This window comes from Malaclemys terrapin, chromosome 23, assembly GCF_027887155.1.
Source record: "Malaclemys terrapin pileata isolate rMalTer1 chromosome 23, rMalTer1.hap1, whole genome shotgun sequence".
Classification (NCBI taxonomy): Eukaryota; Metazoa; Chordata; order Testudines; family Emydidae; genus Malaclemys; species Malaclemys terrapin.
Window position 1 is genome coordinate 8,749,280 of NC_071527.1, and position 70,612 is coordinate 8,819,891.

Consider the following 70,612-nt stretch of genomic DNA (forward strand, 5'->3'; position numbering starts at 1 on the left):
TTGTTACAAAATACTTAGAATTCAATTATTTGTAAAAATTGTTTTAATTTTTCTCTGATTAGGATTTAAAAATAAGCAATTAGATATTCTGTAAAGTGATCAGGAAATTTGTATGATTAAAATCAGCATGTACTGTGTATACATGGCTTCACCATATAGGCAACCTCGCATCTACACTTGTAAGAGGATCACATTTCCTGAAGCAGTTTCAAACCACTTCAAGCTAGGACAGTTTTAAGCTACTTTATGTTTCAAATGTGAATGGTGTCCAGCTGTGTCAATTAACTTTTTAAATCATGACCATGATCTAAGATCCAGATTGTAAGAACTTGCTTACATCATTCAGATACTATGATGAATATTAAACTTGAAATGATTTGACATCAGATTTAAAACCATTTGAGGAAACATGATTCCCTATAAATATAGAAGGGGGTTAATTAGTATTAAACTGCAAAGATCAGATTCTCAGGTGGGGTAAATTGGCAAAGTTTCCTTGACTTTAATGAAATGATATGACTTACATTAGCTGAGGGTTTGGCCCTGATAACAAATATAAAATTATCATAGAGCAAGCCAAAGTCAAGGAAATGTAATACAGCTACACCATGAACAATACTATTGACTTGTACCACCATCTGCTGGAAGACACAGAAAATAAAAACAATTGGAAGTTGTTCTATACTCCCTCGGGATCAGATTTACTCTTCTTGACACAGATTTGGGCCCTAGTCAGGGGGCGACATACTCATGTAACCGAGGAGCAGAATTTGGCCCTAATATGGGTTCAGTCTCTCAGTTTTTTTGTCTTTTTATCTTATCTATTGATATGGCATCCATCCCTATAGTAGAAGAGCAGCTGTCCCATTTCATACAAGATACATCAATATCTATATTGTTTATTCACAATGTTTTTATCTTTGTTGTACTGTTCCTTTTGAGAAATAAGAAAATAGAGTAAAAGTAAAATGTACTTTTTATCCCAAATCTATGTGCTATTCCTGATCTTGATTTAACACGACAGAGCGTCTTTCCTCTGGATTAAGAATCCAGCTGAGACAGCTACCCCAGTCCCACACAGTCTACAAGGAAATCCAAGGTCAGAGCAATGGTGTTCAGTGATGTGTAGCTGCTCTCTTTGAACATCCTGATAGATGAAATAAAGGACTGGGGGTCATCATTAAAAGTATCTTAAATGGGAGCTCAATCCCCAGAGCTCTGATTGCCGAATCAGGAAAAAACAAGAAAGTATGTCCTCTCAGGGATTGGCATATTCAAGTTTACAAGAGATATGATAAAGACTGGCCATGATGTAGAAAAATCAGAATTCAAGTTTGCCAGTAAGAACAGAGCCTGAGTAACAGTCAACTAAAGAATGGAAGAGAACAGTTTACCTAGGAAGTTACAAGAACCTTTATTAAAATGGAGGGCTACTTTTGTCCTTCTGTTTGCTAGCTTCTGGCAAAGGTTGACTCAGGAATAGAGGCGGAATGTCTTCGGGTCCAGCAACTCTGCTGGCTTGGGAAAGTGTGCACTGCATCACTGACTCCTCCCTATGTGAGACAATCTCTGTGCCTCTGTTTCAACAGTTTAAAACCCTTAAAAATATTTTTCTTTACAGCTCAATATAGAAATTGCCAGAACCTAGTCCTCTACTTTTTTATTTAAAAACAAACCAATAATGAAATGGGGATGTTTGCACTAAAATGATATGAATCAATGTCTGTATTTTTATATATTTAGATGCCAAACAAATATATAAAAATCTGCATTAAAATAACGATTAGTAAGTTTGCAAAATTGAGCAATGGCAAGTTAGGAAATGCCAAGATTCAGGTAGTCTGAGTACTGTGCACGGTGCATTTTGACACAGTCTTTAATTGCACAATTGTACTATTTTTTTCCACAGGCCCCCTCATTCAGTGGTAATTGAAGTTTTATTTGTTGTTTGCCTTCAGATACTGTGCACCTGTGTTCATACTTCTGCAACATGAACATATCAAGCCAGGTTCCAGGTCTCAGCCCTTCTCTTCAAGGTGCTCAATGGCCAGGGCCCAGTATATCTGGGGCTCTTTCCAAGTTACCCCAAGGCAAAGAGTTCAGTGCATCTCTGGGGGCTCCTGGCACCCTGCTGGGGGAGCCTGGGGGCAGTGGCAGGCCCAGCAGGAGGTTGGTGAGAGACTCAGTCAAGGGGTGTGTGAGGACCAGTAAAAGATATTACTTCACCCACCTTGTCTCTAATATCCTGGGGCTGACACAGCTACAACTACATTGCATAATCACATGTTTAACTTTCAGCATGTGCTTACATCCCATTGACTTTAATGGGATTCAAGCAAAAGCTTCAAGTATCAGAGGGGTAGCCGTGTTAGTCTGAATATGTAAAAAGCAACAGAGGGTCCTGTGGCACCTTTAAGACTAACAGAAGTATTGGGAGCATAAGCTTTCGTGGGTAAGAACCTCACTTCTTCAGATGCAAGACATCTGAAGAAGTGAGGTTCTTACCCACGAAAGCTTATGCTCCCCATACTTCTGTTAAGCAAACGCTTGTTAAGCATATGTTTTGCTGAATGGGGGTGGCTTGCTGCATCAGGGCCTCTAGTGGTGGAGCTTTCTCAGGGGACAGTCTGTGACAGTGGAACAAACTCCCAAAGGAACTAAGGACCATCACAAACCTTCCCACCTTTCCCAGTGCAAGGTGCATTTCTTCAACCTGGCTTCTCTAATATAAATACAGAGCAATATGTACACACAACCTCACGCCCAAAGAAACCAAAAATCAAAGCCCTACCAAAACAAAACTGCACACACAATTCTCCCCATGAGAAGAGGATGGGAGAGAATGAACTGGACATGACAAATGTTATTTGCAACCGTGTTGTAGCCATGTCATTCCCAGGATATTAGAGAGACAAGGTGGGTGAGGTATAGGGTGACCAGATAGTAAGTATGAAAAATTGTGATGGGGGTGGGGTCGGGTTGATAGGCACCTAAACCCCAAACATCTGGACTGTCCCTATAAAATTAGGACATCTGGTCACCCTAGCTGAGGTAATATCTTCTGTTGGACCAACTTCTGTTGGTGAAAGGAATAATCTTTCAAGGACCTGAAGAAGAAGTCTGTGCAGTTCTTTCACCAACAGAAGTTAGTCCAATAAAGTTATTACCATGACAGGTGTTAGTCATATTATTAATGTACTAGGGCAGAGGTTCCCAAAGTGGGCTATACCGCCCCCTGGGGGGCGCTGGAACGATCCAGGGGGGCAGTAGTAGCCTCAGGTGCGATTGGGGGGCGTTGAGTAAAAATAAGGGGGTGGTGGAAGCATAAAGAAAGAAGAGAATATAAGAAAATTTTGAAAAACCGTTTGTACATGTTTCATCTGTTGTGTAACATAGAGTTAAAGTTGCAGTGATTACTTTATTTTCCAAATAAATTCACAAATTATAACCGATCAGGTGTCTAGTCTGCCAACAGCTCTTAACAAGCAAGTGTTGGCAGGCGAGCGTGTCACGCATTGTCGGGAAGTCCAGCATGCATCGGCAGGAATATGTGCGTGTAATGACTTGTTTACAATACGATACTATAAATCGGCGACATGTATGAAATCTAATTTAGATTGTTTCTGAATTGTGTAAAAAGCAGTTAACAATAGTTCAATAAGTATTTAAAATTTTTTATTCATATTCGATACCTTCAATCTTTACGGATTACGGATCACATACAAAGCAAATTGTATTATTGTTGTTTCAATAAAACAGCAATTTACACGTGAGTATTTTTATACATTTTCTTACATATCTGCCGTACGTTTCTGTGTCTCTAGTGCTTACTAATAATAAAATTGTAGCAGGCTTGTGTCGGTACAGTACTATTTGAAGTGTACAGTCAATATATTTGTTATATTTTTTATTACAATATTAACGAAAACAGGAGAAGGAAATCGTAAAAAAACTGTTAACTATTAACATTTATTTATATCTATCGAATCATCTGTGTTAATTGGTAAATAAGGTGTGTATTAATAAGGAACAATTATCTAAATAAGGGCAAACTAAATTAAAACTATTAACTGATTTTTAATTGCATATTGATTATTTTTAAATTAATTATTTCTTGATAAATTTAGTTTGATATTTGACAATTTAATATCAAATACATATATCTAATGCTGAGCAGAGAACAAAACCCAGTTTATTGGTTTCATTAGTATTTTAGTTTGGTTGTCTTTTGCCGTCTTACGTAAAAACCACTGTATACCTGATGTCGTGGGCGATATTCTAATAACACATCTTTCTTTACTATATTGTAGGACGTAGGTAGAAATATAGATACATAAAAGAACGCAAATTTGTCACTGCATCTTTCTGTTTGTTCGCTTAAAGAAGGTAGATTTCCAGGGGGGCGCTGAGTAATTTTTTTTCTGAAAAGGGGGCGGTAGGCCAAATAAGTTTGGGAACCTCTGTACTAGGGTAAGCTGCTCAGATACTGCATTGATTATAACAGGATAAAAACCTATATAGAATAAAGTGAAGGAGAAAGAGAGAGCCTCTTGCTGAGATTATCCTTTTCCTTCTCCCTAATGAGCCTATTTGCTAACAAATATATACATTCTTAGTGCTGTTGTGGCTTTGTGCAGAAGTGTGAATTGTCTCAGTAGATTCGGATGTAGTCTATCCTTTAGGCAAAGATACCTAAAAAAGGGGGATATAAATAACCTTATGCAAATCCGCACCACTAGGTGGAAGCAGATATTTTGAGTTGTCATTTATTGAGAAACTATTTCAAAAAGCAAAGTAATGTTCTTGGAATTCTGCTTTAAGCCATAAGGCTCACAGCTAAGCAGAGTCATCTACAGAGTGACAGGTTTCAGAGTAGCAGCCGTGTAGTGTAGCAGCACTACAGAGTGCTGGATCTTGAATTTTTTTTCCATACAAGAACCTGCCTAAAATCCCTTTAATAAATTATGTTTTTTTGTTTTTTTTTTAAATGGAGATATCCTATCTCCTAGAACTGGAAGGGACCTTGAAAGATCATCAAGTCCAGCCCCCTGCCTTCACTAGTAGGACCAAGTACTGAGTTTACCCCAGATCCCTAAGTGGCCCCCTCAAGGATTGAGCTCACAACCCTGGGTTTAGCAGGCCAATGCTCAAACCACTGAGCTATCCCTTCACCCTTCTAATTGTCTGTCCTATGACGGACAAGCATTATTACAATTACCTGTGCTCCTACACGATGCTGCATTTTTGAAAGGCCCAACTTTAGGGAGCCAGGTGTAGACAGTGAAGGGTGCATAACACCAGCACAGAGACAGGCAAACTCTCTGTGCTGACCATGCCCTTAGCTTCTTGCAGAGTGGCCTCCTGGTTATGTACTACAAATGGAGTAGGCCTCAACTGTGTGCTGCTGTATACTTTCCATCTTGTGCAATTGCACAAGTCCCCAGTTTACACAATGGTATGGAACAGGGGCTTAGTCACATCAGACCCTGAATCAGGGAGAAAGTTCCCTAAACAAGTAGCATTCTATTAGTTATATGCTGGTACCTGGTCAAAGGGGGCATTTTTTTCTTGCTTTATTATCTTCTTGTATGTTTGTGCTGTTAATGTGTTAATTAATGACAGTTAAGGACCATCTTGTTCAATGTTTGTACAGGTTCTAGCACAATGGGATCCTGGTCTGTGACTGGGACTATGAGGCAGTACTGCAATACAAATAATCACATGCTGATCTACAGAAATACTTTTGTACCATGGCCCTCCCCACTGGCTTAAGAGATTAGTCACTGAAGATGGAAGTATGTGAACCTGACATCTGCAGTTTAACTCAGTCCCCTCATCTCCTGCACTGAGTGTTCTTTCTGCTCAATATGCACTGTCTGAACACACAGGAGAACTGTAATGGATTATGACAAAGGTAAGTGTTGTTTCTTCTCCTTCTCTCTCTTCTCTTTACAGATGAGGCTGCAGATAAGACCTGTGACCCATGACTGTCCCTGGCTGCCACTCAGATGGACAGCCCTGAGGCTGTGTCCAGGGCAGCCGTTTATATGCTTGCCCAGGAAACCCCTTAGGAAAGGCAGGAAGCCCCTGCTGGGAAACCCCTTAGGAAAACTGGTTCTGACTGGAACTTGTTTACAGTTTCCAGGAGATCAGTTCAATGTGAGTAAGGGCAGAGGGACCCAGTCCTATGAACTAATGTCTGCAGTCCAGGGCGGGCTCTAGGATTTTTGCTGCCCAAAGCAAAAACAATTTTGGTCGCCCTCCCCCCCCCCGGTTTTTTAATTACCCCACCCCCGGCCCCGCCTCAACTCCACCCCTTCCCCAAATCCCCAGCCCTGCCTCCTCCCGCCAGGCTCTCAAGCCTAGGAGGGAGGGAGGGAGGGAGGGGGAGAAGCGGTGCCGCGCCGCGGCCACTCAGAGTCTCCCCCTCCCTCCCAGGTTTGAGAGCCTGGGAGGGAGGGGGACACTCCGAGTGGCCGTGGCACGGGCGCCGCATATCCCCCTCCCTCCCAGGCTCTCAAGTCTGGGAGGGAGGGGGAGCAGCGGCACGCGAAACAGGTGTTTTGTGCGCCGCGGCCGCTCAGGATCTCCCCCTCCCTCCCAGGTTTGAGAGCCTGGGAGGGAGTGCGAGTAGCGGCGCGCGAATCAGCTGTTTCGCGCGCCGTGGCAGCAGCAGCGGAGGTGAGCTAGGGTGGCCGGGGCACATTTTTAGGGGCGGCATTCTGGCGCTGGCCATGCCGCCCCTAAAAATGTGCCGCCCCAAGCACCAGCTTGTTTTGCTGGTGCCTAGAGCCAGCCCTGCTGCAGTCCAGTCCTTAGTTAAGCAGACTAGAAGTCAGAAGGAATTTACCTGAATGAGGATTGAAGGGTCTGTCCTGCATTCCATGCACCCCTTGGTATCCTCAAAATGGCTCCGCTCCAGTTGACATTTTGTTGTGTCAGAATACAGACTGAGCCCAGAGAGAGCTCTGCAGTATGTGGCTTTGTGAAGAAAAAGGAGAGTAAGTCACAGTAGTAATAAATCTCTGAGAGCTTGTCTTGTGTTGGGGGTGGCATACACTTGACAATGTCTACTGACATGATCATGAAATGCTATATTTCATCAGAGATGCTATTAAATTAAATCCCAATTCTAACCTCACTGGGACAAGATGTTGATTGATGTTACAGATTGAGATTGACTGCTGCATATTACAGAAGTGCTAATAACTATTTTGTGGTGCCCAGATGGACTTTTTAGAGTTATTTACAATGAGGGTTCTCAATCTTTTTCTTTTGAAGGCCCCCCCCCCCGCACTCCCCCTCCCCCAACATGCTATAGAAACTCCATGACCCAGCGATGGAGGGCCCTCCAGGATTCAGATTGGGGGGGGGGGGAGGGGGCTCTGGGCTTCAGCCACGGGCAGGATTCTGCCCTATGGGGCTAGGAGTGGGGGGCTCGGGAGCTCCACGGGATGTGGGGGGCTCAAGACTTGCCCCACAGAGCAGAGGATCGGGGTCCAGTGGGCCTTGGGCTCGCAGTTGAGAACCACTGATTTAAAACACAGCACTAAAATAATGAGAGAGAGCGATTAATCCAAAGAGAGACAGTTTGAACATGGGTGTAATTAGTTGCAATTTACATATAAAACAATGTAGATTACAACACTGCTCCAGGATCTACACTGGCATGGGAGGCAGCTATACTACCATATACCTGCGGTGATTCCCTTATACAGAAAGAATTCTCTCACATCAAGCTGCAGCTGCTTTAGGTTCACTGAGTGCTACTTACATGGTGCAAAATGAACTTGGTGGGCCAGACAATACAGCCCTCTGAGCTCACAAACCACAACTCTGAATATGTCTATTATCATTTATTAAAGAGACAAGGTGGGTGAGATCATAGCTTTTATTGGACCATCTTGGAAGTGGGAAGTTGGAAGCAACTTGAAAGTTAGTCAAATAAAAAAATATTACCTTACGCCCCTTATCTTTCTAATCTCCTGGGACCAACTCGGCTATGACAACACTGCATATTAACATTTATGTCCTGCACTTTCCTTGCATGTAGGATGGTGAATTATACCAACAAACTGAGGCATGAGGAGGTGGACCAAGCAGTAGAGATGACTGTAAATGTCTGGAGTCATATCACACCACTACATTTTGTGACAGTAGACAATGGCAATGCTAATATCATGATCACATTTGCTTCTAAAAGCTGCCTGGTTTCTTTGGTGGTGCTTCCTTAAAGAGTATTTCCAAAAGGCGTTTTGAAGTGCTAAGGTTTCCTTTTGAGGAAAGTAAACAACATGAATTTCAGTGCTGCTTATCTTCTCATATCAAGTCCCAGGCTATTCCTCCTACTGATGTACAGTATCTGGTCCTCATCCCCATAATATCTGAGCAGCTTACAGTCAAAAATGGACTTTGTCCTCACAGGGCCCCATGAGGTAGAGAAACATTATTCCTATTTTACAGAGCAGGAACTGAGGCACAGGGTAGATTAAATGATTTATTCAAGGTCACACACTGGAAGTCTGGAGTTAAGCCAGGAATTGATCCCAGGTTCCATCTATCTTAGGGTTTTATACAGCTGACCATCACTGTAGTGTTGGAGCACAGTCTGAGTCTCAGTCTAGTGCATCAGCCATTAGACCATCCTTCCTACGTGGTGACTATTACAAGCCAGTGTAAGCTGAGCTGCCTTAAGGCTGCTCTACTTTATGGCAGCCCAGGGGAGGGGGAGAATATAAAGGTGGTGTACAGATACTTTTCTCCTTTCCTGTCACGTCCTGCACAGAATGCAGCTCAGCAGAAAGCACAAATTGGAGACACTGAGTATAAGGCCTGATTCTGCCCTCAGATACACATGTTAAACTTCCGTGGAATGCAATGGGAATAGCATGGCTGTAACTGAGGGCAGAATTTAGGCTTTGAAAGGAATTACTACTCAAAAGATTTCAGGATTGGGGCCATAGTGCACATCTACCCTGTACGGTAGATATCAGTCTCTTCATAAAATTGATTACTTTAATAGAGATCATTTAAATTTGTTAAGAAAAATGTGGGAACTCACACGGAAACAGTTTTTAATATTTAGAAATACATGTGTGATGGACACATGTGAAAGAAATATTCACAATGTTGAAATTGGATGGCCCAGATCCTTATTTCCTTGTATGTCCCCTTTGAGCCACCGCATTGGCTCAGAGGGCAAAAAGGAACTAAACGTTGCTTTAAAGCAGCAGCTGAAGACTCCCCTGTAAATACTAGGAGGCATTCTGGGGCAGGCTAAGGACCAGGAGGGGGCATGGCAAAGGTATGAGAGGTGGGACTGCGCTCTTGCAATCTTGGCCAGCAGCATCATGGGAGTAGCTACCTGGCACAGAAAGTTAGAACTTGGCCCCAGGCAGCTTAAGAGGTTGGCTGGGTCAGGAGAAAGGTGGCTTGAACCTACCTGTGATCCTCTATTTCCCCAGAACATGAAGCAGAGCTCTGGAAAATTTGGGGGTGTAGCTCTGAGTTGTTGACCTAACACATGCCTCTGTGGCTTGAAACATTAGCAACAAAGAGAAGTTAAATGAGATGGAAAGTCTGAGGACCGTGTTTTTATCTTTGCTGAAATTATGGTAGTTTGAAGTTGAATTGATTACTTGGTTCCATCAACTGTCAGCTAAAACCTTTATGTGTTCTTTGCCAGAGCCTGGAGACTTTTTTCCCATTTGATGGGTCTTGTGGTGTGCTGGGTCATGTATATGGACCTGGAGAAGAAATAGGAGGTGACATTCATTTGGATGAAGAGGAATTTTGGAGAATGGATTATGTCTGGAATGGCAGGTGTTTTCTTTAACTGATCAGCTCTCCCCCAAAGTGCAGTGAGGCAACAAGCATTAGCTTCAGACTCTTACGGCAACTTTATGTACAGTGAATGTCATTGCATATGTGCCTCTTGCTGATGCCACCATGGAAATAGGTAACACATGAATACAAGCCAAGTTTGATTTTAAAAAAAAGGATTGCCTTAGGTTAGGCTATTGAGTTCACATCTAGGTCCCCAAATAAATGGCTTGATTTGTACTAGCACTGAGTGCTAAGAAATTCCCAATAGGTACTCATTTTTAAAAACAATATTGAGCAAAGTCCACTGGGAATGTGAAGCAGTTTTGCTATATAGAAAGAGTAGCATGCTCCAGCAAACAGGCTGCTTTCAATTATCTTTGTACTATACCCATTATTGGAGCATGACTTTAGTCTAAGTCTAACTTTTCTATCCTATTTCAATGATCCTTAGATAGTGTTCCAGCTGTGCGGGTATTGTATTTCCACAAACTCCACCTCGCAGGCACCCGGGAGATCCAAGGGCTTAATTAGCTGTATTGTAAAGTTCGAGCTGATGTTTTGGGGGAAAAACCCAGAGCTGGCATTGCTGGGCAAAGTAATGTAAAACCTGCCGTCGCTCATTTCTCTCTCTCTCTTCCTCTCTCTCTTTGCAGAAGGAATCGTTTTCGTTCACCTCTAAATGTCACAGAGTTGAGAAGCTTTGACCCAGCTGTTAAACTTATCAGCCCACCCCAACCATTTCACCAGTAGCTGCTTTTTTTCTCCCTTTTCCTTTCTCCGCTAGAACTTTTTCAGTCCTTTCTCGTTTGAGGTTTAAACAAAGTCCTAAGTTCTCACAGGGGTGGTGAAGGACTCCATCTTTCCTTTCAGTGTTTCTATGATTTCTAAAACATGCATTCTTGGAACAAAAATGGCCTCTTCCACGTGGTGCTGGGACTTCTGGGGGTGATGCTGCATTTAATGTGTAGAGGGCAATAGGGGGAGCTCTTAGAGGGGTCACACGATCCTCTTCTGTGCGGGTCATCCAGCCCCGGAACTCCCTTCCCCCCCGATTGGTCAAATCCACTCTTGGGAAAGTCCTCTGTGGCTGAAACCCATCCTGATTGGTAGAGGGCGATGGGTGAAGTTTTTAGAGGGGTCACATGACCCTCTTCCGGCCTGATCACTCCACCCCGGAACACCCCCAGATTGGTCAAATCTCCTCTCGGGTGGTCCTATGGGGGTGTGTGAAACCCATCGTGATTGGAGGAGTTCTTAGAGGGGTCACATGATACCCTTTACTTCTGGTCATGTGTCCGTCTTGACCCTGAAAATAGTACCCCTGGGTCAGAGATGCCAGGTGGAACTGGCCAACCCACTGGGTAGAATGTGCATCTAGGGCTGCATTTGGTGAAGAGAACCCCCACTTGCTGCAGTGCAGTGGGAATCCACATGAAGTTTCCTTAGGATCATTTTCCTAGCAAACAAAGGAGGAATTGTGAGCTGTGTCAGGTCAGATAATCAAGTGGGAAGGAGCTGGTACAGTCCAGAAAGTGAATCAGTCCTGTCTGACTTAGCCTCTCATTTACGCATTGTCAAAAAGAGTTGAACCAAACTGATAACTTCTAGTAGTTCACAAATGCAAATATTATGTAGGATGGCCCCTGATATTGACCTCTGCAAAACACCCCCTCTGGATACATTTCCTGCCTTTTGGAAGATTTAACAATAGTGACTTCTCTCTGCTCCATACTCACCAGCCAGGACATTTTGAGGATGTGTGTTATGTGGGACTACGTACATTGCTAAGAGCTGTTTTGCGTTTCGTTTTTCAGGTGCTGGGCATCACTGTTGCGAACAAGGTACATTCTAAATAATCTGCCTTCAGCTCTCGCATTTTCTATACACAAGTTGCTTGTTTAAATTGCACAGAGCTTGATTTCCTTGCTACATCAAGCAGGATGTACCTGGCTGCTCTGGTGTAAGTGGATCTGGATTTATTTGATGAACCTGGGTTTTCTTTTCTTCTGAGGTGGGTGCAGAGCCGGGGTCCTCTGCCTTCTGGGGTCTGTGGACACCTCTATCCTCTCCTGAGGATAGAATTAATTCCTGATCTTTATCTTCTGTACTCTGTTTCTCATCCACATCCTCTTGTTTCTCCTTCTGGATTATGTAGGACATGTACCTAAAATTAACCCTCATCCAGAATGTCACGGAGATTAGCTGTGCCATCTTGGAGACCAGAGACTCCCAGGAGTTCGAATTCTCTTACAAACAGGAGCTCCTTGGCTACATGCTGGTGAGTGATTAGGAGCTTTGAGGACTGAAGTACAAAGGAATTTGTTGTAATGTAATAAGACTGGGTTTCCAGGGAGATGTTATTTTATCCATTGGCTGTGACTGTACTACTGCAGTCTCATGAGCTACCTGCATGGCACCCTGAATGCTGGGTCCACTCTGAGCTCGGCAGAGATGCTGACATATTGTGGGCTGTAACTGGAAGGAATGGCTTCTGTCTGGTGAGTTATCTTTCTGTCCTCCGTATAGCCTGCAGATGGCCCTACGGTCCATTTCAGAGGCAGAGAGCCTGCTGAGCCCGGTGTCTGTTTATTACAGGTCTGGCAAATGGCCCTATTTCAGGGTGTGAGAGGAAGACCTCTCTGCCTTTCAAATCCATTTCCCATTTTTTATGTCCCTATTAATGCATTTCAGGACTTCATTAAAAAGGAACCACTGGATTCCCTGGCATCTCCAGTTCGCTACAAGGCAGTTCTTGCCATTGAACATCTGAGGTAGACTATTTTCTGCCACATTTCCTGGCACTGTGATGACTTCTTATTTGTTAATTCATGAGTGTCAGGTTGGGAGCAGTCTGATGCCTGCAGGGTTTGGCTCACATGCTGCTCACCAGCAGAACTTTTGTTCTTGAGGGTTTGAATGTGTCCATTTGGAGGTTTGTGCTTGAAAGACACAAGATTGGAGGTTGTGGGGCATGCAGTACAAGGGAGGGAGGTGTCTGGCTAGCTGGCAGGGGGAAGGAAGCTTGTGGGTTTCTCTAAAAAGGGGACTTGAAGCTTTAGCTTTACTTCTAGATGAGCCAATACTTAATAGAGGTGCAAAGAGGTGCTCAGCTGCAAAGTGAAGGGTTGTTTGCATTTGGGGTTCTTGACTGGGGCAATCTCTAGTCATTGGACCCATTTCTTGTACTTGGAGGTGGTACTGAGTCTAATGCATGACTTTTCTCCCTATCTTTCTTCTGCCAGCAAACTCAAACCATCTTTGACCTTGGAGGAAAACCGTGAACTCCTTGATCAGTGTTTCAAAAGTTTAATTCCGCTTCCTCCCTTGGAGAAGATGATAGAGGAAGGCGAGACAGCAAAGGATGCTCTGCATATACAGGTACGTGACAACAATTCTCCTCTGGCACCATCCACTGTATTTCTGCCCAGCAGGCACTGGGTGATGGCAGTCACACATGGCTTCCCTGGCAAGGTTATGGTTAGCTTTCCCCGGCCCACACACACAAATGATCTGTGCTGAGCCTCACTCCTTCTCTTCTGGTTTCAGTCACTGTACGTGAGGTCTTTGGAAGTCCTTGGCAAGCTAATGAAGACTTTGCTGGAGGAAGAACCAACCGCAGACTGGTTCCAGGAAATGTTTGAAGTGAGTAGCCCATTGAACTGTGGTGGAGATTGTTTCTTGTGTTACAGCAGGGAAGAGTCAGAGATTTACAAACTTGTAAGTAATAGCCAGGCAAGGCGTATTGGTTTATCTTTGTTTTTCTCAACTTGCGAATGTTACCTTTGCTAGAGGGAGGTATCCCTGTTTTGCTGTAACTTTGAAACTAAGGCCTGGTCTACAGTAGGAGGTTATGTCGAATTTAGCAGCATTAAATCAAATTAACCCAGCACCCGTCCACACAACGAAGCTATTTAGTTCGACATAGAGGTCTCTTTAAATCGATTTCTGTACTTCTCCCCGATGAGGGGAGTAGCGCTAAATTCGACATGGCCATGTCAAATTAGGGTAGGTGTGGATGGAATTCGACGCTAATAGCTCCGGGAGCTATCCCACAGTGCACCACTCTGTTGACGCTCTGGACAGCAGTCCAAGCTCGGATGCTCTGACCAGCCACACAGCAAAAGCCCCGAGAAAATTTGAATTCCTTTTCCTGTCTGGGCAGTTTGAATCTCATTTCCTGTTTGGACATCGTGGCGAGCTCAGCAGCACTGGCAACGATGCAGAGCTCTCCAGCAGAGGTGACCATGCAATCGCAGAATAGAAAGAGGACTCCAGCATGGACTGATCGGGAAGTCTTGGATCTGATCGCTGTGTGGGGCGATGAGTCCGTGCTTTCAGAGCTGCGATCGAAAAAACGGAATGCGAAGATCTACAAGAAGATCTCCAAAGCCCTGACAGAGAGGATACAGCCAGGATGCAACGCAGTGCCGCGTGAAAATCAAGGACCTGAGACAAGGCTACCAGAAGACCAAAGCGGCAAATGGACGCTCCGGATCCCAGCCCCAGACATGCCGTTTCTACGAGGCACTGCATTCCATTCTAGGTGCAGCTGCCACCACTACCCCGCCACTGACTGTGGACTCTGACGATGGGGTAGTGTTGATGGCCGCTTCCTCGGAGATGTTCACGGACGGGGAAGATGAAGAAGGAGATGAGGAGGATGAGGCAGTCAACAGCGCATACAACGCTGATTTCCCCGACAGCCAGGATCTCTTCATCACCCTCATGGAGATCCCTTACCAACCCTCCCAAGGCGTTAACCCTGACCCTGAATCAGGGGAAGGATCAGTCAGTAAGTGTTTTAAACATGTAAACATTTATTTTGATCAGAACAGGAATGGAATATTAACAATGGGTTTTTCATGATTACTTTGCCCTAGGCGCTTTACTTTTTAGTCCTTGCCAGTGCAACTACTGCAAAAGTATCTCAAAATGTCCGGTTTTGCATGATTACTTTGCCCTAGGCGCTCTACTTTTTAGTCCTTGCCAGTGCAGCTACTGGAAAATTGTGTCAATGTGTCCAGGGATACAGCAGAAATCCTCCTGGGACATCTCCACAAAGCTCTCCTGGAGGTAATTTGAAAGCCTTTGCATTAGGTTCCTGGGGAGAGTGGCATTATTGCGTCCTCCATGGTAGGAAACTTTTCCACGCCAGGCTAGCAGCAAGTACTCCGGGATCAGTGCCTCGCACAGCATGGCCGCATACGGCCCTGGTTTTTGCTGGCATTTACGCAGCATGCAGTCTTTCTCTGTGTCCGAGATCCTCATCAGAGTGATATCACTCATAGTGACCTGCTTTAAATTAGGGGAATGTTAGTATTGGGACTGATTGCCTGTTCCTTTACATAACTGTAACCAGCGGTTTACAGCCACGCGGTGGATGTGGGACAGGGGCAGCATACAGGGATCTTTCCCGGGGATAGCTGCGAGGGGGATGGGACAAGGGCAAAGTTCATGCTGGCCGGATTGCCAGCAGCAGGAACTGGCCAACGCTAGGGGCACTGCTTTGAACGTGAAAGGAGGGCACTGCTATAAATTAAGCTTTCAGCAGCCAAAAGTCTATGGTTTACCATGTCTGCCTGCTAGCCGAATTCCGCTGTCCTGCCCCGCTTGTGTGATCTGTACTCCAAGACCCCAGGCACTGAATGGGAAGGCCGAAAATTCGACCTTGTCCTGAGTGCGCATGTGATAGGTGCTGTGCATGTAATGGAGAAAGACTATGTTCATTGTTCACAAAAATGTATCTTTGTGAGGAATTCACTCCCTTTTTCCCATCCCACAGCTGCGAGTGTCTCCCGACCTACCCCGGCATCCCCCTCCCAGAGGCTGGCGCAGATTAGGCGCCGAAAGAGAAGGACACGGGACGAGATGTTCTCCTAACTTATGGGCTGCTCCCGAGCCGAGGCGGCACAGCAGACCCAGTGGAGTGAGAACATGTCACAATACCAGCGATCACACGGCAAACGGGAGGACAGGTGGTGGCAGGAAGACCAGCAGGCGACTCAAATGCTGCTTGGACTAATGAGGGAGCAAACGGACACGCTCCGGCGCCTTGTAGATGTTCTGCAGGACCAGAGGCAGGAGGACAGAGCCCCGCTGCAGTCTATCTCTAACCGCCCTCCCCCGCCACAAAGTCCCAAGAAGGAGGGGCGGCAGGGGCCATGAAAACAGTCACTCCACCCCTGCAGACTGCTCAAGTACCAGACGGCTCTCATTCCGAAAGTTTTGATAAGTCCTTTCCTTCACTCCAAAAGCACCTCACTCAAGCCCCCGTCCCAGCGTCATCCCCTAACTGTGTAGTTGTTAATAAAAAATACGTTTCTGTTAATTACTGTTTCCGTCAGGTTCTTTTAGAGGAGAGTGTGTTTGAAGGGGGAAAAGGGGGGTTGGTAATTAGAGAGGACAGTCACCTTTACCAGGGTACAGACATGGGGGCAGGTTCAGCAGCAGGTCACACACACATTGCAGTCACTAGGCACCCTGGTCAGTCTGGGAGGTGGTTTTCATGTTCTGTGTGGGGGGGTGGGGCTATGTGAGTTTGTGGCGGGGGAGGGTGGTTACAGATCTTATGCAGCGGTCCTTAGCCTGGATGACAGAACCTCACAGGGGGGGAACTGTAACCGTCCTCCCCTGCCACAAAGTCACATAGCCCCCACACACAGAGTCCCAAAAAGGAGGGGTGGCAGGCTACGCTGAAACAACCAGTCCACCACTGCGGACCGCTCTAGGAGCAGGAGCCTGTCATCAGGGCCGGCTCCAGGCACCAGGCAACCAAGCACATACTTGGGGCGGCACCTGGTAAGGGGCGGCGGGGGGAGCGCGGTGCGGCGGGCTCCGGCGGCGCGGCGGGCTCCGGCAGCGCGGCACTCGGGACGGGGTTCCGGCGGCGCAGCGCTCGGCGGGGGGGCGGCGCAGGGCGCAGCGCTGGGGGGGGGGTGTTCCGGCGGCGATCGGCTGGGGGGGCGGGCTCCGGCGGCGCGGTGCTTGGCGGGGGTTCGGGGGGCCAGCACTTTTTTTTGCTGCTTGGGGCAGCAAAAAAGTTAGAGCCGGCCCTGCCTGTCATTCCTCGAGTTTAGAAGCGTCCTTTCCATCACTACACCCGCTCCCCACCACAGTCTGTGTCCCAGTTTCAACACTTTACCACGAAACCCTTAATAAAGAAAACGGTGTTAATGAACAAAGTTCCATTTATTTTATTTTTAAAGGTGTGTTGGAAGGGGGGGGGACGGGGTGAATGGGGTATGTAACTGGAAAGGATAGTCAACATTAAGTGGGTAAAGAAACGGGGGCAGGTTCAGCTTCTCTTTAAACAAACTTAATAGTCACAGGTTACCCTGCTCACTGTGGAACCTAGCCTCCTGGATGCACAGCACGTCCCGCTGGGCTCTTCTAATTGCCCGGCTGTCTGGCTGGGTGTAATCAGTAGCCAGGCGATGTGCCTCAACCTCCCACCCCACCATAAACGTCTCTCCCTTGCTCTCACAGAGATTGTGGAGCACACAGCAAGCTGCAATAACAATGGGGATATTGGTTTCGCTGAGATCAGAGTCAGTAAGCTTCTCCATCTCCCCTTGAGACGTCCAAAAGCACACTCCACCACCATTCTGCACTTGCTCAGCCGGTAGTTGAAGAGTTCTTTTTCACTGTCCAGGGCGCCTGTATAGGGCTTCATGAGCCAGGGCATTAGCGGGTAGGCTGGGTCCCCGAGGATCACTATAGGCATCTCCACATCCCCAACAGTTATTTTGTGGTCCGGGAAGTAAATACCTTCCTGCAGCCGTCTAAACAGACCAGAGTTCCTGAAAACACGAGCGTCATGAACCTTGCCCGGCCATCCGACGTTGATGTTGGTAAAACGTCCCCTATGGTCCACCAGTGCTTGCAGCACCATTGAAAAGTAGCCCTTTCTGTTAATGTACTGGCTGGCCTGGTGCTCCGGTCCCAGGATAGGGATGTGAGTTCCATCTATAGCTCCATCGCAGTTTGGGAATCCCATCACGGCGAAGTCATCTATGATGACCTGCACGTTTCCCAGGGTCACTACCTTTGAGAGCAGTAGCTCAACGATTGCATTGGCTACTTGCATCACAGCAACCCCCACGGTAGATTTGCCCACGCCAAAGTGGTTCGCAACTGACCGGTAGCTGTCTGGCGTTGCAAGCTTCCAGAGGGCTATGGCCACTCGCTTCTGGACAGTCAGGGCTGCTCGCGTCCGGGTGTCCTTGCGCTTCAGGGCAGGGGACAGCAACTCACAAAGTTCCAGGAAAGTTCCCTTACGCATGCGAAAGTTTTGCAGCCACTGTGATTCATCCCAGACCTGCAGCACTATGCGGTCCCACCAGTCCATGCTTGTTTCCCGGGCCCAGAATTGATGTTCCACAGCATCAACATGACCCATTGCCACCATGATGTCCACGGCGTGGGGGCCCGTGCTTTGCGAGAGGTCTGTGCCGCTCTCAGACTTAATGTCCTCACCGCGCTGCCGTGGTCTCCTCGCCCGATTTCTCAGCATCTGCCTCTGAAAAAGATGGATGATAAGGTGCGAGGTGTTGACAACAGCCATAACTGCAGTGATGATCGCAGCAGGCTCCATGCTCGCAGTGCTGTGGCGTCCACGCTGTCACTCACCAGAAAAGTGCACGAACTGATTGCCCGCTGGCACTTTCAGGGAGGGAGGGCGGGAGTGACGGTTGAATGACGACAGTTACCCAAAACCACCCTCGACACATTTTTTTCCCCAGCAGGCATTGGGGGCTCGACCCAGAATTGCAATGGGCAGCAGGGACTGCGGGAACTGTGGGATAGCTGCCCACAGTGCACCGCTTCGAATGTCGACACTTGCCCCATTAGTGTGGACTCACAAAGTCGAATTACTGTTCTTAGTGTGGATACACACGTTCGAATTTGTAATATCGTTTCCACTAATTCGATTTAAGTAAAATCGAACTACTCTCATAGTGTAGACATACGCTAAGGCTAGAGGGGATTCCTCTGGGCTCTTTGAATCTGATTACCCTGTAAAGTTATTTTCAATCTTGATTTTACAGAGATGATTTTTACCTTTTCTTTTTAATAAAATCCTTCTTTTAAGAACCTGACTGATTTTTCCATTGTCCAAAGACCCAGGGGTTTGGGTCTTTGATCACTTTGTAACCAATTGGTTAGGATATTATTCTCAAGCCTCTCCATGAAAGGGAGTGTAAGAGCTTGGGGGGATATTTTGGGGGAAGAGGAACTCCAAGTGGTCCTTTCCCTGTTTCTTGTTAAATCACTTGGTGGTGGCAGCATACCAGGTTTTAACCTAAGCTGGTAGAAATAAGCTTAAGGGGCTTTCATGCAGGTCCCCACATCTGTACCCCAGAGTTCAGAGTAGGGAAGGAACCCTGACACTATACCTTACAAAGGTAAGGAAGTTACAAGGAAACCACTGTGTAACTCAGAGTCTCTTCCCCTGTCTCTTGGTGTCCAGCTGTGTCAATTAACTTTTTAAATCATGACCATGATCTAAGATCCAAATTGTAAGAACTTGCTTACATCATTCAGATACTATGATGAATAGGGCTGCTTTTCTGAATTGTGGTCCATATTTGGAACTGTCTTTATAGTTTAGACTCAACCACCCTTCTTAAACAGTTTTAACATATCTGGGCCTCCAAGTATGTTAACTTGAACCAGTTAATCTTTGTTAAACACATTTAAACTTGAAATGATTTGACATCAGATTTAAAACCATTTGAGGAAACATGATTCCCTATAAATATAGAAGGGGCAAGGGGGTTAATTAGTATTAAACTGCAAAGATCAGATTCTCAGGTGGGGTAAATTGGCAAAGTTTCCTTGACTTTAATGAAATGATATGACTTACATTAGCTGAGGGTTTGGCCCTGATAACAAATATAAAATTATCATAGAGCAAGCCAAAATCAAGGAAATGTAATACAGCTACACCATGAACAATACTATTGACTTGTACCACCATCTGCTGGAAGACACAGAAAATAAAAACAATTGGAAGTTGTTCTATACTCCCTCGGGACCAGATTTACTCTTCTTGACACAGATTTGGGCCCTAGTCAGGGGGCGACATACTCATGTAACCGAGGAGCAGAATTTGGCCCTCAGTCTCTCAGTTTTTTTGTCTTTTTATCTTATCTATTGATATGGCATCCATCCCTATAGTAGAAGAGCAGCTGTCCCATTTCATACAAGATACATCAATATCTATATTGTTTATTCACAATGTTTTTATCTTTGTTGTACTGTTCCTTTTGAGAAATAAGAAAATAGAGTAAAAGTAAAATGTACTTTTTATCCCAAATCTATGTGCCATTCCTGATCTTGATTTAACAGGACAGAGCGTCTTTCCTCTGGATTAAGAATCCAGCTGAGACAGCTACCCCAGTCCCACACAGTCTACAAGGGAATCCAAGGTCAGAGCAATGGTGTTCAGTGATGTGTAGCTGCTCTCTTTGAACATCCTGATAGATGAAATAAAGGACTGGGGGTCATCATTAAAAGTATCTTAAATGGGAGCTCAATCCCCAGAGCTCTGATTGCCGAATCAGGAAAAAACAAGAAAGTATGTCCTCTCAGGGACTGACATATTCAAGTTTACAAGAGAGATGATAAAGACTGGCCATGATGTAGAAAAATCAGAATTCAAGTTTGCCAGTAAGAACAGAGCCTGAGTAACAGTCAACTAAAGAATGGAAGAGAACAGTTTACCTAGGAAGTTACAAGAACCTTTATTAAAATGGAGGGCTACTTTTGTCCTTCTGTTTGCTAGCTTCTGGCAAAGGTTGACTCAGGAATAGAGGCGGAATGTCTTCGGGTCCAGCAACTCTGCTGGCTTGGGAAAGTGTGCACTGCATCACTGACTCCTCCCTATGTGAGACAATCTCTGTGCCTCTGTTTCAACAGTTTAAAACCCTTAAAAATATTTTTCTTTACAGCTCAATATAGAAATTGCCAGAACCTAGTCCTCTACTTTTTTATTTAAAAACAAACCAATAATGAAATGGGGATGTTTGCACTAAAATGATATGAATCAATGTCTGTATTTTTATATATTTAGATGCCAAACAAATATATAAAAATCTGCATTAAAATAACGATTAGTAAGTTTGCAAATTTGAGCAATGGCAAGTTAGGAAATGCCAGGATTCAGGTAGTCTGAGTACTGTGCACGTGCATTTTGACACAGTCTTTAATTGCACAATTGTACTATTTTTTTCCACAGGCCCCCTTATTCAGTGGTAACTGAAGTTTTGTTTGTTGTTTGCCTTCAGACACTGTGCACCTGTGTTCATACTTCTGCAACATGAACATATCAAGCCAGGTTCCAGGTCTCAGCCCTTCTCTTCAAGGTGCTCAATGGCCAGGGCCCAGTATATCTGGGGCTCTTTCCTAAGTTACCCCAAGGCAAAGAGTTCAGTGCACCTCTGGGGGCTCCTGGCACCCTGCTGGGAGAGCCTGGGGGCAGTGGCAGGCCCAGCAGGAGGTTGGTGAGAGACTCACTCAAGGAGGGTGTGAGGTCCAGTAAAAGATATTACTTCACCCACCTTGTCTCTCTAATATCCTGGGGCTGACACAGCTACAACTACATTGCATAATCACATGTTTAACTTTCAGCATGTGCTTACATCCCATTGACTTTAATGGGATTCAAGCAAACGCTTGTTAAGCATATGCTTTGCTGAATGGGGGTGGCTTGCTGCATCAGGGCCTCTAGTGGTGGAGCTTTCTCAGGGGACAGTCTGTGACAGTGGAACAAACTCCCAAAGGAACTAAGGTCCATCACAAACCTTCCCACCATTCCTAGTGCAAGGTGCATTTCTTCAACCTGGCTTCTCTAATATAAATACAGAGCAATATGTACACATAACCTCATGCCCAAACAAACCAAAAATCAAAGCCTGACCAAAACAAAACTGCACACACAATTCTCCCCATGAGAAGAGGATGGGAGAGAATGAACTGGACATGACAAATGTTATTTGCAACCGTGTTGTAGCTATGTCATTCCCAGGATATTAGAGAGACAAGGTGGGTGAGGTATAGGGTGACCAGATAGTAAGTATGAAAAATTGTGATGGGGGGTGGGGTGGGTTTGATAGGCACCTAAACCCCAAATATCTGGACTGTCCCTATAAAATTAGGACATCTGGTCACCCTAGCTGAGGTAATATCTTCTGTTGGACCAACTTCTGTTGGTGAAAGAAATAACCTTTCAAGGACCTGAAGAAGAACTCTGTGCAGTTCTTTCACCAACAGAAGTTAGTCCAATAAAAGATATTACCATGACAGGTGTTAGTCATATTATTAATGTACTAGGGGAAGCTGCTCTGATACTGGATTGATCATAACAGGATAAAAACCTATATAGAATAAAGTGAAGGAGAAAGAGAGAGCCTCTTGCTGAGATTATCCTTTTCCTTCTCCCTAATGATCCTATTTGCTAACAAATATATACATTCTTAGTGCTGTTGTGGCTTTGTGCAGAAGTGTGAATTGTCTCAGTAGAGTCTGATGTATTTTATCCTTTGGGCAAAGATACCTAAAAAAGGCAATATAAATAACACGTTATGCAAATCCGCACCACTAGGTGGAAGCAGATATTTTGAGTTGTCATGTATTGAGAAACTACTCCAAAAAGCAAAGTAATGTTCTTGGAATTCTGCTTTAAGCCATAAGACTCACAGCTAAGCAGAGTCATCTATAGAGTGCTGGATCTTGAATTTTTTTTCCATACAAGATCCTGCTTAAAATCCCTTTAATAAATTATGTTACCTTCTTTTTTTTAAATGGAGATATCCTATCTTCTAGAACTGGAAAGGACCTTGAAAGGTCATCGAGTCCAGCCCCCTTCCTTCACGAGCAGAACTAAGCACTGATTTTGCCCCAGATCACTAAGTGGCTCCCTCAAGGATTGAGCTCACAACCCTGGGTTTAGTAGGCTAATGCTCAAACCACTGAGCTATCCCTTCGCTCTCCTATTTATCTGTCCAATGACGGAAAAATATAATTGTCTGTTAATAATGGCTTTTATTTGAAGCAGAGTTAGAAAACATGTTGTAAAATGCTCTGAAGAAAATCTCTCTAGAAATGCAAATTATTATTATGGTTGTTACCAGGTCAAATTCTACAGTCCTTGCTCAGATCCTAACAGGTATTTAGGATCCTAGCTCCCATTGATTTCAGTGGAAGTTAGGAGTCTAAATACATTTGAGGATCTGGGCCTCATACCCTACTCAGACAAAACTTTGACTGACTTTAATTCAACCTAGCACTGAGTTGGGTTAAGCCCAATATCTTACTGTACATTGTACAGAAGCTTCTTGCTAGCAGGAGTCAATCTGCTGGCTATTTTTGCAGTAATGCATTTTCTGTATTTACCACCTTTGTTTTCTTGCATCCTCAGACATTTTGGGCCTTGTACATAATGTGTATCAATGGAATATTTATCATCCTCTCTGACTGTAACGTGTTTTAAGTGATGGTGTATTGTTAAGCTGCATTCAGTATGGGTTGATCTGTTGATTCTCATTAGTGAGAGAAGTGTATGAATTACAAGCCCAAGACCTGCTATGCAGCGGCGGCTCCAGGCACCAGCACTCCAAGCGCGTGCCTGAGGTGACAAGCCGCGGGGGGCGCCCTGCTGGTCCCTGCGAGGGCGGCAGTCAGGCTCCCTTTGGCGGCATGCCTGCGGGAGGTCCGCCGGTCCCGCAGCTACGGCAGCGGGTAGGCTGAATCCGCAGGACCAGCGGACCTCCCACAGGCATGCCACCGAATCCGCGGGACTGCGGACCGCCCGCAGGCACGCCGCAGAAGGCTGCCTGCCTGCCATGCTTGGGGCTGCAAAAAAGCTAGAGCCGCCCCTGCTGCTATGGGAAGGATCCCACTGCTCATTGCTTCAGCTCAACTTGCCCTGCTGCAGAACACTATTTGTGTGTGTGCACAAGGCTTGTGTTGTGCAAACCTTGCCTCCTGTAAATACACTCAAAGTCAACCTATGATCCAGCTCTTGTAAAATACAGCCAATTTCCACCACAGTGACCATGGGTGTAAAGCTGTGGCCTCCTTTTGAGGGTCTACTATTGCCCAAGATCTAAGTCAAGCTGAGACAGTGTTTGGGTGATGATGTGCTAATTTATGAGCTCCTTGATGCCTGCACAGTGTTTGTCATGGTTTTGCCACACATAATGTTGTTCTGTTATTGATCTTAATTTGTTCTGTGGCATTACGTAGTTCACGGTGTTACTTGTCACATGCATGAACACTCTTCCTATCACTGGTCCATCCGTAATGGACTTATATGTGGATGCCTTGCCCTGATGTTAACAGCTGCAATGGACAAGCATTGTTACAATTACCTGTGCTCCTACACGATGCTGCATTTTTGAAAGGCCCGACTTTAGGGAGCCAGGTGTAGACAGTGAGGGGTGCATAACACCAGCACAGAGACAGGCAAACTCTCTGTGCTGACCATGCCCTTAGCTTCTTGCAGAGTGGCCTCCTGTTTATGTACTACAAATGGAGTAGGCCTCAACTGTGTGCCGCTGTATACTTTCCATCTTGTGCAACTGTACAAGTCCCCAGTTTACACAATGGTATGGAACGGGGGCTTAATCACATCAGACCCTAAATCAGGGAGAAAGTTCCCTAAATATGTAGCATTCTATTAGTTATATGCTGGTACCTGGTCAAAGGGGGCTTTTTTTTCTTGCTTTATTGTCCTCTTGTCTGTTTGTTGTGCTGTTAATGTGTTAATTAATGACAGTTAAGGACCATCTTGTTCTATGTTTGTACAGGTTCTAGCATAGGGTTACCATTCATCCGGATTTACCCGGACATGTCCTCCTTTTTGTGCTAAAAATAGCATCTGGGGGGAATTTGTAAATCACTCAAAATGTCCGGGATTTCCCCCCTCCCCCGGCAGAGCAGAGCGAGCGGCTGGGAGGGCTGCAGGAAAGAAACGGGCTGGACTCCGGAGCAGCTGTAGAGGAGCTCCTCCTCCTCCCCCCCCCCCTGCATTCTGAGCCGGCAGCTCCTCCTCCCCTGCAGCCCAGTGTCCCGGTCCAGCAGCACTGTGCAGGGCCAGGGACCGGGTTGTGTGTTGTGCTGGGGAGCGCAGTCACGTGTCCGGCTCGCACAGAGCCCAACACCTGTTCTGAGTAGCAGGGTAATGGGGCCAGGGGGCAGGAGAAGGGGCAGGGAGGTTCTGGAGGGGGCAGTCAAGAAACGGGGAGGGGTTGGGAGTTCAGGGGGGGGCTTTTTGGGGGGAGTGGAGAAAGTTTTGGGCAGTCAGGGTACAGGTAGGGGGTAGGGTCCTGGGGGGCAGCTGGGGGGGGTCTTAGTAAGGGGCAGTTAGGGGATAAGGAACAGGGAGGCTTAGGTAGGGGGTGGGGTTCTGGAGGGCAGTTAGGAGCAGGGGTCCCAGGAAGGGGCAGTCAGGGGACAAGGAGCAGGGGGGGTGGGGGGTTGGGAGTTCTGGGGGGGATCTGTCAGGGAGCAGGAGTGGGGAGAGGGATCGGAGCAGTCAGGGGACAGGGAGCAGAGGGGTTTAGATGGGTTGGGAGTTCGGGGGGGGCTGTCAGGGGGTGGGGAGTGGTTGGATGGGGCGTGGGAGTCCCAGGGGTCTGTCTGGGGGTGGGGGTGTGGATAAGGGTTGGGGCAGTCAGGGGACAAGAGGCAGGGAGGCTTAGATAGGGGGTGGAGTCCTGGGGGGCAGTTAGGGGCAGGGGTCCCAGGAGGGGGCAGTCAGGGGACAAGGAACGGGGGGAGGGTTGCGGGTTCTGGGGGGGGCGGGAAGTGGGAGGGGCGGGGCTAGGGCGGGGCTCCTCCCATCCTCTTTTTTGCTTGCTGAAATATGGTAACCCTATCCTAGCACAATGGGACCCTGGTCTGTGCCTGGGACTATGAGGCTGTACTGCAATACAAATAATCACATGCTGATCTACAGAAATACTTTTGTACCGTGGCCAAAAGAGATTAGGCACTGAAAATGGAAGTATGTGAACTTGACATCTGCAGTTTAACTCAGTCCCCTCGTCTCCTGCACTGAGTGTTCTTTCTGCTCAATATGCACTGTCTGAACACACAGGAGAACTGTAATGGATTATGACAAAGGTAAGTGTTGTTTCTTCTCCTTCTCTCTCTTCTCTTTACAGATGAGGCTGCAGATAAGACCTGTGACCCATGACCGTCCCTGGCTGCCACTCAGATGGACAGCCCTGAGGCTGTGTCCAGGGCAGCCATTTATATGCTTGCCCAGGAAACCCCTTAGGAAAGGCGGGAAGCCCTTCTGGGAAACCCCTTAGGAAAGGCAGGAAGCCCCTTTTGGGAAACCCCTTAGGAAAGGCAGGAAGCCCCTGCTGGGAAACCCCTTAGGAAAACTGGTTCTGACTGGAACTTGTTTACAGTTTCCAGGAGATCAGTTCAATGTGAGTAAGGGCAGAGGGACCCAGTCCTATGAACTAATGTCTGCAGTCCAGGGCGGGCTCTAGGATTTTTGCTGCCCAAAGCAAAAACAATTTTGGTCGCCCTCCCCCCCCCCGGTTTTTTAATTACCCCACCCCCGGCCCCGCCTCAACTCCACCCCTTCCCCAAATCCCCAGCCCTGCCTCCTCCCGCCAGGCTCTCAAGCCTAGGAGGGAGGGAGGGAGGGAGGGGGAGAAGCGGTGCCGCGCCGCGGCCACTCAGAGTCTCCCCCTCCCTCCCAGGTTTGAGAGCCTGGGAGGGAGGGGGACACTCCGAGTGGCCGTGGCACGGGCGCCGCATATCCCCCTCCCTCCCAGGCTCTCAAGTCTGGGAGGGAGGGGGAGCAGCGGCACGCGAAACAGGTGTTTTGTGCGCCGCGGCCGCTCAGGATCTCCCCCTCCCTCCCAGGTTTGAGAGCCTGGGAGGGAGTGCGAGTAGCGGCGCGCGAATCAGCTGTTTCGCGCGCCGTGGCAGCAGCAGCGGAGGTGAGCTAGGGTGGCCGGGGCACATTTTTAGGGGCGGCATTCTGGCGCTGGCCATGCCGCCCCTAAAAATGTGCCGCCCCAAGCACCAGCTTGTTTTGCTGGTGCCTAGAGCCAGCCCTGCTGCAGTCCAGTCCTTAGTTAAGCAGACTAGAAGTCAGAAGGAATTTACCTGAATGAGGATTGAAGGGTCTGTCCTGCATTCCATGCACCCTTTGGTATGCTCAAAACTGGCTCCGCTCCAGTTGACATTTTGTTGTGTCAGAATACAGACTGAGCCCAGAGAGAGCTCTGCAGTATGTGGCTTTGTGAAGAAAAAGGAGAGTAAGTCACAGTAGTAATAAATCTCTGAGAGCTTGTCTTGTGTTGGGGGTGGCATACACTTGACAATGTCTACTGACATGATCATGAAATGCTATATTTCATCAGAGATGCTATTAAATTAAATCCCAATTCTAACCTCACTGGGACAAGATATTGATTGATGTTACAGATTGAGATTGGCTGCTGCACATCACAGAAGTGCTAATAACTATTTTGTGGTGACCAGATGGACTTTTTAGAGTTATTTACAATGAGGGTTCTCAATCTTTTTCTTTTGAAGGACACCCCCCCCCGTCAACATGCTGTAGAAACTCCATGACCCAGCGATGGAGGGCCCTCCAGGATTCAGATTGGGGGTGGGGGGGCTCTGGGCTTCAGCCACGGGCAGGATTCTGCCCTATGGGGCTAGGAGTGGGGGGCTCGGGAGCTCCACGGGATGTGGGGGGCTCAAGACTTGCCCCACAGAGCAGGGGATCGGGGTCCAGTGGGCCGTGGGCCCGCAGTTGAGAACCGCTGATTTACAACACAGCACTAAAATAATGAGAGAGAGCGATTAATCCAAAGAGAGACAGTTTGAACATGGGTGTAATTAGCTGCAATTTACATATAAAACAATGTAGATTCTTCTTCGAGTGCTTGCTCATATCCATTCCATTAGGTGTGTGCGCGCCGCGTGCACGATCGTCGGAAGATTTTCTACCCTAGCAACACCGGCGGGTCGGCTGTGGAGCCCCCTAGAGTGGCGCCTTCATGGCGCTGAATATATACCCCAGCCGACCCGGCGCCCCCTCAGTTCCTTCTTACCGCCCCTGACGGTCGTTGGAACTGTGGAGCGCGGCATAGCTGTCCTCCACTCTCCCTAGCTTTGTTAGTTATTCTCAGTTGTAGTTATAGTTCTAGTGTTTGTAGTTAAATAGTTAAATAGTTTTAAAGTTGTTATAGTTGTTATAGTAGTCCAGGGGACTAAGGGGGTCGTCTCCCCCTTTCTCCCCCGGCCGCGGGCCCGGGCTCATGCCCAAAGCTCCCGGCTTCAAGCAGTGCGCCTCCTGCGCTAAGCCTATGCCCACGAGCGACCCGCACGACTCCTGTCTGAAGTGCCTGGGAGAGTCCCACCAAACAGATAAGTGCAAGATCTGTAAGGCCTTCAGACCAAGGACCAAGAAAGAGCGGGACTTTCGGCTCTGGCAACTCCTGATGGAGGCGGCACTTAGTCCGGACACTCCCTCTACGAGCCAAGCCACGGCACCTAGCGCCTCGGTGCGCAGTGCCCCAGCAGCACCGGCAATGCCGACCGCGCGGGTGGTGTCGGACAAGCCTCCCCGGCACCGGACCTCGTCGGCACCGCAGCAAGTACCTCGACGCCGGTCATTATCCCCGGGGCATAAAAAAGCCCATAAGACGGGGACCTCCGTGCTGAAGGCGCCGGCTCCCCCAGTGCCGGGGGTAGAGCCGAATCCGCCGGTGGAGCACCAGAAACAGGTGCCTCCAGCACTGTCGACTCCGGCACCGAGGCCGTTGAGTCCGGTGCAGATAGCGTCTCCACCGAGACCGGAGATAATACAACTCCCGTCGACTCCGGAGACCTTCGTGGCGGCGAGAGACTTGATAGCTCTCACAGAGCCGGCACCGCCTCAACCACTGGCACCGACGGCACCGTTGACTCGCCCGGTCCAGTCAAGGGGGAAACCTGCCCTGATGCGCCCTCCATCGCAAGGGCTGGAACCTCGGCACCGGTCCAGGTCCCGAAGCAGGTCCCCACGCCGCTCGCAGTCCCGGCACCGAATATCACCTCGGCACCGGTCGTACTCGCGGCCAAGATCTTCGTCGCGGCACCGCTGTACGTCTCGGCACCGCTATGATCGTCGGCACCGATCAACGTCGAGACGTAGTTCTCGGCACCGCTACGGTCGACGCTCGACGTCGAGAGGCCGCTCCCGGCACCGGGCATACTCCAGGTCCTCGTCGAGGTCCAGATCCGGCTCCCGACACCGACGAGATCATCGGCACCGATCGCGGTCCAGGCACCGTTCGCCGGCACCGCGCAGAGATAGATCATCTCCGGACCGGCACCGTGCGGCACCGCAGCCCACGGGAATCGTCTCGTCTCTCTCGGCACCGCCATGGCCATCAAGATCGGTGTCTCGCTCCTCGGAGGACCTGTCGAGATCGGCATACCCCCCTCAAGGGCAAGCCGAGGAACGGAACTTGGGCCATTGGCAGGAGATGGCAGAGGACCACTCTCATGGCCCATCTCACTGGTCGTTTTGGACCCCGTGGGCGTACCACCAGGAGCAAGGGGCTCCAATACCATCGACCTCTCGCTCGGGTCACTCAGTTAGAAGGGTCCCGGAATCCACCATCTCTCGGCCTCCGCCAGGGGGCATGGAGGCTTCAGTGTCCACGCCACCCGACACCATAGATCCAAGTACAGGTGATGCTCCGGCCCAGGAGCAGGGGGATCAGGACCCTTCATTGGATCCAGTACCACCGGAGGCATCTTCCTCTTCCTCTCCGGATGAGGCAGTGGCGGGCACGTCATGTACAGGTCCCCCTCCGATAGATCTTCGGGCTCACCAGGATCTCCTGCGTAGGATGGCCCGTAATATGGACCTGCAGGCGGAGGAGATAGTGGAAGTGCAGGACCCTATCGTTAACATCCTCGGAGCAGATGCCCCATCGAGGGTGGCGTTACCCCTGATCCGCACGATACAAACCAATGCGGATACGATATGGCAAACTCCTGCCTCTATCCCACCCACAGCGAGAGGGGTGGAAAGGAAATACTTTGTCCCGTCTAAGGACTATGGGTACTTGTACACCCACCCTCAACCGTGTTCACTGGTGGTGGCATCAGTGAACGCAAGAGAGCGCCACGGTCAGCAGGCTGCAACGCCTAAATCAAAGGAGGCTAAGCGGCTCGATTTGTTTGGCCGTAAGGTTTACTCAGCCGGAGGGCTGCAACTTAGAGCGGCGAACCAGCAGGCGCTCCTGAGCCGCTACAACTTCAACTCCTGGAACTCTATGGGGAAGTTTAAGGAGTTGATTCCCCAAGAGTCCAGGGAGGAGTTTGGAGCCATGGTAGAGGAGGGTAAGAAGGTGGCTCGGACCTCCTTGCAAGCCTCCTTGGACATAGCGGACTCGGCTGCGAGGACCATGGCTTCGGGTATCGCTATGCGGAGGATCTCCTGGCTTCAGGTTTCGGGGTTGCCCCCGGAGCTGCAGCAAACCCTACAGGATCTGCCCTTTGAGGGACATGGATTGTTCTCGGACAAGACGGACTCTCGCCTGCAGAGCTTCAAGGACTCGAGAACAATCATGCGCTCCCTGGGGATGCATGTTGTGGGCCCTCAGCGCAGACCATTTAGGCCGCAGCCTCAGCGCTTCTACCCCCCCCCCCCCCCCGCCTCGTCAGAGACAGGACTCGACCCGGAGGCGAGGGCGAGGTGGTAGAAGAAGGTGGACCGGCCCTCAACCCGGCCAAAACCAAGGGCCACCTAGACCACCTTCAGGCCCCAGGCAGAACTTTTGAAGGTGCGGTCGAGGACGGCGCCCCAGTCATCCCCCAGGATCCAGCCCCCTCCTTCCGGGATCGCCTCTCCCACTTCCACCGTGCTTGGTCCCTTATAACTTCGGACCGCTGGGTCCTCCGCACGGTGGAGAAGGGATACGCTATCCAGTTTTCTTCTATCCCCCCCTCCCACCCCCCTTCCTCGTCCCTCTTCAGGGACCCTTCTCACGAGCAACTTCTTATACAGGAGGTTTCTACGCTCCTGGCCATGGGGGCCATAGAGGAGGTTCCGATAGAGTTAAGGGGCAGGGGATTTTATTCCCATTACTTCCTGATCCCCAAGTCCAAAGGAGGTCTGCGGCCCATCTTGGACTTGCGCGGACTCAACAAATTCGTAGTAAAGTTGAAGTTCCGCATGGTCTCTTTGGGGGCCATTATCCCTTCCCTCGATCCTGGAGACTGGTTCGCCGCCCTCGACATGAAAGACGCATACTTTCACATCTCAATTTACCCACCTCACAGACGCTTCCTGCGATTCGTGGTAAACACGGTGCACTACCAATTTGCAGTCCTTCCTTTCGGCCTATCCTCGGCCCCAAGAGTGTTCACGAAATGTATGGCTGTCGTGGCAGCGTACCTTCGTCGGCAGGAGATACAGGTGTTCCCGTACCTAGACGACTGGCTGGTACGCGGTCGCACCAAAGAGCAAGTTCAAGCTCACGTCCACAGAATAGTGCACACATTCAACGAGTTGGGCATCCTACTCAACAAGGACAAATCCACTCTAGAACCTACCCAGAGAATAGATTTCATCGGCGCAGTTCTAGACTCCAGACGTGCACAAGCCATCCTGCCAGACAACCGCTTTGGCACCATCACGAGCCTCATTCAAGGGCTACAGGCCTTCCCAACTACCACGGTGAGGCCGTGCCTTACCCTGCTGGGTCACATGGCTTCCTGCACGTACGTAACCAGGCATGCCAGACTTCGGCTTCGACCACTCCAGACCTGGGTGTCATCAATATACCGTCCACATCGGGACAGCCTGAACATGGTGGTCACGGTCCCGAACTCGGTCCTGACCTCCCTCACCTGGTGGCTAGATCACAATGTGGTCTGCGAAGGGATGCCATTTCACGCCCCACAACCCTCTCTGCATCTGGTCACAGACGCTTCATCTCTGGGTTGGGGCGCCCATCTCAACGAACACCATACCCAGGGCCTGTGGACTGCACCCCAGTTAGCCCTGCACATCAATGTTCGGGAGCTGATGGCGGTGCGCCTGGCGTGCCAGGCATTTCTCAATCAACTACGTGGCCGTTGTGTGTTAGTTCTCATCGACAACACCACGGCCATGTTTTACATCAACAAGCAAGGAGGAGCACGTTCGTCAGTTCTATGCCAAGAGGCCATTCGCCTGTGGGACTTCTGCATCGCCCACTCAATCCATCTCACGGCATCGTTCCTCCCTGGAGTCCAGAACACTCTAGCGGACCGACTCAGCAGGTCCTTCCAGACGCACGAGTGGTCTATCCGTCCGGACGTCATACAGACGAAGGCTGAGGGGGGATATGATTGCTATCTTTAAATATATTAGAGGGATTAATACAAGGGAGGGAGAAGAATTATTCCAGCTTATTACTAATGTGGACACAAGAACGAATGGATATAAACTGGCCGTGGGGAAGTTCAGGCTTGAAATTAGACGAAGGTTTCTGACCGTCAGAGGGGTGAAATATTGGAACGGCCTTCCGAGGGAAACGGTGGGGGCGACGGACCTGTCTGGTTTTAAGATTAAGTTAGATAAATTTATGGAGGGAATGGTTTAATGGTAAAGCATAGTAGTCAAGGAAAACCAAGCAATGGTAGATAAATAGTATAATGGCTGACAGGGGTCAGGCTGGAGACTCTTGCCTACATGCTCGGGGTCTTACTGATCGCCATATTTGGGGTCGGGAAGGAATTTTCCTCCAGGGCAGATTGGCTGAGCCTCTGGAGGTTTTTCGCCTTCCTCCGCAGCATGGGGCAGGGATCTCTAGCAGGAGGGTCTCTGCTGATTGAAGTCACTAAAACAGGATTGGGGACTTCAACAGCAGAGTCTAGGGAAGGGGTAGGGACGGTTTTATGGCCTGCAGCATGCAGGGGGTCAGACCAGATGATCATAATGGTCCCTTCTGACCTTAAAGTCTATGAGTCTATGAGTCTATGAGTCTATAAGATCTGGAATGTCAGAAATTGGATGACATTCAATAATACAAAGTGCACTTTGGGTCTAATAATAAGAATTTCTGCTACCAGCTGGGGGTTCATCAGCTGGAAGTGCTACAGGAGGAGAGAAACCTGGGTGTGTGGGTTGATCATAGGATGACTATGAGTCATTACTTGTGATGCAGCTGTGAAAAAGGCAAAGGTGATCCTAGGATGGATCAGGTGAGGCATTTCCAGTAGAGATAGAGAAGTATTAATGCCATTGTACTGGTAAAACCTCATTTGGAATACTGTGTACAATTCTGGTGACCCATGTTCAAGAAAGATTAAAATAAACTGGAACAGATACAAAGAACAGCTACTAGGCTGAGCAGGGGAATGGAGGGTCTGTTTTATGAGAGGAGACTGGAAGAGTTTGGCTTGTTTAGTCTCACAAAAAGAAGGCTGAGAGGGGATATGATTGCTCTCTGTAAATACATTAGGGGGATAAACACCAAGGAGAGTGAAGAGCAACTTAAGCTAAAGGACAATCTTGGTACAAGAACAAACGGATATAAACTGGCCATGAATAAATTCAGGCTGGAAATTAGAAGAAGGTTTCTAACCATCAGGTGGGTAAGGTTCTGGAACAACCTCCCAATAGGAGTTGTGGGGACAAAAAACTTCATTAGTTTTTAGAGAGAGCTGGATACATTTATGAAGGCAATTGAATGATGGGGTTGCTTGTGATGGTAGTGGGAAGGGCTCAACTGCTTGCTTCTGGTTTATGTCGTCTGTTCCTAAAGCTCATGTTTCATGATTCAGCTGGCTACCAGCAGGGATCAGGAAGGGATTATTTCCCCGCCAGTGTATTCTGGGTTTTTTTTTTAATCTCCTTCCTCTGAAGCTTATGGGATGGCCACAGTTGGAGATGGGACATTGGACGGGGCAGGTCAGGACTCTGAATTGGCACTGAACATTCTTTCTCAGGTACTTGGCTGGCTGGTTCTTGCTCACATGCTCAGGGTCTAACTGATCGCCAGTATGGGGTTGGGAAGGAATTTTCCCCCAGGTCAGATTGGCGGTGACTTTGGGGCTATTTCACCTTCCTCTGCAGTGTGTGGGTACAGTTCACTTGCAAAGATTAGCTGGGTATATCTCACTTTAATTATTCTCCTGCCACTTCAGGGGCCTCAGGCATGGATGCACCTCTCTCCCTCCTGTTTTCTGCCTGTTGCACATAATAAGCTAGTTTCCTGAGGGTCTCATTTACTTTGGTCTCATTTCAGTTGTTGTGTTTAATGTATTGTGCCAGGTGGTGTTGGTGGCCTGTGATATACTGGGGGTCAGACTAGATGATCTAGGGGTCTCCTCTGGCCTTAACCTCTATGACTCTTTTACTCATCTGGACCCTGGAGAAGAATTTGGTGTTTGCTTTTCCCTCTCTGTACTTTCTACCTTAGTGATCTGTCAGATGAGACGTTAAACTGACATGCCACCTACTGCTGCAGTGGTTGCTCAGGGGCAGTTTCCCTCAGCTGCTGTTAGAGCCATGGAGAAAAAGAAGACAAAGGGCTAAGAGGTATGGCACTGAGATTAGAGGCCAAGTCAGCACCTTCTCTAAAACAATAATGGGCAAGTTGGTGGGAAATGGCCGGTACAGACATTAGTCAAGCCTCCTAGACATGGAAGTGGACAAGGCAGAAAATATGAAGCCTCCTACTTCCTCCAGTAGGTCCCATTTCCTATTTACCCTGGTTTTGCCGAAGATCGTTTGTCTCTGGATACTTTCCCTGCAACCCCACAAAGGTACTTTGCAACAACACGCATAGGTCAGGAAATATCAACTCCGGTATCTTGGCCTCCTGCTGGAGTGGTAAGGGCTGGGCCTTTAAAGGAGCACCTTTGGCCCTGACAGAGTTACTAGGTATCTGTCTCCAAGTATCACAAGAGTGTAAACACCCCGTGGGGTGTGTGTGCGTGCTATAAGTGACGATGTAACTAGAGGGGATAAAATTGTGTTTTGAAAAAATTGGCTGAAAATGAAGGGAAACTGCACTTAAGTGAGCTGCATTTGGTTATGGAATGATCTCCTCAAGGGAAGGGGTTGGAAAAAAATTATACCAGCTTCAATAAATCTATTTTAAACCACTCCAGTTAAACTGGTGCAAATTCCTAAATAATACACATTTAAACCAGCTTACCACATCCTTAATTCACTTTAGTTTTTGTTGGTAAATTCCCTACAGCAACTGTCTAGTGGGAATAACCCCTCACTGACAACTCCTTGGACCCTGATTCTGAAGGCTCAGGCTGGGAGATGATGCTGGACAACAGCAGAAGCTTCCCACAGTTCATTCCCGGCAGCTAGGGTGACCAGATGTCCCGATTTTATAGGGACAGTCCCGATTTTTGGGTCATTTTCTTATATAGGCTCCTATTACCCCCCACCCCCGTCCCGATTTTTAACATTTGCTGTGTGGTCACCCTACCGGCAGCGCACAGAAACATTTCTTTTTAGTCATTGGGTGATTAGTCAGGGCTCATTTGCTAGTTAAAGACAGGCTTTGGGTGTGCACTTCTGTGCAATCTCTGCTGATGCAACGTACCCCTGACCAGTATCACCACCTGTTCAGCACCATTCCTGCCGGTTTTGCCAATGGATCACAATCATGAACTGCAGCATCCTCTGCTAGTCCAGCTCAGTGAGGAGCAATGGTAATGCATCAGTGCAGTAAAATGCTATCAAATAAGAACACTCCAGTTGCTCACACTGGCAGCAGCATTTTACATCCTCTTTGCCCTCATAAGAACATAAGAACGGCCGTACCGGGTCAGACCAAAGGTCCGTCTAGCCCAGTATCCTGTCTACCGACAGTGGCCAATGCCAGGTGCCCCAGAGGGAGTGGACCTAACAGGCAATGATCAAGTGATCTCTCTCTTGCCATCCATCTCCATCCTCTGACAGACAGAGGCTAGGGACACCATTCCTTACCCGTCCTGGCTAATAGCCATTAATGGACTTAACCACCATGAATTTATCCAGTTCTCTTTTAAACATTGTTCACTTTGCATTACTGAGTATTCAAGGTGTAGGGCAACAATGAATCAGTCTCTCACTCTGTATAATACTCTCTTTGCAGCACATTCCCACTTCTTGCCTAGAACATAGGTGCTGGAACAAGGGGTGCTGGAGGTGCTGCCGCACCCTCTGACTTGAAGTGGTTTCCATCCTATCCAGGGTTTACAGTTTGGTTCAATGGCTCTCAGCCCCACCACTATACAAATTGTTCCAGCACCCCTGGCCGAGAGTCATTACATTTAAAGGTGCGCACAGAAAACAGAGTCATAGCCACATAGACTGGATTTTGCACCAGCACCTGACTGGTATCTCATCTGGCTAGGCACCTAGCATCAGGGCCCTGTGTTAAAGTTTTGGTTCCAATAGGGCATCTAACCAGTGGCCTGAGAGACCTGCCATGCCATAAGCCAACTCTCAGCCCATCCAGTGGAACTGACTCAGGAATGGGCTCAGAGAGCATCGTCCTGACTTTCTGGTTTTGGCTGCTATTAGCTTTCAGTTCCCTCTGAGTCCTGCCCTGAGCAGATGGGGGGCACAAGAACAGTTTGGATCTTGGGGTCTTTGCACCTGCAGAGAGAGGAAATGTGGTTTCTTTAATGATCTGATAGATGCCCTCCCATGAGCACAGAATGGAAGGGAAGGTGTGTTCAGCCCTTCATGCCTTCATGCACGTTATATTTCCTGCTTTATTTTTTCCTTTAACCCTGAGGACTCTGAGACCACAAAGGCTCAACCACCTTTTCCTCTCCCTCTCCCAGTCATGCCCAATGGACACCCCACCTTCCACTTTCCCCAACTCCCTCACACCTTCTTAACTCTCCTAGCCCAGTTCCAGTCTCATCTCATTTATATATGCCCCATTACCATTGTGTCAGGGCACCTCTCAGGCACTGTGGATTTATTCTCACAACACCCCTGAGAGCTAGGTCAGTATTAAAGGATGAGGAAACTGAAGCACAGAGAAGTGATCAGCACCCAGACACTCCTATTGAGAACCCCCACACTCATGGGCGGCGGGTATCATAAGCTGGGGAAGGCTGTGCCTTCCCAAACAGCCAGGCATGATCCTACCCATGCTCCGCCCCCAGGTCCCCTCCTGCTTCCCACTGTGGCCCATTCTTCCTAGTTCACCCGTGCAGTGACTTGGGCTGGGGCTGGGGCTGTGGGTGCAACCCACCTGCCCGGCACTCCAGGGCTGGCGAGGATGGGGCCATACTACCCACCCTCCTGGCACTCTGGGGCTGGGGGGGGCTGGGACCGCTCTGGGGATAGGGGCGCTAGCCTGAGACGGGGCCCAGCAGCCATGGTGGGGGGCTCAGGGCTGTGGTGGGGGGGTGGAAGGTGTTAGGATATAGATATTCAGGCCTGTCTGTAAAGGCCTATACTTTAAGAATTTAGGTATATGCTTATTATTTAACTAGTTATAGAGATATAAGAGAAAGAATCTGTGTCAGGGTCTTCTCTCACTGTAACAGTCTGAGGCCCTGTTCTTAGGCCAAGGCCTTTGGCTAAGCAGCGGGCGCAGCCATAAGCTGGGAAGCCTATGGTCACATCCTCCCATTCCAAACCCGTCATATTGAAACAAGGCCATCTGGGGCTGTTAGACAGGGGATCCGATCTATCACCTCCAGAGACAGGGAAGTGCCTAGAAGATTGTGACGGAGCAGGGAGCGGGGCAGATTTGACCTGGGAATGTTGCAGGGGGGTTGCAGTGGGGATGTGGGACTTCCCTTGAAGGAAGCTACCTGAGCTGTAACCTGAGCCAGGAGGGGTTGGGGAGAATTAACACCTTCTGCCCGGGAGACTGAACAAAGGAGAGGAGGAGCTGGGGGGAGGGGGAAGAGAGGAGCTGCAGGAGGAGTTTTGGTTTGGTTTCAGTTTGGGCTGGGTGGTGCAACGCAGGGAACCCCAAGCTGGGGGCTAAGCTCCCTGAACCTCCCAGAGGGACCTAATTGAGGGGGGTCTGGTCGTACCTACACGCTCTGCTTGAGACTGTGTTCCTGTCCTTAAATAAACCTTCTGCTTTACTGGCTGGTTGAGAGTCACAGTGAATCTCAGGAAGAGGGGTGCAGGGCCCTGACTCCCCCACACTCCGCGACAACTGGTGGCAGCGGCGGGATCTACTGCACCCCGTGGACGGCGCTTCCTGCAGTAAGTGACTGGGGAGCAGTAAAACGGAGGGGGATTGACGGGGACCAGGCATGCTGAAGAGTGAGAGAGAGACGGTTATTACCCCTGGGAGTGTGTGACCAGCGAGAAGGACTTTTGCAGTAACAGGGTCCCCCGGGGGGATCACAGCGAGTGGTCCCAGGGGCGGAGGAGTCTGCAGCTCGACCCTGGCAGAGAGGTGGTGACCTCGAGAAGGGCTGGCACACTAGGGGTCTCCCTGGGAACTGTGGGGAGCTGTGAGCACACAGGCCGGTGAGTGGCCAGCAGGAAGATGTATGCCAAGCGGCTTAAGAGCGACCTGGTGGAGCTGTGCAAGCAGAGGGGGCTGCGCAGTGGGAGGCTCACCAAAGAACAGCTCATTGCCCAGCTGGAGGCGGGAGATCGCACGAATGAACTGATCCCTGTGTCTCAGGGAAGCAGCCTGGCAAATGCAGCGCAGGCACCAGTGTCTGTCCCAGCTGGGAGTGGTCAGCCGGCTGCTGAGGGCTTCCCGAGACCCCTCCTTCCTATGCCTAGGGGAAGGGTGGGGAGGAGCCCAGCAAATACCGAGGGCGCTGTGACCCCCCCGGCCAGCAGGGGATCCTCCCGGCGAAACTTGCCGGCCAGCAGAGGATCCTCACGGCGACGTTCGGCATCCGTGGAGCGGAATTGGCTGGAATGGGAGAAAGAGCTAAAACTGAGAGAGCTGGAGGATCGTGAACAACAGAGACAGCATGAACGGGAGAAGAATGAGAGACAGAGACAGCATGAACTGGAACTGGCGAGACTGAGGGGCAGCGAACCCACTGCTGCGGTGAGTGAGGGGGGACCCAGGACTGCACGGAGCTTTGATAAGTGCATCCTGGCCCCACGCAAGGAGGGGGAGGACATGGATGACTTCCTGGATGCCTTTGAGACGGCCTGCGAGCTGCACCGGGTTGATCCCACGGACAGACTCCGGGTCCTTACCCCCTTACTGGACCCCAAAGCCGTGGCATTGTACCGCCAACTGGAAGAGGCAGAGAAAGGGGACTATGAACTATTCAAAAAGGCCCTGCTACGTGAGTTTGGGCTGACTCCTGAGATGTACCGGGAAAGGTTCTGGAGTCAGGATAAAACCCCTGAGATCTCATATCTGCAACTAGCCGTCCGCATGGAAGGATACGCCAGCAAGTGGGCTGATGGGGCCCAGACGAAGGAGGACCTGGTTAAACTGCTGGTACTGGAGCAACTGTATGAGCGGTGCCCATCCGACCTGAGGCTGTGGTTGGTGGACAGAAAGCCAGAGAACCCGCGACACGCAGGGCGGCTGGCTGATGAGTTTGTGAAGAGCCGGTCAGGGGGTGGCAGGGAGGAGCCCCAAAGGAACAGGCCCGCCGCGATGCAGAGAGAGAGTCACCCGGGTACCTCCCAAAGGGGGAATATGGGGAATCCCCTCCCAAAGGGAATGCCCAGCACCAGGGACAACCGACCGGCTCGAGGGGACCCACGGGACCTAAGCTGCTATTACTGCGGCCGAAGAGGACACGTTCGGGCCCAGTGCCCCAAGCTCAAGGACAGACTGAGCAGACCGAACCCGCACCGGGTTAACTTGGTAGAGGCCCAGACGGACGAGGGGCAGGCTTCTCACGCAAGAGGGGCTGGCAGCTTATCAACTGCTCAAGAGAGAGAAGGGCCCCAGGCCAGCTTCTCTGGGGGGCCAGATGCTCCGGATTCAAAGTTCTCCGTTTACAGGGTGGGCGCGGGGCTGTCCCTGCGGAGCGAGTGCCTTGTTCCCCTGGAGGTGGATGGGAAGAAAGTTTATGGATACTGGGACACGGGCGCAGAGGTGACACTGGCCCGGCCCGAGGTGGTGGCCCCAGATCGGGTGGTGCCCAACACCTTCCTGACCCTGACAGGGGTGGGCGGGACCCCATTCAAGGTTCCCGTAGCGAGGGTACACCTGAAATGGGGGGCCAAGGAGGGCCCCAAGGACGTGGGAGTGCACCACCATTTGCCCACTGAGGTGTTGATGGGGGGGGACCTAGGGGACTGGCCAAGCAGCCCCCAGACCGCCTTAGTCGTGACCCGTAGCCAGAGCCGGCGAGGGGCACTACGCCCTGACCTTGGGAAGGATGTCACACCGGAGGCACCGAACCCTACCCGGGTGGGGAGGGAACACCCAAGGACAAGGCTCGGGGTGGCTGGGGCTTCCGACCCAGCCGACGAGAGGGAGCAGGTCCCCATCCCTTCCCCAGCCGCCGAGTTCCAGGCCGAGTTGCAGAAGGACCCCTCCCTGCGGAAGCTAAGGGGCCTGGCTGACCTCAGTGTGGTACAGACCATGATGAGAGGATGCAAGGAGAGGTTCCTGTGGGAGAAGGGGTTCCTGTACTGAGAGTGGGCTCCCCCAGGGGAAGTGGAGTCGTGGGGGATCAGGAGGCAGCTGGTGGTTCCCCAGAAGTTTCGCCACAAGCTACTGTACCTGGCCCATGACATCCCTCTTGCAGGGCACCAGGGGATCCGGCGCACCAGGCAGAGGCTGCTACAGAACTTTTACTGGCCCAGGGTCTTCACCAACGTCCGGCAGTACTGCCGATCCTGTGACCCCTGCCAGAGAGTGGGGAAGGCCCGGGACAAGGGGAAAGCAGCGTTTAGACCTTTGCCCATCATAGAGGAGCCTTTCCAGAAGGTGGCCCTGGACATAGTGGGACCTCTCAGCAAGACGACCCCGTCTGGGAAGAAATACATCCTGGTGGTGGTAGATTTCGCCACCCGCTACCCCGAGGCAGTGGCCTTATCGTCCATCGAAGCAGACACTGTGGCAGATGTGCTGCTGACCATTTTCAGCCGAGTGGGGTTCCCCAAGGAAGTCTTGACGGACCAAGGGTCCAATTTCATGTCGGCCCTACTCCGGTGCTTGTGGGAGAGATGTGGGGTCCGGCACAACTGGGCCTCAGCATATCACCCCCAATCCAACGGGCTGGTGGAGAGGTTCAATGGGATGCTAAAAATGATGCTGAAAACATTTATGAATCAGCACCCGCAGGACTGGGACAAGTACTTACCTCACCTGCTGTTTGCGTACAGGGAGGTACCCCAGGAGTCTACCGGGTTTTCGCCTTTCGAACTGTTATATGGAAGGCGGGTAAGGGGGCCCCTGGACCTGATGAGAGACGAATGGGAGGGGAAGGCCACTCCTGATGGAGAGTCGGTGGTGGAGTATGTCCTGACCTTCCGGGAACGACTTGCCGAGCTCATGGGCCTGGCCAGGGAGAATCTGGCCAGAGCCCAGAGGAAGCAGAAGGTCTGGTATGACCGCACAGCACGGGCCCGCGCCTTCGCCACTGGGGTTCAGGTGATGGTCCTCATCCCCGTGAGGAAAAACAAACTCCAGGCCGCCTGGAAAGGGCCCTTCAAGGTTGTCAAGCAACTAAACGAGGTAAACTATGTGGTGGAGCTGTCGAACCGGGCACACCACCACCGGGTGTACCATGTGAATATGATGAAGCCATATTATGACAGGGGAAATGTGGTGTTGGCCGTGTGTGGACATTGGGAAGGGCAGGGAGATGACCCTTTAGTAGATCTATTCCCTGGGACAAGAGCTGGCTTCCCCCTGGAAGCAATTCCCCTCTCTGATCGGCTAACCCCTGCCCAGCAAGCTGAGATCGGAGGGGTGCTGCATCTGTACCAACAGCTGCTTTCCAACCAGCCTGGACGCACTAATCTGACTGTCCACCGGGTGCAGACAGGATCGCACCCGCCTATAAAATGCTCCCCGTTTTGAGTCACAGGGAAAACTGCTCAGGACCTGGAAAGAGAGGTCAATGACATGCTGGCTTTGGGGGTGATCCAGCCGTCTTCCAGCCCTTGGGCCTCGCCGGTGGTGCTGGTCCCCAAAAAGGACGGGTCAATCCGGTTCTGTGTGGACTATCGGAAGCTCAATGCCATCACTGTAGCCGATGCCTACCCCATGCCCAGGCCTGACAAGCTCCTAGACAAGCTGGGAGGTGCTCGGTACCTTACCACCATGGATCTTACAAAGGGCTATTGGCAAGTGCCGCTGGATGCAGATGCCAGGCTGAAATTGGCCTTTATCACCCCTCTGGGGCTCTATGAGTTCCTGACCCTGCCCTTCGGCCTCAAGGGAGCGCCGGCCACCTTCCAGCGCCTGGTGGATCAGCTACTGAGGGGGATGGAGAGTTTTGCCGTGGCGTATATCGATGACATCTGTGTCTTTAGCCAGACCTGGGAGGACCACATGTCCCAGGTTAGACAAGTGCTGGACCGACTCCAGGAGGCTGGGCTGACCGTAAAACCAGAGAAGTGCAAGGTGGGGATGGCTGAGGTATCCTACCTAGGCCACTGGGTGGGAAGCGGCTGCCTAAAGCCGGAACCAGCCAAAGTGGAGGTGATCAGAGACTGGCCCGCTCCTCAAACCAAAAAGCAGGTCCAAGCCTTTATTGGGATGGCGGGGTACTATCGAAGGTTCATGCCCCACTTTAGCGCCATAGCCGCCCCCATCACTGAGCTGTGCAAGAAGGGGAAGCCAGACAAGGTGGTCTGGACCGAGGAGTGCCAGGAGGCTCTCCGGGCGCTGAAGGAGGCTCTGGTCAGTGGCCCAGTTCTGGCAAACCCAGACTTTGACAAGCCCTTTATGGTGTTCACCGACGCCTCAGACACGGGACTGGGGGCGGTGTTAATGCAGGAGGATGAAAAGGGGGAGAGACACCCCATCGTGTACCTGAGCAAGAAGTTGCTACCCCGGGAGCAGAACTACGCGGCCATCGAGAAGGAATGCCTGGCCATGGTGTGGGCCCTCAAGAAACTAGAGCCATATCTCTTTGGGCGACACTTCACCGTGCACACCGACCACTCTCCCCTGACCTGGCTGCACCAGATGAAAGGAGCCAACACCAAGCTCCTGAGATGGAGCCTGCTCCTGCAGGATTATGACATGGACGTGGTCCATGTGAAGGGATGTGACAACCTGATAGCGGACGCATTGTCCCGGAGAGGGAGCCCTGAACTTCCCCAGGTCACTGGTCAGAGTGACCCCGCTCAGTTCAGTCTCGAAGGGGGGAGAGATGTGACGGAGCAGGGAGCGGGGCAGATTTGACCTGGGAATGTTGCAGGGGGGTTGCAGTGGGGATGTGGGACTTCCCTTGAAGGAAGCTACCTGAGCTGTAACCTGAGCCAGGAACGGGGGTGGGGAGAATTAACACCTTCTGCCCGGGAGACTGAACAAAGGAGAGGAGGAGCTGGGGGGAGGGGGAAGAGAGGAGCTGCAGGAGGAGTTTTGGTTTGGTTTCAGTTTGGGCTGGGTGGTGCAACGCAGGGAACCCCAAGCTGGGGGCTAAGCTCCCTGAACCTCCCAGAGGGACCGAATTGAGGGGGTCCGGTCGTACCTACACGCTCTGCTTGAGACTGTGTTCCTGTCCTTAAATAAACCTTCTGCTTTACTGGCTGGTTGAGAGTCACAGTGAATCCCAGGAAGAGGGGTGCAGGGCTCTGACTCCCCCACACTCCGCGACAAAGATGTAAAAGGAAATTTAGTTTGATAGTTTTCTATTTGGTAAGAACTCACTTATCAATAGAAACAGCTGGGAAACCCTTATGTCTGTATAGATGTAGTTGTGAAATCCTCACTTCTGCATTGTTTTGTCATTATAGTTCCCACTTTGCTATTGTTTATTTGCATGGTCTCTGTCTGGTTCTGTGATTGTTTCTGTCTGCTGTATAATTAATTTTGCTGGGTGTAAACTAATTAAGGTGGTGGGATATAATTAGTTGGCTAGTCGTGTTACAATATGTTAGGATTGGTTAGGTAAATTTCAGTAGAATGATTGGTTAAGGTTTGGGAAACACTGGGTTAAGGTATAGCTAAGAATATTACTATATAAATTAGGGGCAAACAGGAAGTAAGTTGGGATTCGAAAATAAGGAAAAAGGAACTTGGATTTAAGCTTGCTGGAAGTTCACCCCAATAAACCTTGAATTGTTTGCACCTTTGGACTTCGGGTATTGTTGCTCTCTGTTCATGCGAGAAGGACCAGGGAAGTGGGAGAGTGAAGGAATAAGCTCTCTAACAGCTTGGTGCCGCGACTCAGAAGGGGGGGGGGGGGCCCTTGGCCAGAAGGGGTAGGGCTGGGGGCTAGCCTCCCCCAGCTCACGGTCCATGCACCTCCGATGCTCACACTCTCCTAATGGAGGCCAGGGCCGGCTCTGGCTTTCTGGCTGCCCCAAGCAAAAACAGAAAAACAAAACGCGGCGGCTAGAACAGCAAAGCAAAAAAAACCTGCGGCGCGGCCGAAGCCAGGGGGCAGGGGGAGTCCCTGCCCTGCAGATGTGCCCCAACTAGCGGGGGGAAGGAGCGGAGGGAGAGAGAGAGAGAAGGGGGGCGGCGGCCAGGGCTTCAGCAGGGCGCTGCCACTCGGCCCCTCACACCATGCCCCCTGCCGGGAGGGCTCCGCACCGCTCCAGTCGACTGGGAGGGAAGGATGCGGGCTGCCCTGCCGGGCTTGCTGCAGGGTGCTCCCGTCTTCCACACCGCTGCCCCCTACAGGGCGGCCGGAGCAGAACAAAAAAAATAAAAAGCCTCCGTGCTGCCCTAGGATTGGGCGGAATGCCGCCTCCTACAAACTGCCACCCCCATAGGCGGCAGGTTTGTATAATTTTTGGTGGTGCCCAAAATGGTGGTGCCCCCCCACTCCTGCCCTGTAAGCCGATATAAAATGAAGCTACAACACGTCGGTGCCACAAGATTACAAGGGTCAATTAAAAGTGGAAAGTCAGAAGCAGCACTTGCCTGCTTCAATATACAGTATTATATTTTGTTGCACCTGTTGTGACGAAGTGGGATTGTTCTTAATGTTTTCTCTGAATACTGTGTGGGTGCCTCAGTTTCCCCTGCAAGGTGCCAACTGAAGGTGTTGGGGACAAAGAAATCAGATGGCCTCCTTGTCCGTAAGAGACACAAAGGCCAGAGGAGGGAGTGTCAGTTTGGAGCTGGCTGGGGAAATGGGGAGAGGCCCAGAACTTGGGTCTGGCTCTCCACCCCCACAAGATGGACCTGACTGAGGGGGTCCTGTTTTCTGTACCTACAAGCTCTGTTTTAGACTGTGTTCCTGTCATCTAATAAACCTTCTGTTTTACCGGCTGGCTGAGAGTCACGTCTGACTGCAGAATTGGGGTGCAGGGCCCTCTGGCTGCCCCAGGACCCCGCCTGGGCAGACTCGCTGCGGAAAGCGCATGGTGTGGAAGGGCATGCTGAATACTCCGAGGTCAGACCCAGGAAGGTCGAAGCTGCATAAGCTTCTTGCCCTGGAGACAGTATGCTCAGAGAGAGGAGGATCCCCCAGAGTCCTGACTGGCTTTGTATGGAGTAGTTCCAGAGCATCCCAGCATCCCCTTCCACACCATACACTTCCCGGAAGTCTGCCCAGGCACTGACACTCCCTCCTCTGGACTTTGTCTCTTTTCCAGGCATTAGGAGGCCACCTGATCTCTTTGTTCTCCAACACCTTCAGTTGGCACCTTGCAGGAGAGCGGCCCAGGCCATCAGTTGTCCGGAGACAGGGTTTCGGCCATTCTCTGTGCAGACGGCATCACACTGGCCCTCTAGGGCTCTACAACAATCACACCCCCTTATCCCACCATCTAGATCCTTAAGAAATGCATAGGGGAAACTGAGGCACCCACACAGTATTCAGAGAAAACATTAAGAACATTCCCCCTTCGTAACACCTGTATATGACTAGTTATATACTTTAAAGGGTGTAAAATAATCAAGTATTGTGCTAAACACAATGATACTCCAAACTGACCACCAACTTTAAGTTGCGTGTTTTTCCCCTCAGGTGAGGGCTCTGGGGTGAGGCTGGGGATGAGGGGTTCACAATGCAGGAGGGTGCTCAGGAGTAGGGTGCTGGGAGCGCAGGCTCTGGGGTGGGGCAGGGCTGGGGATAAGAAACTTGGGGTGCAGACAGGCTGCCCTAGGGCTAGGGCCAGAGAGGACTTCCCCCCACACACACACTGGCAGCAGCAAGCTCCGGGGGAGGGACCCCTCCTCTTATCCCCCCCCCCACAGCACACTAACTCTGCACCATGGTCACTGCACATGCTCCTAGGGCCTCTCTCAGGTCCAGAAAGCCCACTCACCTCCCCTATGGTGGGTATTGGGGGCGGGGAGGGTTTGCCATCACGTGTGCAGGAGCAGTGCCAGGGCTTTTGCCGCCCTAGGCGGCAGCGCTCCTCCTCTGAGCATTGATTCGGCGGCGGGGGTCCTTCCGCAGTTCCGTTCTGCGTCTTCGGGGCACTTCGGCGGCGGGTCCCAGAGCGGAAGGACCTGCCGCTGAACTTCCGCCGAAGACCATGAGCGGAAGGACCCCCCCGCTGCCGAATTTCTGCCGAGAACGGCAAAATGCCACCCCCCAAATCCTGCCGCCCTAGGCGACTGCCTAGGGTCGCCTAGTGGAAGCACCGGCCCTGCATGTGTGGCCTCCCTTGCTGCTGCCCCTCACCGTAGCCTCACTGGCAATGGGGCTGCCCCTTGCCCAGCGTGGGGCAGGAGTGGGGACTGCAGGGTGGTGGCTGTGGGGGGGGGGTGTCACAAAATTCACCCAAGCCCCAGCTGCTCAGGTCTAGGAAGCCCCCCTCCCTCATCTCCCCTGTGGTGGGTGGGTGGGTGCTGAGGGGGGAGGGGACTGCCATCACATGTGGCTTCCTTCCTCCGCTGCTGCAGCCTGCTGCCCCTCATCCTAGCCTCACTGGGGGTGGGGGGATGGGGCTGCCCCTTGCCCAGCGTTGGGCAGGCTATGGGGGGGGGATTACAGGGTCAAACACTCACTGAAGCCCCAGCAGTTGCTCAGGTGAGTGAGATCCACTCCAGATGTCCGTCTCCTGGCCGGAAGTCCCTCCAGATGGGAGCAGGGGGAAGCCCCTTGGGGCTTCTCACCCTGGCTACCAGCTGGGAGCAGGATCCAGCCGCCCAGCTCTCCAAAGGACAGACATTGTGCCAGCCTAACTGCACCAACATAAGCCTTACGCCTCTCATGGAGGTGGAGTTATGATGTCACTGTAGTAGGGCACTTACATCAGCAGGAGGAAGACTGTAGTGTAGACACTGATACAATTAGGATGACATAAGCTGCCTTATGTTGACCTAGCTGTGTAGTTTAGATCAGCCCTGCCCTTTGCAGGGGCCTGTCAGAGACAGCTGAGTCCATGAAGTGGATAGAAGGCAGTGTAGTGCACACATGGAAGGGGCATAAACCTGGAGTCCAGCCTGGAGGTGCAGCACAGAAAGTGCAGCCATGGGGAAAGAGATGTCACCTTTGTGGCCTCCATATTATGGGCTCTTCCAAGTCCATTCTGAGCTGCAGCACAGCACAGAATCCCTGAAGCACTATGTGCTACTGTACCCATCTGCCCCAGAACTCTTACACAAAGGCTTGTGATGGTGGCTGCTTGGGGCCACTGTCTGCACTTGAGGAATTCTCCCTTGGCTGCTGTGACACATTAACAGCCCCTGTGTGCCACTGGAATGGGGGTTAGAATCTGTCCCCTGCTTTCCTGCTACTCTCTGAGGCCTGGAAAGGAGTGAGCCTATTTCAGCCTTTCACTTTTCTGCTCATCCTAGTCAGGATTTGTCGACAACTAAGTTCCCTGTAAGTTGCGTGGCCATGCAGCCATGCAGCAGACTATTTATCGCCGCACAGAAGCCCAGTGAACCCGGTCGGGAATTACTGTGGCTGGGGGAGGGCTGCCCTCCCCCAGCCCCCAACCTGCCGCGGCTGGGGTACTGGACCCAGAGTGGCCCGGTCCCAGCCACGGCTGGGGTGGCCCGGGCTGGCCCCAAGCACGGCCAGAGCAGCTTGGGTGGCGCAGCCCAGGCCAGCCTCAGGTGTGGCTGGAGCAGCCCGGCCCCAGAAGTGGCAGGGGTGGCACTCCCCCGGCCCGGACGTGCTGGGGCTGGGGCACCTATCCTGCAGCCTCAACCCCAGAGCTACCACCTCTCCCCTCAAGTCCAGGTGCTGCTGCAGGGAGAGAGAGCTGGGGGGAGTCCTCTCTCCCTGCCGTAGCCCCGGAGCCTCCTCCTACACCCCAAACACCTCACCCCCTGTACCCAACCCCCTGCCTCAGCCCTGAGTGCCTCATCCATAGCTCCACCCCACAGCCCGCACCCCCAGCTAGAGCCCTCCCACCCCTGCACCCCAACCCTTTGTCTCAGCCCTGAGCCCCCTTCCACACTCCAAACCCCTGGGCCCCACCCCCACCATATGAATTTTATTATGTGCACCAATATGAAGGTGATGTGTCACATATCACCTCCATATTGGTGCACATAACAAAATTCATTCCGCACATGGGTGGGAAAAATTAGAGGGAACACTGGTTGACTACATGAAATACCTTAAGAAGGAATGTTCTGGGAGTATTTTTAAGTGACAGTAACAACAAGGAGTCTGGTGGCACCTTAAAGACTAACAGATTTATTTGGGCATAAGCTTTCGTGAGTAAAAACCTCACAGTGAGGTTTTTACTCACGAAAGCTTATGCCCAAATAAATCTGTTAGTCTTTAAGGTGCCACCAGACTCCTTGTTGTTTTTGTAGATACAGACTAACACGGCTACCCCCTGATACTTTAAGTGACAGTGGCTCCCCCTCCACACTTACCATGTGACTGTCATCTCTTTGGACCCCTTGCTAATGAAAACATGAGTCTGCCTACAAAGGGCACAGATCAGAGAGAACTAGTTATGAAACATGGGGGTGGACGCTTCCATTCCCGTGGAGTTTGTGGAGATAAGCTTATCCCCTTAAGGGGGATTCAACTGAAACCGCTCAGCTGCCTCAAACTCTTTGTCTTCTCATCTTTCTTTCTTTCTGGCAGCAAATCCATGCTGTCCACTTACTGCTGAGCCCCTACTCCCTTCATTGGAGATGGCCTATAGCCTTTGATGAGCAAGGTTTGGTGTAACAGCTCAGGAGTCGGGGGCTATTGTAATATGGGTGGAATCATAAAAAAGCTTATTGGAAAAGTGGCTGTGAAATCTCTCGTACATTTCCTGTGAGTTTGAAGTCAGGTCTCCCTGTAGGACATTTCATTCCTTCTCTCCTGCAGCTGTTCCTCATTTCCCAGACCTAGATTCTTCCTATTTTGCTGGAACTTTTGAGTGTACCCTTGGGGTTTGGAGAGGGGAAGGGAGTAAACATCTGCAGTACAATCCCACCCTCTCCCTTCCCCTTTGCAGTTTGGCCCAGCTACATATAGCTTCAGACAGACCAAAACAATGGAGCAGGTCTGGGGTTAGTAATCAGAAAATGGAGATCAGCTGTGGCTGCCTCTGAGTTGGGCTGTGATTTGATGGGACTGAGGCCAGGTGGGTTCCTCCTCACCCCCCGGCAGCACAGCAGCCCACAGAGGACAGGACTTTGCAGGAGAAAAATGATTTGAAATACGAACACAGAAACAACTGAAACGATTCAAACAGGTCCCTGTCCCTACTGTCAGACAGGCTTTCAGTTTGGGCAATGGGATGATATAGGGTGATGCTGTGGACAGGGGAGGTTGTAGCAATGACTAGAATCTTGAGTCCTGTCCCAGCATTCACTGGACACGTGTAGCAGGGCAGTGCCCCGCTCCTGAAAAAAGGTAAGCTTATTGGATGTGGCTGCAGCTATGGCCACTTCGCCAATCAGGCCACAGCTGGCCCTGATAAAAGGGCTGAGCTAGGTGAGGTCTCTCTCTCTCTCACCTGCCTGCCTGCAGGAGGTGTAGCCCATAAATAAGTAGAGGCAGCTGATCCTAGCCCCTTGCTAATGCTGAATGGCCATTACAGACTGCAATCTGCCCCTTGGGAAAGGGGCTAAAGGATGACTGGCAGTAGACATTGAGGCAAGCTGGGGATAGAGGGTTGGAGGGTTCCCTGGGGAGGGGAGACCCAGCGCGGGGGTACTGCGGAGGGCAGAACCCTGAGGTACATGGGGTCTGGGATGGACATGGGGGCCCTAAGGCAGGCTGGACAAGAGCTAATTCCCAAGACAACCCGCAGGAGGTGCCGCACCAGTGAGTCTCACTCTGCTACAACATGTATAACATCTGGGATGGATTCTGGCTTCATGGAGCCAGACTTTCAAATATTCAGCACCCATGCTTAGGGATACAGCTTCAAAAGATCTCCTGATTGTCAGAATTTAAGATTTTACATAGCAGGTTTTTCTCCTAAGGAGTTTTGCACTTAAAATGTTCATCTGTGCCAAAACGGACCCGTCCCAGGAGCTACCAACCTTTACTATGAGAACAGCACAAACCCAGGCCAGAACACACAAGTGTGACACAAATAGCTTGTGACATATGTCCTATCGGCACCACCTTCCAATGCACTCAGAATCCAAAGTCAGGCCAAGCCAAAATACCTCTATATGGCTCCATTTCCCTGGCAGGGTTTGCAGTCTTCTGTATAAAATGTTTTAAGAGGAGACTATGAACAAGTTTAAAGCCAGCCAAAGAGAGTGGTCCCCAGTGTTAGGGAGGACTTGGTCCAAGATTATAGATTCTAAGGCCAAAAGGGACCAGAGTGATCATCTAGTCTGACCTCCTGTATAGTACAGTCCCTCTCCCCAAAATAGAGAACTTCCCCCAAAATAATTCCTTTTGAACTAGAGCATGTCTTTTTTTTTTAGTTTTTTTTTAAATCCAATCTTGATTTTAAAATTTCCAGTGTTGGAAAATCCACCACAATTTTGGCAAATTGTTCCAATGGCTAATGGTTAAACCGGGGGTCAGCAACCTTTCAGAAGTGGTGTGCCGAGTCTTCACTTATTCGATTTAACTTAAGGTTTCGCGTGCCGGTAATACTTTTTAACGTTTTTTAGAAGTCTATATAAGTCTCTATAAGTCTATATTATATAACTAAACTATTGTTGTTTGTATAGTAAACAAGGTTTTCAAAATGTTTAAGAAGCTTAATTTAAAATTAAATTAAAATGCTAATCTCACGTCGCCAGCCCGCTGCCGGCCTGGGGTTCCGTTCACCTAGTTTGGGAGTGGGCTGAGCGGGGCCTGCTGGACCCCGGCTGGCAAGGGGCCGGCAGCTGGGATCCCAGACCGGGGGTGCAGGTGGGAATGTGGGGAGTGGGTGCAGGTGCTCAGGGTGGGGGTGGGAATGTGGAGGGGGTGCAGGGGTCAGGGCAGAGGGCTGGGGTGCTTGGCTCGTGGGGGTGCTCACGGCAGGGGGCTGGAGGGGATATACCCCATTCCCACCCCTTTCCCCAGGGCCCCATCCCCACCTCTTCTCTGCTTCATCCCCGGAGCAGCAAGCACGCTGCAGCTCTGCTCTGCTCCCCCTCACAAGGGCGATCAGCTGATCGGCGGGAGGGAGAGGGGCAGGAAAGCACCACGCTGGGGGAAAACATGGGGGAGGAGGGAGCGTGGCTGCCGGCATGACCAAGCTTCTGCCTCCTGCCCCCGCAGGAGAAATTGGTGGGCGAGGGGGGAGGGGGGCTGAGTGGGGCCAGGACCCCGGCAGGCAGCAGCGTGCCATTAAAAATCGGCTCGTGTGCCGTCTTTGGCACATGTGCCGCAGGTTGCCGACCCCTGGGTTAAACATTTGTGTCTGAATTTGTTTCATTTCAATTCCCAGCCATGGGCTATTGTTACACCTTTGTCTTCTCCCATTGTCAAATATTTGTTCCCCATGGAGGTACTTACAGACTGTAATGGAGTCACTCCTTAACTTTCTCTTTGTTAAGCTAAGGCCATGTTTACATGTACAGTGCTGCAGCTGTACCGATATAGCTGCACTGCTGCAGCGCGTGTGGTGAAGACGCTCTATGCCTACGGGAGAGAGCTCTCCCATCAGCATAAAAAAACACCCCTGTGAGTGGCATAAGCTATGTTGATGGAAGAAGGTCTCCTGCCGACATAGTGCTGTGCACTCTAGCACTTATGTTGGTGTAACTTATGTCGCTCAGGGGGGTGGAATAGTCACACCCTTGAGCGACTTAAGTTTTGCTGGCATAAGTGGTAGTGTAGACATAGCCTAAATAGACTGAGTTCCTTGAGTCTATCAATACAAGGCATCTTTTATGATTCTCATGGCTCTTCTCTGAACCCTCTCCAATTTATCAACATCCTTCTTGAATTGTGGACACTAGAACTGGATGAACCAGTGCCAAATGCAGAGGTACAATAACCTCTCTACCCCTACTCAAGATTCCCCTGTTTATGCATCCCCTCTTTATGAAGCACCCATGTATGCATTCAGAAGCCTACCCAGGGATTTCTGAGGCCACTGGTGTGGGGTGGGCTTGTCTGCCCAATCACAGAATTTTATTGACCTGAAAAAAACATTTTAGGATTTGGACATTTGTAATAAGATTCCTCTAGAGCTTCTCATGGGAGAATACTATATGCAAAGAGGCAGGACATTGTCTCCCCCACAGGGTAACTTCAATGTGCACTGCCTCCCCCACCAGGTACATTGAATGGGTATTGCTTCCCATATAGGGAACTGTGAATGGATGCAGCCTCCCACACTCAGTACCCTGCATGAATTCTTCCTCCCGCACCAGTTACTCTGAATGGGCACTGCCTCTCCAACTGGGTGTCCTGATCCAGCACTGCCTTCCCCACTGTGAGCCCTTATTTGTTGCAGCCTCCCTTACCATGAGCCCTGAATTGTTGCTGCCTTCCTCACTGGGCACCCTGAATGGGTGCTGCCTCCCCCACTGGGAAACCAGAATGGGTGCTCCCCCCCCACCCAAGTAACCTGCATGGGCAATGCCTCCCATCCCCTCCTCACCAGGTACATGAATCAGCATTGACTCCCCTCCTGGGAATTGTGAAGCAATGCTATCTGCTCTACTAGGTATCCTGATTGGTGCTGCCTCCACCACTGGGTACTCTGAATAGGCAATGCATCCCAACTGGGATCCCAGAATGGACACTGACTCCCTTACTAAGAACTCCCCATCTCACCTCAATAGCCCTTACCCCAGGTACTCTGACTGGATCCACCTCCCCTTTACACCTAGGGGTACTCTGAGTGCAGAGGTGACATGTGGGGGGCACAATTCTAGTTTCTCAATCAAAATGTTGTGTGGCACCAACTCAAATGCCTTACAGAAGAAAGTGTGATAGAGTCGTATATTAATGTCATGCTGTCGGGAGTGTCTCACAACTGGGCAGACCGTTAGAAACAGGGCAGATACCCCAAGCTGGTGGTGTGGTAATTAGATTTCACCAAACCAGTAATAAATATGAACTCCTGGATTGCTGGAGTCCCAGAAAATCCAGCCAAAGTGAAAATATTTAGACTTTTTCCAGGAAATCTGTCCTCTCCCTTACCAAACTTACCTTAACCAAAGTGACTTGTGATGCAGTGTCTCTCCACCCTGTACATTCAATGAAATTCACTCTCGCACTCTTAATAAACTCTTCACTACCTGACCAAGACTCAGTCCTAATATAGTTTATACGCCATTCTCCTCCACAGTTTCCTCTGGAATAAAGGTGGTAGCATCAGCATGCAAAATAATAGAATGGGCACTCACGGGTGGGGGTTGTGAGTGCAGATTGTGGGATGATCTTAATGTTTGGGCGATTTGGTTTTATATGGCCAGGAGCCCCACAGTGATGACAGACTGTCTCCTTTCCCTTAGGGTAAGAAGTTTTAAAATCTGGCCTCCCTTGAAGTTTTTTAACAAAGTTGGGGTTAGATTTATTCTTGGACACCTCATCCCTTTTAACCTGGGGAGCAGAGGGATTACCTTTCCCCTGGGGTTTAGATCCCTCACGAGCCCTTGACTCAATATATTCATCAGCAATTTCTGCTGGGAAGTTTTTTTTTGTCACAGATGGCAGCTTTTACCTTATCAGTGACTGTCCACAATAATTACTCTTGTGCCACCAAATCAAACAGCTTCAGTCCCTGCCCATTTTTTCACATAATTACACATCTTATGCAAATATTCCACGAGTGATATTGTCAAACATTTCACAATTTCTATACTTCAATTGATAGGCCTCAGAAGTGATCTTAAATCATTTCAATACATTTTCTTTAAATTTCTTATACACCATAACATCACCCACCTCCATATCATTACAAACTTGTGTGGCTTTCCCAGTCAGCCTGGTTAAGAGGATGGGCACTCATTTATCCTCTGGAATTGTATGGATCCCACACAATCTCTCAAAGGTGGATAGGAACTCTTCAATGCAATCAGTCTCTTGATAAATTGGGCAGGCTTTCTCCCACTCCCTGCTGTTGAGAGGGGATGTACTCACAGGCTGTGGCAGATCCTTTTGCTGTTCCAGGACTTTGAGCTGAAGTGCATGAGCTCTCTCCTCAGCTGCTCCATGCATCTTTGGTGATGTAATTAACTCTGCAGGCCATAGAGGGCGCCTGGTGTCCTTTTGCTTCCCTTATCAAGTTACTGTAATTCCCAGCTGTTTATATTTATTACTATTAACTTCCCCTTTTGGGGGGATGTGATGCAGCATTGGGGTAAGGGGATGCAGCACAGAGGGGAAACGTTGCAGTACTGAGGGGGAGAGGATACTGCATTGAGTGGGAAGGGATGCAACATTGAGGGGGAGATGGTGCAGCATTAAGGTGGGAGGGAATGCAGCATTGAAGGAGAAGGGGATGCAGCATTAAGGGCGGAGGGGTGCATCATTGGGGCAGACGACGCTGTATCGAGTTGGAGAGGCTGTACGTGACTGTGAGGGAGACTGATGCACCATTGAGAAGCAAAGGGGATGCAGCATTAGAGGGAGGGGATGCAACATGGACCCGTGGGTGCTGATAATGGCATTAGGCAGCTTTCCACAGTGATCACTCTGGCCACCTCTCCCTTGGGCCGATTGGCTGTCCGTTCCAATCCCCTCCTGCACAGTATTTTCACCTCATCCTAACTCCATCTGCCATGCATACCTTCCTCCTTCCCCTTCTTCCTCCCCTCCCACATTCTCCTGCACTATCCCACATTGTCCTTTCATCGCTCCTCTCCCTTCCCTTGTTTCTCCGTTTAACAATTTCCCACCCAGCAAAGCTCCATCCAAAGAATAAAAAACTTGATGGCATTAAGGTGCCCTTGCTCACTCTGCATGGGTAGCCCTCTCTCACAGCCTGTGTCTGCCTGTCTATTTAGACTGTAAGCTCTTTGGGGCAGGGGCTGTCTCCAACTCTGGGTACATGCAGCTCCTGGCACAAGGGGACCCTTGTCTTGGTGGGTCCTCAGGCTAGGCTCTACCATAATACTAATAAAGAGTCCTGTGGCACCTTATAGACTAACAGATGTATTGGAGCATAAGCTGTACAGGTTTTTGTATATTGCCATTCCTAATATCTGACTTGTGTTCATTTATCCTTTTACGTAGGGGACTGTCCAGTTTGGTCGATGTGTAGATTGGTCCAAGCTGAGGTTGATGGTGGGGTGGAAGCTGTTGAAATCATGGTGGAATTCTTCCAGAGTCTCCTTCCCATGGGTCCAGATAATGAAGATGTCATCAATGTAGCATAGGTAGAGAAGGGGCGTGAGTGGACAAGACCTAAGGAAGCGTTGTTTCAGGTCACCCCACCATCAACCTCAGCTGGACCAATCTACACGGTCCACTTCCTAGACACCATGGTACAAATAAGTGACGGTCACGTTAACACCACCCTATACCGAAAACCCACCGATTGCTATGCCTACCTTCATGCCTCCAGCTTCCATCCCAGACGCACCACACGATTCATCATCTACAGCCAAGCACTGAGGTACAACTGCATTTGCTCCAACCCCTCAGACAGAGACCAACATCTACAAGATCTTCACCAAGCATTCTCAAAACTACGATGCCTGCACAAGGAAATAAGGAAACAAATCAACAGAGCCAGACGTGTACCCAGAAGCCTCCTGCTGCAAGACAAGCCCAGGAAACAAACCAACAGAACTCCACTGGCCATCACCTACAGTCCTCAGCTTAAACCTCTCCAACGCATCATCCGTGATCTACAACCCATCCTGGACAATGATCCCTCACTTTCACAGACCATGGGAGGCAGGCCAGTCCTCGCTCAAAGACAACCTGCCAACCTTAAGCATATTCTCACCAGCAACCACACAACGCACCATAACAACTCTAACTCAGGAACCAATCCATGCAACAAACCTCGATGCCAACTCTGCCCACATATCTACACCAGCGACACCATCACAGGACCTAACCAGATCAGCTACAACATCGCTTGATCATTCACCTGCACGTCCACCAATGTTATATACACCATCATGTGCCAGCAATGCCCCTCTGCTATGTACATCGGCCAAACTGGACAGTCCCTACGTAAAGGATAAATGGACACAAGTCAGATATTAGGAATGGCAATGTACAAAAACCTGTAGGAGAACACTTCAACCTTCCTGGCCACACAATAGCAGATGTAAAGGTAGCCATCCTGCAGCAAAAAAACTTCAGGACCAGACATCAAACTTATTGAAACTGCTGCGCTTCAGTTCATTTGCAAATTTGACACCATCAGCTCAGGATTAAACAAAGACTGTGAATGGCTAGCCAATTACAAAAGCAGTTTCTCCTCCCTTGGTGTTCACACCTGAACTGCTAGAAGAGGGCTTCACCCTCCCTGATTGAACTAACCTCGTTATCTCCAGACTGATTCTTGCCTGGATATTTATACCTGCCCCTGGAAATTTCCATTACATGCGTCTGACGAAGTGGGTATTCACCCACGAAAGCTTATGCTCCAATACATCTGTTAGTCTATAAGGTGCCACAGGACTCTTTGTTGCTTTTTACAGATCCAGACTAACACGGCTACAACTCTGATACATAATACTAATATAAATCCTATTTGATTTGAGAAACAGAGGAAGGTTATTATCAAGAGTAGTGTTTTCATAAAGGCACAGGACTCTATCTCCCCTGAGCACCCCTTAGCACGTGCAAAGTCAACTCACCATAGCAAGTCCAGGGCAGGTGAATGCAGTACACATCACCACACTGGGTACTGGCAGTTCCTTTCACTTCCCATACCCATGGAGGGCCATTCCCAGCAACACTTGCCCCACAAAGGACATGAGCAGCAAGGAGGACTTTTCTGAAAGGTAGTGAGGCGTATTCCAGGCTTTAGTTTTCCATCAGTTAATCAGCTGTATTTCACATATCAATAGTCAACTACTGCCAGACTTTCCATCTTGCAAAACCGCATGCTTCGGAAAAAGCTCGAGTTAGGAGGGCACAGGGTCATGTTTACTCCTCCTGGTCACTCATTTCCTCCTCCATTACTGGTCTGTTAGTTGGGCTAAGGGTACGTTGTAGCGATCGATTTATCGGGGATCGATATATCATGTCTCGTTAAGACGCGATATAGCGATCCCCGAACGCGCTCCCCGTCGACTCCGGAACTCCACTGGAGCGAGCGGCGGTAGCGGAGTCGACGGGGGAGCCGCGGCCGTCGATCCCACGCTGTGACGACCCAAGGTAAATCGATCTAAGATACTTCGACTTCAGCTACGCTATTCACTTAGCTGATGTTGCGTATCTTAGATCGACGCCCTCCCCCAGTGTAGACCAGTCCTAAGGCTGCTTACAAAGGCCTTACAGTTGCTTTCAGCAATCTGCATAACAATTGGCATTCCAGCTATAGGCAGTGATTTCAGCATGTTACTGGGTTAACAATTTTTTTTCCTTACGATTATATCTCCCCCTTTAAGTTCTATATTCCTATCATATACAAATTTTACACTATCATGCTATATTTGAAGTTCAGTGCATGTCAGTCTAAGTGTCTCTGAATTGTGCTGTATTTCTAATTACATGACCCGAACACAACATTAATTGCAATGACTAGCTGTGGTTTGTTTGGAATCCTTGATTCATCTTCTTCTTCTTGTTCTGCGTCTGTCATCTGTAGAGTTTGCTCTATTGATCGTTCTTTCTGAGGAACAAACTATAGATGTTGACTGTTTCTATTGGACTCTCTACTGTCTGTCTCGATCACATGATCTGGGTGCTGAATTCTTTTCCTTTATGACAGCTGGAGTTGTCTAGGGTTACCATACGTCCGTTTTTTCCCGGACATGTCCTGCTTTTCGGCAATCAAACCCCCATCTGGGGGGAATTGCCAAAAAGCCGAACATGTCCGGGAAAAATATGGATGGGCACTTCCTCTCCCGCGGCTGCTCTGCTCCTCCCCTGACTCAGACTTTGGCTCTATTTAAGAGCCAAGCTGCCCAAGCCAGCGCTACCGGCTTCGGGCAGCCCCCTTGCCTCCGGACCCCAGCCGCCGGCTGGGCACTTCTCCTCCCCGGCTCCAGCTGCTCTGCTCCAGCGGCGCAGGGTCCGGAGGCACGGGGGCTGCCGAAGCCGGAGTGCTCAGGCAGCTCGGCTCTTAAACAGAGCTGAAGAGTCAGGGGAGGAGCAGAGCAGCTGGAGCCTGGGAGGGGAAGTGCCCGGCCGGGGGCGCAGGTTCCGGAGGCATAGGGGCTGCCTGAAGCCCAAGCGCTACCGGCTTCACGGTTTGCCGGGCAGCCTCCAGACCCTGCGCCCCCAGCCGGGCACTTCTCCTCCCGGGCTCCAGCTGCTCTGATCCTCCCCTGACTTTTCGGCTCTGTTTAAGAGCCAAGCTGCCCAAGCCAGCGCTACTGGCTTCAGGCAGCCCTCTTGCCTCCGGACCCCGAGCTGCCGGCCGGGCACTTCCCTTCCCGGGCTCCAGCTGCTCTGCTCTGGCGGCTCAGGGTCCGGAGGCAAGGGGGCTGCCCGAAGCCGGTAGCGCTGGCTTGGGCAGCTTGGCTCTTAAACAGAGCCGAAGAGTCAGGGGAGGATCAGAGCAGCTGGAGCCCGGGAGGGGAAGTGCCCGGCTGTGGGCGCAGGGTCTGGAGGCTGCCCGGCAAACCGTGAAGCCGGTAGCACTTGGGCAGCCCTTTTCACGTGGCTAGGAGGGAGGAGGGGGAGTTAGGGCGGGGACTTTGGGGAATGGGCGGGGAATGGGCGGGGTTGGGGTGGGGAAGGGGCGGAGTTGGGACGGGGAAGGGGGTGGGAAAGGAGCGGGGCCAGGGCCCCGTGGAGTGTCCTTCTTTTTTATTTTCTAAATATGGTAACCCTAGGGTTCAGTGGGGACCTGCGTGGCCCTGTCACCAGGCGCAGGCCCATAGGTGCCCAGGCCCGGCCCCTGCAGCGCCAGAAGTGGGGGGCTGCAGCGTTCGGCTGTCATCAGCCTTGCAGACATCGACCCACCAGCACCCCAGTTGCTTTATACTCAAATCAATCTCTGGTGGGGCTGGGCCCATCCATCAGTGTCACTAGGGGCCGTCGCCCAGTGTCACAGACACTCCCCAGAGCACGGCAGGGAGAAGCCAGGGCGCGCACAAGGGCAGGAGCAGAGCAGGGGTAGAATCCAGGAGTCCTGACTCCAGCCCTGCCCCGCACACAGCTGAGTCCCACTTCCATCCACAGGACTCGAAGGTGCGTGAAAGAAGGCGGAGATGACCCCATCCGGGCTGAAGGCAGTGGTGCGCGAGAGTGAGTGCAGAGCTGGGGGGTCTGAGCCCGGTCGGAGGCAGAATCCAGTCGGGTGTGGGTCTGGGGGAACAGGACCCAGTTGGGGGGCCCTGGGAGGGCAGGGCGGGGCGCTTATGGGGATGTCGCACCCTCGGGGAGGATTAGGAGTCAGTCAGAGCAGAAAGAACAGGAGTACTTGTGGCATCTTAGAGACTAACAAGTTTATTAGAGCATAAGCTTTCGTGGGTTACAGACTAACACGGCTGCTACTCTGAAACCAGTCAGAGCAGAGAGCTCCTCCTCCCCCCGCCTGCCTGTCACACACCAGGAGGGTGTCTGCCCCACCCCCAAGGGCTGCCCCCTCCCATAGGAGCTGCACTTTGGGGGGAATCATCGTCATCTCTTTCCATCGGGGTGACTCCCGCCAGGGCCGGTGCAAGGATATTTTGCACCCTAGGCGAAACTTCCACCTTGCACCCCCTCTCCTCCCCCGACCACCTCCAAAAACTAGTAAACTTAGCGTTATAAACAGCCTGTCAGAACGGGTAACAGCTGCACACGAGGAGAAAAATGACGTCAGAGCCACTTTGTACCGTAGTGAAGCAGTACGCTTCTGCCCGGCCGCAGCGCAGAGCTGGCGTAGGCTATAGCTGTAATGTAGGAGAGAACAAGTTAAAGCCTTACACCTGATCAGCATGGCCTCCGCGGCCTTGTGCATGCTGGACTCTGAGGGGTTAGTTGCTATGTGTTAGTCATTGTCTTCTGGCAACACCCTGCCCCGCTGTGTGGGCTGTGTTACTTCAGAAGCCCAAGCCACTGCTGAATCTCCAGCCCCAGCTGCAGTGAACGGGGCCTGTGGCTAAATCCAGACCACAGGCCTGGGGTTTAAAAGACCCTTGGAAAGTGGATTCAGTTCAGTTCAGATGATCCATGGTTGCCCCCAGAACTGGGACAGAGCAAAAGTGGCCCACAGGTCAGGACCGCCGGTGGTGCTAATAACCCTTAGCTCTTCTCTTTGTTTTTCCTCAGTAAATCGCACAATTAGGAGGGCCTGACACGTGACTTTTGAATACTTGGGCTGGGCCATACTGCCCCGGTTCAAGAGGGGTCTCTGAACAGGAATAGCAGGGGGCTGCAGGTCAGGAGCGAGGGGCATCTGCAGAGCCGTGAGAGGGGGAACACAGGACTGGAATAGCTGCGGGTCAGGAGTGAGGAGCACTGGCAGAGCTGGTGGAGACAGACCAGGGCTGGCATAGCAGGGGGCTGCAGTAAAGGGCACTGGCGGAGCTGGGAGCGGGTGGGATCCAAGGGCTGGGATAGCGGGGGCTGAGGACAGGAATAAGGGGCATCTGCAGAGCTGTGAGATGGGGAACCCAGGACTGGAATAGCTGCGGTTCAAGAGTGAGGAGCACTGGCAGAGCTGGTGGGGGACAGACCAGGGCTGGGATAGCAGGGGGCTGCAGACAGGAGTGAGGGGCACTGGCAGAGCTGGGAATGGGAGGGAGCCCAGGGCTGGGGTAGCAGGGGGCTCCAGTCAGTAGTGAGAGGCACTGGCACAGCTGGTGGGGGCAGCCCAGGGCTGGTGTGGGGGGCCGTAGCTGCAGTTCAGGGTTGAAATGCCTGTATTATGGCAGGACCCAGGAGCCCAAGTCATGGACCAAGGCCCCATTTTGCAAGGCTTTGTACATTATTCATTAGGTGTATTACGGTAGCGCCCAGGAGTGCCACTCATGGGTCAGGGTACCATTCTGCTGGGCATAACAAAAAGATGGTTCTTGGCCCGAAGAGCTGACTATCTAATTGCTTAACTTGGCCGTGGAAGGTGCCCAGGAGACAGGCCGGCAGTTCCCTGAGCGGGGCATGCCTTGGAGGGGTTCTTTGTGCAGGATTTGAAGTCTTTGTCGTGTTGTCATCCCCCACACACAGTAGAGGGTCCCTGGATCCCCTCCAGTCAAGAGGTGCTGGACAGGATCTGTTCTCTTGCTGCACGGGGCTAGATCCTTAGTTCAGCTGCGCTCGTATCCAGCCTGGCAGAAAGGAAGGGGGATCAGAGTCATGGCCCATCTAGCCTACCACCCCACCACGATCGCTGACTGGGGGCTCTGCTAGGAGCACATCGCTAGCTGGCCTGAGAGCAGCCTCTGAGCCACTTCCCCGAGGGGTTCTTCCACCAGCCAGTGGGTCCTGGCTCGGGGCACAGCCGTCCCATCCGATCCCCACCACTAATCCCCGTCTCTTTCCCTCGCAGAGATCCTCAGCGTTGTTTTTCGCAGCGTGAAGAAGGAAGGAGAATGGAAGGTAAGCAGGCCGGGCCTGCTGCCCTGGTGTTCCCCCGGGGATATGCTGTATCCATATATCGTGCTCCTTCCCCTCCAGCTTCTTGGGATTCATTAGGACCCTGAGGTTTTCCAGGCTGGAAATCTGTATGTGTGTATATATATCTCCTCAATATATGTTCCATTCTATATGCATCCGAAGAAGTGGGCTGTAGTCCACGAAAGCTTATGCTCTAATAAATTTGTTAGTCTCTAAGGTGCCACAAGTACTCCTGTTCTTCTTTCTCCAGGCTGGATCAGATCCCTGCTCTGTCTAGCCGATCATCCGCCCCCAGCTAGGCTTGGGAATGTCTGCATTCCCGCTGTGCTGGATCAGACCCAGCTGGTCCAGCTAGCCCCATATCTCCCCACACACACACCGGATCAGACCACTGGGCCCAGTGAGTCAGCCTGGGTGGGAGGAGGAGCAGGAAAGCGCCAAGCATGGGGGCAGCATGCACCATTGGGCAGGCAGGTTATTGAGCCCCCGGCATGGACTGGGCTGGGGTGTGTGGAGCAGTGGGCTTGGCTGGTGCGGCAGAGGGAGCACAGGGGACTAGGTTTCCCAGTGGCTGGATCTGGTGCAGTGGGATGCTGGGCTGCACGGAGCAATGGGTTCATTCGGCACGGCAGGAAGGCGGTGGAGATGTTGGGCCTACAGGGCTTTCCTAGGGGAACATGGAGACTCCCCTCGTTCCATTTCTCTGTGCCCTGATCCTGGTTCTGTCCGAGGGCTTGGGAGCGGGTATCTGGTGGATCAGAGGAGGGCACTGGGAGCTAGGACTCCTGGGTTCTGTCCCTGCCTCTTCACTCACCCTGTCACCTGGGCCAAGAGGCTGATCTCCTCCAATCTAGGAGGATGGAACCATTCTGAATGGCCGGGTGTCACAGGTTTGTCTCCGACATCTTGTACCAGCCACTCTGCTCGGAGCCGCTCTCCCTGTACCTCCTCACACAGTCCTTAGCACGGTCAGCTCAGCCAAGTGCAGGCTTGGTAACGGCCCTGCCGCTCTGCTGTGGAAGGGCTGGGCCAGGAGCCGTCAGCTCTGCCGTTAGCAGTCGCTCTGCTCCCGTGGCTGGTCCGTGGATGATGATGGTGGGCGGCAGGGCTCAGGGCAGTGACTAGCTCATCTGAAGCGACGCGCTCCCCTCTCGCTACCCCAGGTGCTGATCATGGACCACCCCAGCACGCGCATCCTTTCGTCGTGCTGCAAGATGTCCGACATCGTGGACGAAGGCATCACGCGTGAGTGGCCCCTCCCTCCCGTCTGCTTCCCCCGCCAGGGCTCCCCTCCCCCTTGGATACACCTCACAGTCGGGGAGTTGACTTGTCTACATTCACGTTTGCATCTAGTTTCCCCCCTTTGCAGCCCCCTAGATGCCCTCCTTGCTATTGGTACCTTCCCAGCCAGATCTAGTTCCCTTAGCCCGGCACTTTCAGCCCCTGGAGCCTCTTCACTGCTTTTCTCAGACTCCCGTTAACTCCTCGCTGCTCCTCCCCCATGCTGCAGGCAGGGTCCTGGCAGGGGAGGGGGAATGCTGGCTCCCTGCTCCAGGGTGGAGGAGCCCTGGGGTTGAGGGGCACAGAGCTGAGCCAGCGCTCTAGGGGGGTGTCCCCAGCACAGTACAGAGGGACATTTCCTCCCTGCTCCGTACTGGGGCAGCATCGCAGCCCATGGCCCCACATCAAAGCGGCTGCTGCATTGTAGCCTGTGGAACCCCCCAGCCTGCTGCCAGCGAACATCCCTGTTCCCCTTGGCTTCCCCTCCCCCCATCCCGGTGGAGAGCGGCTGGGGCGGGTGGCTAGGACACACTGACCTGCGCCCAATGTCTGCTCTCTCCTAGTTGTAGAATATATTAACAAACGCCGGGAGCCAATCCCCAGCCTGGAGGCCATCTACCTGCTCAGCCCTGTGGAGAAGGTAGGAGTTCGGCCCTGCGGCAGCTGGATGGGGAGCAGGGGAGACCCCGGGGCAGCACCTAGTGCAGCCTGGAGGTGACGCCGTCTGGGGGGATGCGCAGCACAAGGTCAGGATGGGAATGGGGCCAGTAGGGGCTCCCCAAGAGGCTGTTTCCCCGGAGCTGGGCTTCGTGTTCTTTGCCACGTGAGGCACAGACTGTCCCCCAGACCTCTCCGCAGTGCAGTCCCGTGGGGGTTGGATGGGAAGGTGCAGCAGGCGGAGAGAGGCAACCTCGGCTAGGCTGACCAGATAGCAAGTGTGAAAAACCGGGACAGGTGTTGGGGGGTAACAGGAGCCTATAGAAGGGAAAAAACTAAATATTGCGACTGTCCCTATAAAACCGGGACATCTGGTCACCCTAAGTCCTCAGCTGAGACTCAAAGGGAAGGAGAATCGCTGAGGCAGAGGCTCAGGTGGCAGGGGCTGTGGGGGAGGAGGCTCCTGCGTCTGCAGCAGGGAGGCCAGTGGAGGGAGACCAGGGGCAGGGGGGTGAAAACCAGCCCACCTCCCGATGGCATCATGCTGGGCCCTGAGTCCCCAGGGGCTGGGCAAGGGCTGGGCCCTTCGGGCAGCAGGGCGGGGCCTTGGCTGGTGCTGACAACCCCTCCTCTCCCCCCTTTGCAGTCGGTGCAGGCTCTGATCGATGACTTCCAGGGCACCCCCACCTTCACCTACAAGGCAGCTCACGTCTTCTTCCTCAGCCGTGAGTATCGGGGGGCGGGGAATCCCCCTGCCGGGAGCCTGGCCAGCAGCACACTGGAGCCTGGGGGTGGGGGGGTCTCTCTCTGCCGGCAGGCCAGTGCGCAGCACCCTGATTACGCTCTGCCCTCCTGCAGGGGGATGCAGACCCAGCAGACCAGACCGAACGACCCCACTGATCCCTTTCCCCCCTTCTCCCCCATGGGCCTGCCTCCAGCCAGCACGGCTCACAGATACCTGCAGCGTGCGCCCAGAAAGGCGGCCTCTGGCTACCATTCCCAACATGCATTGCTCCATCAGTCCCAACTGGGCTGTGGGAATGGTATACCCAGAATACCCAGTGTGTCAAGGTCACATCTGCTTCTCCCCATTACAGCCCAAGTCCCTGTTCCTCCTTGTGCATCATGCTGAGTTGTACACTCCAGTCACTTCCCCCTGCGGTGGGCTGAGGGCAGGGTGTGAGACATGGGCTGCATAGGAGAGATTGTGCCCCCGCCCGCCTCGCTGCTGATGCTGCAGAAGCCGAGAACCCAGCGTGACTCTGGTTCGGGGGGGTTGGACTCATCGTTGACTCCTGTGTGGCCCTGCTGACCTGCCCAGGTTCCCCACAGGTGTGCAGCACTACTGCCCCTGCTGTGCCCGTCCTGGCCCCGTCCGTGGGGGCTGGCGCTGTACTGGGGGTCCTGAGCCCTGTGCCTGTCACCCCCATCCACTGCCTTTGCCTTGCAGCCTGTCCTAAGGCTCTGTTCAACGAGCTGCGGAAGTCACTGATCACCAAGGCCATCAAAACCCTCAAGGAGATCAACTTGGCCTTCCTGCCCTATGAGAGGTGAGGGGTGACCGGGCTTTGGAGGAGCAGGGCCGCAGGGCAGACGGTGACGTACGACACCCCACCCTTAGTGTTCCACATGGCTCGGGGCGGGGACACCTTTCCCTTCTAGGGCCCTGGGTTTGACGCCAGCACAGGGCAGCAGGGACTAGCCGGCTGCTCACACCCTGTGAGACGTGGAATCGCTGGCTTGGATGTATGGGGGAGGAGGGCGCTGCCTCCCTGGCTTTACCAGCTCTTACTGATGGTTTATAACAGGCCTGCAAGACAGCTCGATACTCCACATGCTTGCCCTTTGCCCAACCGCACCATCCCCTCCTTGTGTCGTCAGTGGATTTCCCTCCTCATGCCCCTGAAGGGCAGGGCTGTGTTGTCAGTCCCATTGCATTGATGGGGAAACTGAGGCACAGAGAGACATGAGCCTGGTCTACACCCAAAAGCTTCATTGGTACGGGTTTGTTACGGGGACATGAGAGAAAAAATCCCCCCTGTAACTAATGCAGCTGTGCTGGCAGAGCCCCTGGGTAGAGGCCGTTATGCTGGCAAAGCAGTCCTTTCGCCACTGTAGCTTATTTCATCTGGGGCACCGGTGCCAGCTGTGCCAAGAGAAGCTTTGGCTGGTATAAGCTGAGTGTCCGTCAGGAGGCTTTGCTGGCTCACCCGTCCTGTTGCACCAGCAAACCCTTCGTGGGCCGATACTGTTTTATTGGTGTCCAAGCACGTTTTCCCCAATGGCTCGTTCTGTTCATCCAGTGAAATAAGCGACAGCGGCAGACGCGCGTTGATGCCGGGTTTGCCTGTGGCTACGCTGGGGCTTTCGCCAGACTAGAAACATGTCCAAGCCCCCTCCCCCGACACTGACTTCTCCAGGGCAGAGACACACCCCTGCAGCTCAGTAAGGACCTGAATCCGGGGCGTCTTCATCCCAGGCTGGTGCATGAATCTCTGTCCCTCTACCACAACGGGAGTGGCTCTGGTGAAGGGATCTCTCCCTCACTAGGGGCTCGTTCCGGCTCCGCCAGGCTGGCCTGGTCCAACAGCGCATCTTAGGGGTGCGGTATGGAGCACAGCTGGCCTGGCTGCCAGCACTTGGCATCAGGGTCTGATGTCTGCTCCCCCCGCCCCCCAGGTGTACTCCCTGGACAGGCCACAGACCTTCCACATCTGGTTCAGCCCCTGCTGCGCCTGGGAAAGGAACAAGGACCTGGAGATCCTGGCAGAGCAGATTGCTTCATTGTGTGAAACCCTGGAGGAGTATCCAGCCATCCGCTACAGGAAGTGAGTGTGCCCGGGGGGGAGGGGTACCCAGCCATCCGCTACAGGAAGTGAGTGTGCCCGGGGGGAGGGGTACCGGCCATCCACTACAGGAAGTGAGTGTGCCCGGGGGGAGGGGTACTCAGCCATCCACTAGAGGAAGTGAGTGTGCCCGGGAGGAGGGGTACCCAGTTATCCCTTATAGGAATTGAGTGTGCCATGGGGAGGTACTCAGCCATCCGATACAGGAAGTGATTGTGCCCAGAGGGAGACGGTTACCTGGTCATCTCCTACAGGGAAGTGCATGTGCCCCTGGGGGAGGAGCTGTTTCTACCCACAGGGTTTGTCTTTGCTGCAGGGACCATGAAGATAACTTCCACCTGGCGCATGCTGTACTGGCCAAACTCAAGGTGTTCAAGGCATACGAGTCCAGCATGGGAGAGGTGAGCGAGCTGTGCCGGCCACGCCTTCACCATGGGACAGAGCCACGGGGGGAGGGGGAGTACATGAGAAGGAAGGAGGAGTGATTTAGAACCTGCTCGGAGATCCTGGTGGGGGGAGGGGTGGGGTCTAGAACCCTTGGAGATCCTGAGGGCTCGGGAGAACAATAGCATTCCCTGTATGGTTGAACTAACGGTCCCAGTCCTTCTCTAACAGTGGCCGTGGGCGGATCGCAAAGTGCTCTACAAAGGCCAGTGTCCTTATCCCCTCTCTACGGATGGGGAAACCGAGGCACCGACTGGGGAAGTGTGCGCCCAGCACAATCTCTGTTTATAAACAGGGCAGTTCGGTCACAGAAGTAAGCTTTGCATACAGCGCCTCTTCCACACCTGGACACTCCTGTCTGTGTGTGCTCCTTCACCCACCACCGTGGTATCGGAACCTCACTAATGAATTCACCCTCCCAGGGGAGGCAGCAGGGCCTGTGTTACAGATGGGAAACTGAGGCATGCAGGGAGTCTGTCAGAGCAGGAGTAGAACCCAGTTCTCCCGAGTCTTAGCCACAAGTCAGCCCTGACCCAGCTCCTGTCGTTCCCGTCCCACCCCCAGCAGAGGGGAGCTGCAAACCCACTGAGGCATGCAGGGAGTCTGTCAGAGCAGGAGTAGAACCCAGTGGCTCCTGTCCCCCTAGGAGAAGCAAAGTGATGTAAAATCCAAGGCCTGCCCAGATCTCTCCCTCCTGTTGCTTCTGCTCTTGCTTCCAGCCTTTGCCGAGCTGCTGGGAGACTGCACCTGTGACCAACTGGGAATGTTTGTAATATCTTTTATGAAGCCGATGCGTGCCTCAGTTTCCCCTATATGTTTCATGGCTTCTCTGGTGGGGCGTGGGGGGAAGGACTCTCAGGGAAGATAAGAATCATGGTGTGGGGGGGTGTCACATCCCTGTCTTGGTGAAATGAAGAGAATTCAACCCAGATCAGCCTGGGGGCCAGAAAGACCATGACATCTCCAATGGCTCCTGGCTGGACGCTCCCAGCAGGGAATCGGAGCAAGGGCCCCAGCTCGAGAACACAGGGTTGGGAAGGTTTGAGCTGGGGGATAAGTGGGGGAAGCTGGGAGCTCTCGCCTGAGAACTGACCAAGGTCAGACTGAGGCCTGGTCTACACGAGGCAATTGCCTCGCTCGGGGGTATGAGAAAGGCGGCGTCACTGAAGCGGCGCAGCTGCAGGGGTTTACATGTAGACAGGCCCTGAGCGAGAGACCAGGAGCCTGAAAACAGGTCTCGCTGCAGCTCGGCCGGGCTCTGAGCTGACCAGAACGGCCTCTTGCTTTAACCTTCAGTGGGCTGGGCTGCCCAGGCTGGGGTCCAGGTGCCTAAGAAACCCGACTGTTCTGACAACGCTGGAGGAATGGCCCTGACACCCGGGCTGAGTGGCGTCGGGCCCTGCGGAGTGGACGGGTCTGTCCCAGGGTCTGTCTCAGCTGGACTCGCTGGGCAGGGCTCACGGGGTGAAGCCCAGCGGTTCAGTCTCAGGAGGTGGGAGGCCGTACGGCTTGTCCTGGAGGAAGAGAGAGACCTGTTGGAGTCTGGCACAGCAAAGGGCTTCCTCCCAGAGACTTCCCCAGCTGGGGCCCTGGCACCGACCCTGTGGATCCATGAGCGCACCTCTCCTCTCTACTTTCCCATCCACCGAGGCAATGTTGCCTAGTGGCTAGAGACCTGGACTGGGACGGGAGACCGGGATTCTATTCCCAGCTGGGTGACCTTGGGCAAGTCACCCCTCCTATTTGTGCCTCAGTTTCCCCATCTGTAAAATGGGGATAATGATACCAGTCTCGGGCAGGGGAGCCCCCTCTGGGATAGCTGGCTGCCATGACACAGACGCTCTGTAACTCACAGCTGGCAGCACAGGCCTGCCTCCAGAGGGGAGCCTGGCACACACCTGGCTGCCCAAACCATCTACCCAGGGAAGGGATTGACAGCATGCTTGTTAACCACCGGAGCTACTTGCTGCAGCAGAGTTGGCTCCAGCCTGCAGCCCCCGTCTGATCTGTGCTATTCTCAGGAGCTGAGAGCGGCGCTGGGGAGGGCAAAGTCCTGCTCCGTGCACACCCTGCTCCTCTGAGCCCCCCCAGGGATATTCCTGAGACTCTTGCCAAGCCTCCCTGTCACAGGTGTCAGCACTATCCCTATGTTACACGGGGGAAACTGAGGCATGGAGCAGCGTGCCACGAGTAGGTGGCAAAGGCAGGAATAGGAGCCAGGAGTCCAGACAGCACGCCCACCGCAGGACCGGGAGTGCTGACTCAAGCCCCTGCTCTCAATGCAGTGCTGGCTCCATGCCGCACAATCCCGGCTGGCCAGTCCAGTGTGCCCCCGCCTTGCCAGCTGGCACAGAACCCCAGGGACTCTTGTAGCATGGCCTCTAGCAGTCAGGTCTCCAAAGCCACCCAGCCCACGGTCATGGCACCATGGGGCCTTGTCTGCACTAGTCCCTCTTGCCTTGATGTTTCCCAGCTGCCAGCCCTGAGGGATAGCTTGCCCAGGCAGTTCTGTGGCACTCACCAGTGCACTAAGCACCCCTCTGCTCTGGGGGGTGACCTGGTGGTTACGCCAGCCCCCATCTGCACTCGGGGATCCCTCCAGCCGAGCTGAACTGGCAAAGGTGTGAGCAGAGTCCGCGAGGGGCACTGGGCATAGCAACCCACCCAGGCTGGGTAGTGCTGGAGAGGAATGATGGTGCCAGTTCTGTGTTCATGTCCCTGCTCTGCCACAGACTTCCTGTGTGACCTTGGGTGAGTCACCCAGCCCTTCTGGGCCTTCATCCCGCTCTGCAATGGGGTGACAGCCCTGCCCAGCCCCACATGCATAGGGGGGCAGGATGCAGCAATGATAGTGCTACAGTGGTGGGGTCCAGATACTCCTCCAAGAGAGGCGCTCCCCCGTCAGCCTCAACCTATTTACCCAGAGGCTGTGGAGACCAAGTGTGGCTGAAAATCGGGCTACGTACTGAGGTGGGACAGTTGGGGAAGCGTCAGGGGCTGTACGTCCCCGGCCCCCCTGACTGTCTGTGCTACCCAGCGAAGAGCAGACGCAGCCCCTTGCTGAGGTGCTCCTGGGTGGACTTGAGTTCCACTGGAGCTGCTGGAGCCAGTTTCAGAGCCGTCTGCCATGGGAGCGCAGGGCTGGTCTCCTATCGCCACCTGCTGTGCTAAGAGGGCAGTGCATGCTGATCAGGCAGGTAGCGGGGTCTGGGCCAGCCCCCCCCCCCATGATGTGGGTCTGAGATGCTGACCATTTGAGTGGTCTCTGTCCAGCTGGATGCTGGGGGGGCCACCCAGGCTGGGAGTGGGGAGCTAAAGCCCCATATGGGGTCCCAGCTCAGATGCAAGGTGGGACATAGGGATAACGTCCCATTGTCCCCCTCTGGGACCTTATATCAAAGAGTCTCTGGGCCTGGTGTTGGTTAACAATAGACTAGCCAGGGCCTTCTGGTGTAGTTCCCCCGCTCCCCACGCAGCACATGGGGCAGGGCGCAGTCAGGGGGCTGCCTTGTAAGGGGCAGGCTCCTGTTGGTGGAGAG

The 70,612-nt window shown here is 51.8% G+C and overlaps 2 protein-coding genes across 4 annotated transcripts in view; both read left to right on the top strand.

Annotated features, from left to right (window-relative positions):
* Positions 1 to 8,054: 8,054 nt before the first annotated feature.
* On the top strand, positions 8,055 to 26,026 carry LOC128828447 (maestro heat-like repeat-containing protein family member 2B). Its single transcript, XM_054013143.1, has 8 exons — positions 8,055 to 8,114; positions 11,640 to 11,666; positions 11,981 to 12,103; positions 12,219 to 12,323; positions 12,517 to 12,596; positions 13,068 to 13,203; positions 13,372 to 13,471; positions 25,995 to 26,026. Exons 1-8 carry the CDS (start codon positions 8,055 to 8,057, stop codon positions 26,024 to 26,026), a joined length of 663 nt encoding a protein of 220 aa, XP_053869118.1.
* Positions 26,027 to 59,513: 33,487 nt separating this feature from the next.
* The window catches only part of LOC128828060 (syntaxin-binding protein 2-like), a 22,449-nt gene continuing 11,350 nt past the window's right edge, over positions 59,514 to 70,612 (top strand). For 2 of the 3 annotated variants that reach the window (XM_054012386.1, XM_054012387.1), the window contains exons 1-8: positions 59,514 to 59,550; positions 61,778 to 61,827; positions 63,009 to 63,090; positions 63,690 to 63,766; positions 64,430 to 64,508; positions 65,234 to 65,333; positions 66,459 to 66,611; positions 66,946 to 67,030. In XM_054012386.1, the coding sequence (XP_053868361.1) occupies positions 59,514 to 59,550; positions 61,778 to 61,827; positions 63,009 to 63,090; positions 63,690 to 63,766; positions 64,430 to 64,508; positions 65,234 to 65,333; positions 66,459 to 66,611; positions 66,946 to 67,030 (663 nt within the window). Of the gene's footprint in view, positions 59,551 to 61,777; positions 61,828 to 63,008; positions 63,091 to 63,689; positions 63,786 to 64,305; positions 64,320 to 64,429; positions 64,509 to 65,233; positions 65,334 to 66,458; positions 66,612 to 66,945; positions 67,031 to 70,612 lie in introns of all 3 variants that reach the window. The other variant, XM_054012388.1, reaches the window with a different exon arrangement.

What these genes read in the sequence shown, in the direction of transcription:
- LOC128828447 (XM_054013143.1), top strand. Translation starts at nt 8,055, where the DNA reads ATGGTGAATTATACCAACAAACTGAGGCATGAGGAGGTGGACCAAGCA. An exon ending in GCATCACTGTTGCGAACAAG is followed by an intron (nt 11,667 to 11,980) that starts GTACATTCTAAA and finishes TGGATTATGTAG; the next exon opens with GACATGTACCTAAAATTAAC. An exon ending in CTTGCCATTGAACATCTGAG is followed by an intron (nt 12,597 to 13,067) that starts GTAGACTATTTT and finishes TTCTTCTGCCAG; the next exon opens with CAAACTCAAACCATCTTTGA.